The 72,089-nt window shown below is 39.1% G+C and overlaps 2 pseudogenes; one reads left to right on the plus strand and one right to left on the minus strand.

Annotated features, from left to right (window-relative positions):
* The first annotated feature begins 23,987 nt into the window (after positions 1–23,987).
* LOC140515736 (structural maintenance of chromosomes protein 6 pseudogene) lies at positions 23,988–27,273 on the plus strand (annotated as a pseudogene).
* An 11,743-nt stretch (positions 27,274–39,016) lies between these two features.
* On the minus strand, positions 39,017–51,630 carry LOC140515873 (peptidyl-prolyl cis-trans isomerase FKBP7-like; annotated as a pseudogene).
* Positions 51,631–72,089: the final 20,459 nt, after the last annotated feature.

Consider the following 72,089-nt stretch of genomic DNA (forward strand, 5'->3'; position numbering starts at 1 on the left):
AAGAGGATTCACTTTCAGGGTAGATTGAAAGGCCCAGTGGTTATTGGGTTTCAGCAAGAGAAGGACTGCAAGGCCTAGGTGTTCTTAGGGTGCATTTGCAAACCAGATACACCCAATTCCTGGAGGGAGGTGTTTTGGAAGCCATGGCATACTTGATGTTTAGGTCTACTGATGATGCATTTTACTCAAAGGACTGTACTTGGTGACTCATTCTTGAAGAGATATGAGTAGCCAGAGATATCCTGTGGTGATGGTGATGGTGATAGTAATGGTGATGGTGATGGTGATGGTAATGATGATGGTGATGGTGATGTAGTTTGTGTGTGTGTTTGTGTCTGTGTGTGTGTGCATGTGTGTTGGGGGTTTTACTGGAGGGGCCTAGCCCATGACTTTTGGGAGGTAGAGAGTGAACCAAAGGGTCAGGGTTCCCTCTTAAGGGAGTTAGGATTATGGGGGTCAATATTTATTCAATCATTCAATAAGCATCGTGTGCCTACTGTGTGCTAACTGCTGGGGCATACAGAGAAAAGTATACAACACTTACCCTTGAAATCTGAAGTCTGATGGGGGAAATAGCACGCAAATTTTATACACAAACTATAGACAGGATACATTGGAGACAAACGACAGAGGGAAGGTATTAATAATGTGAAGGGGGAGCAGGAAAGACATACAGAATGTGAGATTTCAGCCGGTATTTCAGGGAAGTCAAGAGGCAGAGATAAGGAGGGAGACTATTCCAATATGGGAGAAAGCAGATAGGGGGTGGGGTGAGGGCATCCATCCCTCCCACACTCTTGCATCCTCTGACTCATAGGCACACTCCATAAATGCTTGTTTCGTTCCTGATACAACTTAGAATAAGAAGGGATTTCAAGTGGCCCACTGGATAGATTATTGGCCCCAGAGGCCAAAGGACCTCGATTCAAATCCTGACGAATATACTTGCAGCTTGGGAGTCATTTAACCCCATGTCTGCCCTAGTTTCCTCATCTGTAAAATGGAGATAATCAAAGCATCTACTTCTCAAGGTTATTATAAGGATCACATGCGATAATATTTGGAAAGAGCTTGGAAACCTTAAAGCACTATGCAAATGATAGATACCATTTATTGTCACGATTATTCCCTATGATCCTCACATATTTTTATGGAGAAAGAAGCGGTCAGTGACTTCCTAGGATAGCCTAACTCATTTCCGTGTCAGAGCCAGGATTCTAACTCAGGTCTAATAATCAGGGCAGAAATGTTTACAACACAATCTCTAGTCTTTTGGTTGTGAGCACTCCTCTCTTCTCCTTCCTTTTCTCCCTCCTCTCTTTCTCTTTTCTCTCCCCTTCTCTCTCCTTCTCCTCTTTTCTCCTCCTTTTGCTGCTGTTTACTGAAGAAATCCTCGGTTCTTCTTCATCCTCAAACCTAACTGCAAGCTTTCTTTCATTCTCTTATAATCTCTATACACTAGCCTCCCCTGCCTGACCTTGTCCCTGGCTGACAGCATACTGCACTATCCAATGCGTCGGGTTGGGCATTTGCTCTAGAGGGAACCCAGCACCAAGATGTTAGAGTTGGAAGGGCTTGAGAGGTCAACCACTATAATCCTCTCGTTTTAAAGAGGAGAAAATATACTCAGAGGGAATGGGATTTGGATGTGGGAAGTGAGAGGTGGATCTTGACCTTCAAATATTGGCTATAATAACACGCATATACTGAGTTCCTCCTATATGCCAGACATTGTACTAGGCATTGGATAGGAAGACAATGTGTACTCTGTAGGAGATTATTTTCTAATGGTGAAGAAATATCAACCTATGATACACATACTCACTAAATTTGAGTTTTGGAAAGGAACTAGTAACCTGGTGGAACAGGAATTGTTTCATGTACAAAGCAGTGCTTTAGCTGAGTCTTGAAAGGAATGAGGGATTGTAGATGGAGAGACAGTGCATTCCAGGATGCATTTCAAAGGCATAGAGGTGGGAAATGGAGTTTTGTCTGTGATGAACAGCTAGAAGGCTAGAAAAGTAGCTTGGGGACAACTGGATGAAGGAGTTTCAAAGCCAGAGGAGTTTATAGTTGATTTTAGAGCTAAGAGGGAGTCACCAGAGTTGTTACAGTATGGGAGTAACATGGTCAGACTTATGATTTGGAAAATCGCTTTGGCAGCTTCAGTGAAGGATGAATTGTAGAAGGTAGAGACTTGATGTTCTGAGGCAAGAGGAGATGTGGCTATGAAATTAGAGAAGTGGATGGATGCTGGTCGAAGTGCATAGATTTGGTAACTGAATGGAGGGTGATGAGGGAGAGTGAGAAGTCGAGAATAATGCCCTAACAGCTCTCTCTTGTTGGTGCTGGTGGTGCTTTCAAGAGACAGTGAAAAGAACTGGATTTGTAGTCAGAGCCTGGATTCAAATTTTGATCTTGCCTCTTATTATAAATGTAGGAATCAGCATGGCACAGTGAATGTGTCATTTCGCCTGCAGTACGGAAGACGTTAGTTCAAATCCCACCTCAGACCTAACTGGCCATGGGACTCTGGACTTCTACCTGCTTCAGTTTCTTCAACTGTAAAAGAAGATATTACAATAGTAAGCCACTCCCCTGGGTTGTTGTGAGGAACAAATGAGATAGTATTTGTAAAAAGCACGTAGCCCAGTGACTGGTGCATAGTAGGCACTTAATAAATGTTTTCCCTCCTTTCATTACAGTTTCCATTTCTTTGTTTTTTTTAAACATATTTACTGATACAACTTGCTTCACACATATTTTTTGAGGAAAGTGCTTTGTAAAGTTTAAGTACACTAAAGAAATTTGTGTTGTTAATCTGCAATATAAAGTAATCCTGGGGAAAAAAAGAAAGACAAAAACTTATTTTTACAGTTTTAAATGCATTGGTGTGATTGAGGCAGGCAATCTGTAGAGACTGTCGACCTGGGTAAAAAAGGCAAAGAGGCTAAATGGATATTGTTTATTCCCTTAAAGTTCGTGGTTACATGGACATGGAGCCAGAAGGAAAACCTCTGACTGCTTGATGAAGGAATGACCAGGCTTAAATATATTTTACCACGAGAAAGGAATTTTCTTAGTTGTATAAGTTGTAAATTCTGGGAGACAAGAGAAATAACAAGGTAGAGTCAGTTGGAAATTAAAATCCTAGGATGTCTGTTTTCCTCTGTCTCTGCATATCAAGAAAAGAAAAATCCTACCGTTCTGATTGTAGACATCCTCTCATAAACAGGGCTTTGAAGTTGCTGACACAGGAAAGGGCATTTTTAGACAAAACAAAGCAGTCTCATCGATTAGTTCAGACTTTGGCCCTTAGTGAAAGAAAAAAAAATATTAAGTGTTACCATTTTCTTATTTTGGTTAAAGACAAGCTGAAGACTTATCCTGTAGACCAAGAACGGGATGTAAAATCTCTTAGCAACCAGTCCTGGGTATTCCAGGGGCTCAAGTAGGCAGAGTGGTTCTTCGTGCAGATCTGGTTCAAATTCTTGGGATAGCTGTCCACATCTGATGTCATCCTTGTCAGGCCACTTTGAAGTTGGAGAGCAAAGTCTCCTATGGGCTTAGATATCTACTCAAGATCAGAGGCAACGGACATGACAGATGGGTCAGCCACGAATATACGTTAAAGTTGTAAGCCATACATTTCTGCATCACATTATAGTAACTCAGATATGTTCCAATATCCATCTATTGTTTATTAGATTTAGCCTTATACTTGCAGAACTTCTTGATTATAGACATTTGATTTAAAAGAAAAAGATATACAATGACATAAATCTTAACAGAAGGAAAGGACTTCCTTAGCTCTGTTTGTGTACAGGAATGAGCCATTATCTGATAGTCAATCATGTGGTCACTAGAAACTGAAAGGAAGACTTAGGTGCAATCAAGTGGAGAATTTGCTTTTTCAGAAAGGAAATTGCACATTTGGAAAATAGAATTAGAAAGATCCTACCCAGGCTGTTTCCAAGGTCTTCTTCAAAACTTTCCCAGGGAAGGTTTAGCATTTAACCTTTAGCATTTCTAAGCCTGCAGCACATGCCAATTGACTTAATGATCGCTTAGACAACTATTCCTGTAATCAGAGCTAAAAGCAATAATAAATTGCAGTCCCAGTCTTAAATAGCATATAAATGTTGACTGGTATCCTTTAGAGAGGACCATTTCAAATTTGATGGAGTTATTAGTTATCAAATCAAGTCACATATTTTTTCCTGTCTTCTTAAAATACTTCCTCACACTCTCTAGACATGCTTAAGCCATCTCAAACTCAAATAAAAGTATCCATAACCACTATCTGGGGAGAAGAGGTCTTTGGATAATCCCCATTTGTTCCCAAACTCTATTACCTGCCTTCCAAATCTTCAATCAAAACTTTATCTTTCCAAATCTCTCAATCTCATTATTCAGATTATTCCACTTTATTCACATTTTATTTTTTTATTTTTCGTTTTTAACACAGTTCTTATCACATAACTCAATTCCATCTTTTGGTCAGGTGATATTTCTTTTAAATCATTTATAATATAGACCACAAATGGATTTTTTTTAACATTAACCAACTGAGATATAAATAATGACTATGTATGCTAATACCATAAGCCCTTGGCCTAATAATCTCCACACTATTACTAAAAATTAAAGGACCCTAACTTATCCTTGTTGATCTAAAATCCTAAACCTAATAGCTTAATTTTAGACTTGACCTCGGATGTCTCTCTACCAACAATCTATAATTTAATAGATCTGGTATTAAGCTTACAAGCCTTTTGAATATAGGAAATTGCCACTCAGAGTAGGGACATTGCAGGGAAACAATATCTCCCCAACCCCATGTCAGTTCCAGGCAGGAGGAGATTGTGAACTTATATTCTGTGAGGCTTAGAGTCTGCCAGGTGTCAGTATAGAAACTGAGTCACGAGAATCCTACCTCAGCTCAGGCTGAACAGCTCATTCTCCGACCCTTTCCATGAGATCACCTTCTTCAGTTCATATCAGCAACTCACAGGCTTACTGGCATCATGGATTGGAGGTTTACACTGACTTTCTTGCTATCCTTATGTGGAGTTAGACTTAGAAGAACTGTAATTTAATAGTCTCATAGCATCTTAAAATAGTAAGTTCAAACAACCAGGTTTCAGATATGACTATAATTTCACATTGGATAAGGAACATCTTTTGAGGCAAGTCTTAAGTGGCTTACATGCCTTTCTATTCCTGTCCTAGTTCCTGCTTTAATAACAATCTTAAAATCAAATTTGCCATTAAAACCTTAAGTTTTCCATCAATGCCAAATTTTACCTGAAGTTACCTACCTCTAGGAGATTTAGACTAAAATTCATCTCCCCAAACTAAAAATGTCTCTTATTTATTCTCAGTAATTAATTCAGTCAATTGTTTTAATACTAATTGCTTTTACATCACTTTGTAACATGTCCAATATTTCTCCCCATCCCTCCCCTCCTCCCCACCCCCTAATACCTTGCATTCTGATTACCCCTTCCCTCAGTGAGCCCACCCTTCTATCACACCCCACCCTTCCCTTATCCCCATCTTTTCTCTTTGCTTGTAGGGCAGGATAAATTTCTATACCCTATTACCTGTGTTTCTTATTTCCTGGTTATATGCAATAATATTTCTCAGCATTCCTTTCTAATACTTTGAATTCCACCTTCTTTTCCTCCTTCCCCCACTACCCATCCTCATTGAGAAGGGAAGCAATTCAATTCAATACAGGTCATGTATGTGTCATTTTGCAAAAGACTTCCTTAATAATCATGTTGTGTAATATTAAGTATATTGCCCTCTATCCTACTCTATTCCCCCCTTATTTTTAGATTCCCTCATTTGACCTTGTTCCTTCCCTAAAGTGTTTATTTCTAGTTACTCCCTTTTCCCATTTGCCTGCCTTCCACCATTCCTCTTACCCCACTTGTCACCTCCTCCCCTACTTTCTTGTTTTACAAGACAGATTTTCATACCAAAGATAGTGAGCACATTATTCCCTCCTTAAGCCATATGAGGACAGAGTAGCTTCACTTTCACCCTCTCCCTTTCTTCCTTTTCTCCTCCATTCAACAAGATTTTTCTTTATCTCTTTTATGAGTTATAGCCTACCCTATTCCATTTCTCCCTTTCTCCTCCCAGTATTTTCCTCCTTCACTCCTTAATTTTTATTTTACGTCATTTTTTTCTTTTTGTGGATATCCTCTCTTCTGATTCAACACGGCCTGTACTCTCTGTTTATGGGTGTGTGTGTATGTGTGTGTGTACCCAAATACCGAGTAACATCTCAATAGTTTTGTTTTCTTTCCTTGTAGGAATATAAGCAGGTCAGCTTTAGAAAGTCTTTTATGATTTCTCTTTCCTGTTTACCTTTTCAAGCTTCTTTTGATTCTTTTGTTTGAAAGTCAAATTTTCTATAGAGTTGTGGTCTTTTTAACATGAATGCTTGAAAGTTCTCCATATCAATGAGTGACCATTTATTCCCTTGAATTATCGTACTCAGTTTTGCTGGGTAAGTGATTCTTGGTTTTAATTCCAGTTCCTTTGACTTCTATTCCAAGCCCTTTGATCCCTTAATGTTGAAGCTGCCAGATCCTGTGTTATCCTGATTGTATTTCCACAATACTCGACTTGTTTTTTTTTTCTAGCTGTTTGCAGTATTTTCTCCTTGACCTTGGAACTCTGAAATTTGGCCACAATATTCCTAGGAGTTTCTCTTTTCAGGTCTATTTCGGGAGGTGATCTGTGGATTCTTTCAATATTTATTTTTCCCTCTGGTTCTAGAATATCAGGACAGTTTTCCTCGATAATTTTGTGAAATATAATGTGCAGGCTCCATTTTTGACAATGACTTTCAGGTAGGCCCATAATGTTAAATTGTTTCTCCTGGAACTTTTTTCCAGGTCAGTTGTTTTTCCAATAAGATGTTTCACACTGTATTCAATTTTTTCAGAGTTTTGGTTTTGTTTTCTAACTACTTTGTTTTCTAACTACTTGAACTCAATTCTCTCTTTCAGAGAACTGTTTTGTTCAATGAGCTTTTGAAACTTCTCCTTCATTTGTCTAATTCTACTTTTTTGTCCTTCCTTCTCCTCACTGGTTTTTTGGACCTCATTTTCCAATTGAGTTAGCCTCTTTTTAAAGCTGTTATTTTCCTCAGCATTTTTTTGGTTCTCATTTAGTTAGCTGCTAACTCGATTTGCAAGTTCTTCTATTGGCTATTTAAATTATTGGATAATTTAAGTTCACTTTGAAGGCCCTGGAGGCAGGGGTCTTAACATCCTGTGACAGTAAGCCTTGTTCTTCCTCATCTGAAAGGATGGGAGGAGACACCTGTTTATCAAGAAAATAACATTGTATAGCCTTAATTTTTTCCCTTTTTTGAGCATTTTCCTAGCCTGTTGCTTGACTTCTGAATCCTTTGTCAAGAGATTAGACTCAGCTGCTTGCTTCCCCTGGGCTTTGGGTGGGGGTGGGACTGTCACTAAGGGGTGGGGTTTAGATCAGCTGCTCCCTACCACCAGAGGCTTTAAGCTGAGCTGCTTGAACAGTGGATCCAGGTTGCTTCCTGGCCTCAGTATCTGCCTAGATTCTGCTGCCATGGCCTCTACTGTTGCCTGTGGCTATTGCCCAAGAAAACCCTGTTCCATCTGGCCCAGGTGAGGAAATCCTCCACCACTGACCTTTGAAGCTTCCTTTGTCACATGTGGGTTGAGATATCTGGGACCTTCCTTGCTAGGAACTCTGTTTGGAGGTCTGTTCAGGTCCTGATCCTCCCAGTGCCCATGGCCAGGGCTGGGTTCTGCTCTGCTCACTTTCCATAAGATAGACCTTTCATGTCCACATTCCCGGTTACCTTTGCCTGGAAACCTCTTTTGCTTTGTTGTTCTGTGGCTTCTGCTGCTCTAGATTTTGTTGAGAGCCCTTTTTGCAGGTATGTTGTGGGCTGTGGGGGAAGTGCTGGAGTATATACATCTTTCTGCTCCACGATCTTGGCTTCACCCCCTCCTTTTACATTTTAACCATAAAACAAGTTAGTTGATAAGATATTGCTTTTTACTAATACAACTGGACTGGAATCCCATTCCAGTGTAAACAAAGCAAAGAGATTGACGTCTAACCTTCCACGTTGATGGGTTTATATCTTTGTTTCACAGGTTTGTCATTCTTCCCTAATTATACTCATCCTAGAAAAATAAGATACTTCAGGATTTAAGTCTTTTGCATACGATAAGTTCAAACTCAAAACATAACTCTTGCTTAGGCCATCGAGTGAATACAAATTCATATAAAAATAGCAAAATCTCTTCTGCTTTGTAACTCATGACATTAATTTAGCAATAAATTATCTTGAAAATTTAGCAGGCCTTCAAAAAAATCACACAAAATTTTTTCAAACATTTTTTCTAAAAGTATTTCCCATTCTTTAAAAATAGTGTCAAATTAATTCCGATGTTCACTAAAATTTATGAAGGAAATCATTCGGAAAATTTTTAAATGATAGATATCTCTTTCTTCCTCCTTAAAGCAAAAATAAATATTCAAAACTGGAATTCATTAAAACTAAGTCAGTGTAAAGTAACACAGATTCAGAAACTATTATAACAGAACTAAATTCTTAGTTATTACAGAATTCCTAGATATCACAAAGTTCCTTAGTCAAAAAGGCGTTTGTAATGGACAGGAGATTTAGTTTCTATAAGTCAAGAATGACATGGCCAATTAATTTAGCTTCATCAAGTAACAAATTTTCTTTAAATGTATCACTAGAAATTAAGTACATTTGGCATTTCATACAGCTAGTCCATAAACCTTCAAATTAGAATACATAAGTATATCTGTTAGATGAAACAGGCTTGAAAATCCCACCCCTATTTTTTTAAGTGTTCTCATTTGCTCAGTAGGAATTCTACAACACAGAAACTTTTGTACAGAGTTTTATAACAACTTTAGGTCAAGGCATTTCTAAACCACCTTGAAGAGCATGTGGAAACTCTAACTTGAAATCACCATACAGTTTCAAAATAGCCAAGATTTCAAATGGAAAAATCTGCTATTATGGTAAATGTCAAATTATCTAATTTCATCACATCCTTTAAAAAGCTCAATTCATATGCAACAAGACCCAAATTAAAATTGCTTTGACAACATTTCTACCTGACAGTAGTCTCTCAAACCTCAAAGTCTAAGAGAAATTCAGAAATACAATCTTAGAAATACAGTGTTAACACAAACAATATATTTCATATGACATCAGTTGCATTTCCAGATTATCACATAAAGAAATTATTTGCCTTATTACTTTTGTAACTAAAACCACTACAAAGCTGACAATCACATTAGATACATAATAATAATATTATATGCACCATATGCCAGTCACTATGGAAAGCATTTTGCAATTGTTATATCATTTTGATGCATAAAAAGAACGATAATTATTTTCCCTTTACAAATCATGAAATGTGTGAAACAGTGATAAAATACATTTTTTCAACTGGAACAGAGAAATGTGAAGTTGACTTGAGCAGAGGGGCTAGTGTCCCAGTGGTGATGATTCTTGCAGGCTGGGTTTAGGGAATGCTAGCCACAGGCCTGATCCATCCACCTATTTCTTTACCCACAGCTGCAAGACTTACTACGCCTGGTTGGTTTCAGCTGTTGGGTCATGGTGGGCAGAATGTATAGGATTTAGGTGACATTTCCAAGCTTTACCTAGAATGGTGGGTTACAAGGTACCCCAGGGCACAGGACTGTTAGAATCACTGCCAGTCTGTGAATTGCTGCCCCTCCACTTCTCCTGCATTCTCTTCTCTATAATTGCATCTGGGATGAGAGGGGTTAACATGATCCTTTGTGACTGTTAAAATATCCCTATTATGAGATACTCTCTTAACTCCCGAAGGGAGTGGAGTATGCTAAGTGAGCAGGATTGGGAAGGGGTGTTTTAGCAAGGTGACCTCCTGGAACTACCCACAGTCTTAGGAATTCTTTTCCGGTAATTTCAGGTGATCAGTTCCGGAAGATTTTAATGGTTCATCTCACAACCTACAAAATCTGCTGAGATAATTTTAGCTAAGATGATTTACCTTTCCATTGTAATTCCAGGATGGCCAGACCAGAACAAGGAAAAATCTTAATGTTTTCTTTGTTCACTAACCACAACCCTTAGAAATCTTTTAGATTTTACAAAATAATAGATTCATTCACAGCAAACACGATACAGAGACATTCACGGACAGACAAACTGACAATTAACGATAGAACAAATACACACAGAACTCACAATTAACAATAGAGAGAGAGGGAATCCGAAGCTGATTAGAAATCCCCATCATGAATTGGCTATTATTATTCCGAGGAAAGTGGGTTACAATGATTCAAGACCTGACAGAAAAAGGTTGGATGCTGTATGCTCTGCTTGGAGCACCCCTCTGGCCGTTGGAGGGGTGGGGAACCTTGGCATCCCTGAAGTTCCTGACTATCTTAAAGGGAGGGGTCCTTTGGGAATAGGTTCAGGCCTCTAGTCTATAGGTGGATTTTAACTCTCCTGTTCAAGACCAGAGCACTTAAGGGAAAACAGGGAGAAGGATGAGGCAAGGAAGGCTGAACAAAGTTATCCTCCTCAGGGGTAAGGTAGGTAAGGGAAGGCGAGTAGGGAGGAGATAATGGCTTGATGCAGTCATCTTCCCCAGACCAAAGCTTCTGACTAACGACTTTAAAGGGATAGGCCCCGTGGAAATAGGTTCAGGCCTCTAGTCTGTAGGTGGATTGTAACTGTCCTCCTCAGGACCAGTGTCCTTATGGGAAAGCAGTGATGGAGGGGAGGAGGAGACAACTGAGGTTGAACAAAGTTATCCTCCTCAGGGCTAGAGCAGGTAAGAGAAGGCGAGGCGGGAGGCTATAATGGCTACATGCAGTCATTCTCCCCAGATCAAACTTTCAAGGGAAGGGGAAGGTAGTAAGGAGGTGAGGAATAGGGCAGAGAGATTGAAACGGAAGGCAGGCTGGGGACCTTGGGATAGAGGCAGGCTGGTGCTGAAGCAGTTCTGGGAGCCTTAAGTGAAGAGGCTCCTGCCTTTTTTTCTTCCTCAACCATGTCAGCAAACTCAAGATGAAAACATTCCCACTGCTGGATAGAAGTTTTTCTGACCTTTAAACTTTATTTGGTTTTAAAATGAAGTAACGTTGACCAGTCCAAAAAGCCTGATCATGGCCAACATAATGGGTGTATTTCACTGAAAGTGACAATGCTATATGACCATAGCCTGAAGGAGCCAGGGTCTCCCATTGCACTCTCGCATCAGCTCCCAGTGGCATCAGGCCACTGGATCCAGATGGCTCAGTAGAAGAAAGTGAACTTGGTGACCTTGCACAGCCCTCACTCCCTCAAATCAAAGTCAACTGCAAGTCATGTGATCCTCTTGATGTCATGGTCCTCTTGGAGAATGAAAGACACATTCAATAACAACAACAAACATAACAGCTTGGGTAATTAACAATACAAAGAGTAGTTTTTCAACTTAAAACTGTCTTTGAGATCCTTACATTTCTCTCCCTCTATATTATTGTTCCTTAGGGACTACTACTCTTTTGATTTCTAGGATACCTTTTTCTCTTAAAATGGTCTTGAGTAATGTGACCTTTCCTTCCACAGCAGAAGCACTTTTGAAATGCCCGGAGATGTTTAGGTACAATGTCCAATATAACCTGTAAAATGATCTCGCTGATGACTCCTGAAACAAACTGTAAGTCTGGTCCCTTTCCACAGCTTCCTATCCTTCATAGACAAAGGGTATAGAAATTTGGATCCTGAGGGAAATTAAGTATCAAGAATACCTGAACTGGTTAGCGGTTTCATTCAGTGACCAAAGACAAAACCAAGCAGATTACTGAATGCTTAAATATCTTTGGAAAATGGTGTGGCCTTGACAGGTGGAAATCAATCCTGACTGGTGAACAATTAATCAGAAGGTGTGGACATATTAACGAGGAGGTGGGCTAAACTTCTTTAGCACCTTCTGCTGAGAATGTGACTTGACGATGAGCCTCAGTCTCCTCCAGCAATCCAGACAAAGTCTCCATGTTTACCTAGACCACTCTGGTTAACTTTCTCCTTCTTTAGCAGAGTTCCCCTTAATTGCAATGAAGGGTTGCGAGGGCATGGGAAAGAAGGTTGGAGGGTTACCCACATCGTTGGGTGGGGGTTTGAACTCACCTCATTAGATTCTTTTTACACCCTAAACAAAAGTTAGGTCTTCAGGCTGGGTGAGATCCCATCCAATATCAAGAACATATAACCCAAGTATTAGATGAAACCCATTTATGAGCCTTATACTTCAGAGATTGGCTGAATGATTTACAGAGACTGGTCACTGAATGAGTAAATAGAAAGAAAAACACCAATGCTAATTTAATAATTAGTTATTCATATAATAGAAAATTAATTATTTCTCTCAATAGAGAATCTTTTAATAAAATTAGATATGGTCACATGGTTTTTAAAAATTAATTTATTTTTAGTTTTCAATATTCACTTTTATCAGGTTTTGAGTTTCAAATTTTCTCCCCTTCCCTATCCTCCTCCTTCTCCAAGATGGCATGCAGTCTGATATAGGTTTTCTTATGCATTCATATTAAACATATTGAACACAGAGCTGTGCGTAGACAGAGGTTCCTCAATGCAGACCCAGCTACCTGGGCAACTCAACTCATCCACTCCCTTCTGTCCACACCTTCTTGCTCCTCTCCAAAGGAAAGTAAATTTGTTTGACCATAGGATGCCCAGTTAACTTGGGTTTAACGGGCCATATTTGTTCCTTCCTTCCTTCCTGCCTGCCTGCCTGCCTTCCTGCCTTTCTTTCTTCCTTCCTTCATTTCCTTCTTTCCTTTTTTCTTTATTTTTCGTTCACTTTTTTCTTCCATACATCCTTCGTTCCATCCTTTTTCTTTTCTTCTTTCCTTTCTTCTTTCTTTCTTCTTCCTTCCATCCTTTGGTCCTTTCATTCATTCTGTCTTTATTTCCTTCTTTCTTTCTTTATTCTTCCTTCCCTCCTTCTTTCCATCCATCCATCTTTCCTTCCTTTTTCCTTTCTTCTTTGCTTCTTTCCTTCTTCCTTCCTTCTTGTTTTCTTTCCTCCTTTGTTTCATTTTTCTTTATTCTTCCTTCCTTCCTTCAATTCTTGCTAACTTCCTTTTTCTTTTCTACTTTCTTTCCTTCTTCCCTCCCTCCCCATCTCCCCCCCCTTTCTTTCTTTCTTTTTCAAAACTTAATGCCAACGTCCTCTGAAGCCTATGCATTGCACAACAATGGGTGGGTGCCAAACTCCACTTAATGGCTCTTTTCAGGACCCTCCTGGCTTCAGAGCGATTACCAATAGTTGTTGCTCTTTCCTTTCCAGTTTGCTTTATTTATTTTTGTTCTCTGTTACTCATTAAAGTGGACATTCTCTGGTTACTTCTTAAAAAGATTTACTCACTGGATGGTCATTATCTCACTCTAAATGAGTACTTGAATAGATTAAGATCTCCCATTGTATCCTGGACATTCTCCAGTCATCTTGATGGATATCTGGTCACTGAATATAGATGGTTCAGGAGAGGAAAGTGAAGCTGGTGGTCTTCCACAGCCCTCACTCTCTAAAAATAAAGTCCAGTGTAGTTTATGTCATCATTTCTCTGACGTCATGGTCTTCTTTGAAAAGGAAAGACGAAAGTCCAAATGGGTACATGATTTAGGTATAAAGATTGATACCATGAATAAACTGGAGAAGCAAGGAATAGTGTATTTATCAGATCTATGGAGAAGGGAAGAATTCTTTACTAAAGGAGAGATAGAATGCATTATGAAATGCAAAATGGATAACTTTGATTACATTAAACTGAGAAGTTTTTGCACAACCAAACCCAATGCAACCAAAATCCGGAGGGATGTAGTAAATTGGGAAAGAATTTTCACAGCTAAGCTCGGGGATAAAGGCCTCATTTCTAGAATATATAGAGAACTGATCCAAATGTATAATCATACAAGTCATTCCCCAATTGATAAATGGTCAAAGGATATGAACAGGCAATTTTCAGAGGAAGAGGTTAAGGCTATCTACAATCATATGAAAAAATGCTCTAAATCACTATTGGTTAGAGAGACGCAAATCAAAACAACTCTGAGGTACCACATCACACCTATAAGATTGGCAAACATGACAGAACAAGAAAATGATAAATGCTGGAGAGGATGTGGGAAAGTTGGAACACTAATTTATTGTTGGTGGAGCTGCGAGTGCATCCAACCATTCTGGAGAGCAATTTGGAACTATGCCCAAAGGGCTACAAAAATGTGCATACCCTTTGACCCAGCAATATCGCTACTAGGACTATATCCCCAAGAGATCATAAAAATGGGAAAGGGTCCCACATGTACAAAAATATTTATAGCAGCACTCTATGTAGTTGCCAAAAACTGGAAGTCAAGGGGATGTCCATCAATTGGGGAATGGCTGAATAAATTATGGTATATGAATGTAATGGAGTACTATTGTGCCATAAGGAATGATGAACAAGAAGACTTCAGAGAGGCCTGGAAGGACTTATATGACCTGATGCTGAGTGAAAGGAGCAGAACCAGGAGAACTTTATGCACAGCAACAACCACAGTGTGTGAGAGTTTTTTCTGGTAGACTTAGATTTTTGTAATAACACAAGAACTTCTTACCAAAAAAAAAAAAAAATCCCAATGGAGGATCTCAAGGCAAAATGCCTGCCACACTCAGAGAGAGAAATATGGAAGTCACTCACATATTGTAGCAGATCATGTTTGTGTATGTGTATGTGTTTGTGTATCATGTTCTGATTTGTTATACGATTTCTTTCATTTATCTTAGTCTGACTACATAGCATGACTATAGTGAAAATATACTCAATAGGAAAGTATATGTAGAATCTATACAGAATTGTATGCAGTCGTGGGGAGGGAGGAGGGGAGTGGGGGGTAGGTGGGGGGGATAAAATCACAATTGTATGGCAGTGATTGTTAAACATTACAAAATAAAAAAAAAAGAAAAGGAAAGACGAAAACAGTTAGATTTTTACGTTAGTATTGATATAAAGAAGAATTAGACCTAATGGCAGGAACCACGAGAAAGAAGAAAAAAGGGAAACAATAAATGAAAAGCAGAGCAAGTAGCATGGTTCCATCTGCATTCAGATACCAAAGTTCTTTCTCTGGATGTGGATAGCATTTTCCATTGTGAGTCATTTGGAGTTGTCTTATATCCTTACATTGCTGAGAAGTACTAAGTCTATAAAAGACAGTCATTGCACAATGTGGCTGTTACTATGTACAATATGTTCCTGGTTCTGCTCATTTCATTCAGCATCAGTTCATTGCAGTCTTTCCAGGTTTATCTGAAGCCTGCCTGCTCATCACTTCTTATAGCACAATAATGTTCCATTTCATTTACATGCCACAGTTTGTTCAACCATTCCACAACTTATGGACATCGCCTTAATTTTGAATTTTTTGCCACAAGAGAAAGAGTTGTTAGAAATATTTTTACACATGAGGGCCCTTTTTCCCGTTTCTATTATCTCTCTGGGATACAGACCGAGAACTATTATTGCTGAGTCACAGATTATACATGCAGTTTTATAGCCCTGTGGGCATAATTCCAAATTGCTCTCCAGAATGCTTGAATCAGTTCACAACTCTACCAACAATGCATTAATGTTCTAATTTTCCATGCGGGCAAAATTTTAAAGGAATAGCATTTGTATTTTTATACCTTTATGATGCTACATAGAGAATAATAAGGGAAAATACATTTAAAAAACACTCTGAGAAGTTAGGGAATGGTCAGCTCTTAGAACAAAGAATTTTGAGATTGAAAAGATTCTTAGTACACAAAATGTCTGCGATGGAAGGTAAACTTCACGGGAGAAAATGTTGGCGGCACTAAGAATAAGATTTTCAGATAAGGGAAACTTATTTGGTCTAGAAATGGTGTAGAACTGGGAGACACAACCTTAGACCTGGGAAGGTACTTAGGATATAGAAAATTGGAGCTTAAAGGAAAATAACTGTCAAAAATACCTGAACTGCGCATGGTCCTTTTACCTAGAAAAGAAGAGTGAGGAGAAGTCATGGAATACAGAAAGTTCCAGGAGGACAGAACTTGAGACAAAGTGGTAAATGGACAAATTGTCACAGTCAGTGAAACCTTCAAACACAGAAAGTTGTTGTGAGAGTCATCACAGAGAAGCAAGGCTGTGTCATAGTTAAGAAGACATCTGCAGCAAGAGTTATCACGGCTAGGGGGAACTTTTAGAAAACACAATATCAGAAGCAGAAGTTGTCTTAATAACAAAGAATGTCAGAATTGGGAGGACTCTTAGAACACAGATGTTCAGAGGTTAGAGGGAGCTTACACGCACACTGTACTGTAGCTAGGGAAGTTTTCTTTACATGGCAAATGGGCCAAAGTTTTCAAAAAGGTTAACTTACAGAAAAATGAAAGTATAATTTTTCCACGAGATGCAACATTTAATATAGTTTCTATTACCGTGATGGTGATGCTCTGAAGGAAAACTCAGATCCTAAGACATCCAGGAAATGAGTGAAAGTGAAAGTATTGAGCCTTCTAGATTAAGAACAACAAAAACAAACCAACAACAAACGTAATTTGATGCTATATCTTCCTTGGCCAATTTTCCAGTTGAGGTTAGTTTGAGGGGCTACTTGTGTTAAATTGGACACTCTCGTTGGGGTAAGCTTACAAAGCCAGTCGTGGTGGCAGGGGCACTTTCTTTCTTGGGTGAATTCAGCTCTTCATTCAAGTCACGTCTTACGCTTTTTGACACAATTCGAGGTATTCCTGGCAAGATACAGGAGTGGTTTGCTCTTTACTTCTCCAGCTCATTTTACAGACAAGAAACTGGGGCAGGCAGGTTTGAGTGACTTGTCCAGAGTCACACAGCTAGTAATTATCTGAGCCCAGATTTGAGCTCAGAAAGTGGAATCTTTCTGACTCCATGCCCAGCATTTTGTCCACTGCAGCAGCACCTAACTCTTCTGGGCAAGACTCATTAATTGAAAATACTGAAAACGACTAAGGAGTACATATTGAACAATACAAGGTGCTAAGTTCCCTGGATTTAAAAAGGAAATCATTTGTGATTTTGTATAATTTTAATTTTAAGACATAATAAAGTGAAGAGAAAGAAAAAACATTGGCAGATCAGAGCAGGGTGCATCCATAGATCATAGAATGTTTACTTTGCACTGGATTGCTGCTACTATTCATCCAGTTTTGTAATGGCGGGAAATAATATAAACACCTCATTTGACAGATGGGGAAAACTCTGCCTTACACAATCTCAAAGGACCATAGAGGTAGAATCAGACGGGATCATCGAGGCCATCGAATCTAACCTACCTATTGAATTGAAGAGGAGCCAAGGAATGTGCAGCACTTCCTACACAGGTAGTAAGTGTCAGTGATAGGATTTGAATTGGAGTCTTCTTGACTCCCAGTCCAGATCATTTCCACTCCCCCAAATTCCTGTGCAGGGTGCAATGTAAATTACCTGTACCTCGCACACTTGAAATGGAAAGCTGGTCATGAGTAGTATCACCGCGCTCTGTCAAAAGGAAGGGATACTGTAGCTGCTGGCTGAGAGGCAGAAATAGGAAGACCCTTAGAATCCCTTTCAACAGTGTAGATCCCATTTCGCACATGCCTCCCTCGTGCTGAGTGATTCTTGTCAGTGTCCTGCCCTCAGTCTTCCTGTTCTGAGTGCTGCTGGCTCAGAAAAAAAGGGGCAGAGGATGGCATGTACCAATGGCTACCAAGGTCCTCACTGCACACTAGATGGTGTTCCAACTATACACATGAACAAGAATAACTGGGACAAATGAAAGTAAAGTCAAGGAAGGTGAAGAGGAGAGAGAGGAAAAGACAGAGACTTAGATGAAAGAGAGGGCCATGGAGACAGATGTAACACACTGAGAAAGAAGGAGTATATGGAGAAAGGAGGGATACTGATGTTGCCTGCTGGGAGTTTTGAACAGCTTTGAACAGCTCCCATTCCAAATGCACTCCCCACCCCTAATGTGATAAGGGAACACAAACCTGGTTTTTCTCACTATTGTAAGAAACCAGGGCATTGGATACCTCAATAAAACACTTGTCTCAAGGTTACAGAAAGTTAGACACTGCGAGGTGTCAGGGTTCCCAACAACCACAGAGGTGCTCTGAGCAAAGGTTGGAGGATTCACCCTTATTCTGTCAGATCTTGAACCCTTGCAACCCCCTTTCCTTGGAATAATAATAGCCAGTTCAAGATGGGGATTTCTAACAAATTTCTGATTCCCCCTCTCTCTATAGTTATTTGTGAGCTCTGTTTGTATTTGTCCTGTCATTAGTTGTCAATTTGTCTGTCAGTGTATATCTCCATCTGTGTCATGTGTGCTGTGAATGAGTTCGTCATCCTGTAAGATTTAAAATGCAGGCAGCCAGAGACTTCTGAGGGCTGAAAATAGGGAAACAAAAACAAAACTTTAAGACTTCTTCTTGTTATTCCAGTCTGGCCAACCTGGAATTGCAATGGAAAGTTAGGTCATTTTAGCTAAAATCATTTTAGCAGATTTTGTAGGTTGTTAGATTAATCATTAAGAACTTCGGGCACTGATCACTTGGAATTACTGAAAAAAATTAACAAGAGTGTGGGTATCTTCAGGAGCTCACCTGGCTAAAACACTCCCTCCCAATTCAATTGTGGGACATGGGACACACCAGCACAAGACTGCCCAGTATGGCCTGAGTGCATGAAAGAAGGCACTCAGCTCTCATAGAAAGGAGAATGGCAGAAGCTCAAAAGCAACAAAAAATGCTCCAGTTTTGAGATATCTTCATTTCACATGTTCATATGGACTATTTGTGACTAATCTCTGATAGAGCCTTCTGAACTTCTATTGGTCTGATCACCCGCAGTTGAACACACTGTATATTGACCCAAACAAGGTAATGTCGTTTCTTCATGTATGAAGGAAGAAAACCAGGCCAAGGTTGTATCGACTCTGTCTCAGTACTACAGCTCTAATGATTGAGGTTACCTGCATATTTAAAAGGTCAAGAAAAATATATGAAAGTATGGATGAAGGTCAGGATGGGTGGACGGATTAAAAAAACATATGTATTAAGTGTGTGGTCTGTGCAAAGTACTATGTTAAGCATTGGGGAGAAACAGAAAAGCAACACAGTTCCAGCTCTCTAGGAGTTCATATTCTAATACACAAGACAAGACAAATAGGAGGGTGCAAGTCATATAGACACAAACAAGCAGCAAAGCAGATGTTGATGCATCTTTTTGGGTCAGTCATCGAGTCAACAAGCAGCAATGCCTGGCAATGTGCTAATTTCTACCAAGAAAGGGATAATGAACAAGTGTCTTCTCTCATAAATCTTAGTTTAATGCAGGACACAACATACCAAGAGCTCTGTAAAACCAATATATTTATGGAAAAATGTGAGAAGACTCTGATGGAAAGGAATAAAGTGAAGGATGACTGGAAAAGCCTTCATGTTGCAGGTGAGAATTTGTGGTTATGATTGTGTGATTTATCCTTGGTTGGCAAAGAGGACCATGACATTATCTTCTCCTCTCCTCTCCTCTACTATGCTCTCCTCTCATCTCCTCTGCCTTTATCTCCTCTCTCCTCATCAGGTATCATTCACTTATATTAGGGTGTTCTTCCCAAAGGAAGGTAAATTTTGATGGCTGAAACCTACCTATACTTGGGTTTATTGGATATATTTTTTTCTCAAAAATTTTTAACGTGCCTTAAATTCAATTCGTTCAGCTCTCATTGATTGGACAATAGGTTGCTTCCCAAGAACCATTTGGTGCTTATTTTGGGACTCCATGCCTCAGAATGAGTGTCAGTAGTAATTGTTTCTCTTTTGGCAAGCAAACCTGAGGGTCTTCCCCTCCCAGTATGATTGAAGTAGGGGCGCAGATCTCACCATACAATCACCTGCAAAGTCTGGAACACAAGGGATTCCTGATAGCTAACTTAGGTGTCTGTGATGGTAGTGCGCAATCATTCTAAGCCCACAATACCATCACACTTCTCACATCATTTGATTAGTTGGCAGAATAATTAATTTGAGTAAAGCCACTGAGTGAAGAGAGGGAATGAATTTGAAGTGCAAAAATAGGAAACGAGTTCATCACAGAAGTGGTTGGAGAGGAGAAAGCACTTAATCTGCTTTTTCAAAGACTGAGATTTGCGGGAGTGATTTATGTGATTTCACAGGATAGGGAGGCAGGAGGATAGGAGGGATACAGAGTAACTGGAACCAGAATGTTTCTACAAGTTCTGTCTGTTTGGGGTCAGTATCAACTAGTATAAGCTGGCCCAGAGGTTGATGGCACAACAAAGGTGATCTGGGTTCATCCAGTGGAAATAGAAAAGGATTACTGGATGTCAAATTCAGCTACACTCATTCTGTCTCCTGACTGGCTGATTTTTATTGCCAGGTTATTTCAGACTCTCCTGGTTAATACGGGAATTCAAGTAAATCAAGGTGATTGGTAAACTAATTGTTGTTCCATTTCTGCAGTACAAACTTCAGCTCTAGAATTCAACTAAAACTAAATTAATCTAACTTTTGGGGAATAAAAAAAAAATCCCTGTTACCAAGTGTTTTCTTAACTTAGCTTTCCCTCCTCAGCCCTAGCTATATTCAGATTGCTTCGTCTAGATCTTTATCCGTTGCTAAATCTGAAGGAGAAAAAAAGAAACTTGGTACTTTTACTGAGAGATCCATTTTCTGATTCTGTTGAGGTTTAGGGGTGGTCGGGACCCCAAAATGTTAACATGCTGGGTCCTGCCCAAATGAATTCAACCCAATCTTTTTTTCAGCCAGAAAAAACCAAAGTTTAAGATTTATCACATTGGGTAGACTTTTAAGTAATCTGAGTATTTGTGACACTTGTATTGACAAGTGGCCAGAATGAATCTGAGCACGTTTATAGAGGAAAGGTGGTTCTTATATGCAGAGAGTCTGTAGGAGGGATCGAAGGGTGGTCAAGTAGTCTGGGGTGACTTTAGGTGCGATTTAGGAGGGGTTTTCATGGGAACAGACAATGGAAGGCTAGGCTACCTTAATGGTAACAGATTTGAGCATGGAAAGCCAAAGCAAGTGGGAAGATTCAAAGGGAGTTCAATGGGGTTCTTAAAGCCTGGACCCCATCAATTCCCCTGCAAAACTGTAAACTCCTAGTCTTTTCCTGCTTTATCATTCCCCCCACCTAGTCTATACAGACCACATCCTGAAGAGAAAATACAGACAAAAACACAGAAAAATCAAAGTTAAGGTTAGAACAGCTACCTTGGTGTTGGTGAAGAAGTAGGAATTGAGGGGATGCCTATCTTTTGAAGAATGGCTGAACACCTTGTGGTATGTGAATATAAGGGAATACTATTGTGCTATAAGAAATGACAAACTCAGACTTCTGAAAAACTTGGACTTATATGAACTAATGCTGAGTGAATCGAGCAGACCCAGGAGAACATTACACAGAGTAACAGCCGCAGTATGTAAGGACTGTTTTTGATATTTAGCCCTTCACAGCAATGCTAGGACCTAAAATCCTTCCAAAGGACTCATGATGTAAAATGCCATTCACATTCAGACAAAGAACTATGGGGTTCGAAGGAAGAATAAAGGAGAATATTTTCTCCTTTGCTATGTTTCGTTTCTCTCAAGGTTTCTCATATTCATTTTAATTCTTCTATTCAACATCACTAATATGAAAATGTGTTTAATAGGAATGTATGTGCAGAACCAATATAACATTGCAAGCTGTCTTGTGGAGCCAAGGGGATAAAATTTGGAACTTATGGAAGTGATTGTTGAAAACTGAAAACAAATAAATTAATGAATTTGGAGAAAAAAACTGAAAAAGAAAGCTTACTTCCTTGGGAGAGTTTTCTACACAGCTTTTGTACTTACCTGTCTGCCTTCTGCTTCTGCTCAGAGTACACTTTTTTTTTTCATTTTACACCCATTCCTACATTTTGCCTAATTCCTTGGGACACACCCCTGCCTGAACACCCTAGGGGGGCTTCTCCTTCGTGGGCAAAATTTTGAACGTGCTGAATCCTAATCTACTCCCCAAGAATCCTCCTTTTTACTAGAGTTGGTACTCTCACAGCTTGCCTGTTTCAACAAATCCTCTTAAATACCCAAGGTTCTCAATGAAACTTTTACCTGCAAGAAATTTTTTTGGGCCATGCCTGCATATTAACACTTTAAACGTCATAAGAAGGTTGAAATGGCCAACATCCAGTCTCAAAGTGGACTCTAAATTTTCTCAGGCGGTTCCCCTCATCTCTGATGGATTACTCCCTAAACACCTCCAAAAACTCAATTTAAAAATAGAAATTCCTTCCAAAGTCCTCTGTGGAAGAGATTTTCATTTGTTAGCATTCTGTCCCTGTAGTCTGTTCCAGAGGACTCTGTTAGTGAAAGTGAAAAATTAGAAATCTGCAGCATTAACAACAGATAAATAGACATAAAACATACGGAATTTGATAACATGAAATTTAATTACTAGCGAAATTACTAGGGAATTACTAGTTAAAGGGAGAGTCAGATCACAGCCAGAGTCCTAAGAAAACTCACCCCGTGGGCCCAACAGACGTATTGAAGTTTTTGTTAAGAATCTAGCGAACAAGACTCTGATCCTTTCTTGGTTGCGGTGACTGTGGCATTTAAAAAGATCCAAACGACATCATTTCTGCAGGATATAACAGCGTTATTAATAATGCCAACATTTTAATAGGAGCATCGACCTTTGCCTGCCTCTCTTAGACCAAAGATGATTATAATGGGTGGGCGCACAAACACACACACAAAATAACGTAACAAAGGACCCTAGATAATAGTTGCCCACCCCAAGAAAGTGCCCGAAGGAGCTGGTAAAGCAAATGTCCACCTTGAAAAAGTCCCCAGTCTGAATTTCAAATATTTGCCCTGTCAGAAAGGAGAGAGACATACACAGGGAAACAAGGAGGGAGGAGAGGTGGAGGAAGCAAAGATAGGATAGGAGCCTCTCTGCAGAGGGAAGAAGGCCTGCAGGTGAAGGAGATTTGGGAGTTTTCTGCCCCGGGGAAGCCATGGGAGCTGACAAGGGGGAATCTCAGGACAGACAGGCAGACAGAGAGTTTTTGGATGCATCTTTTCGTCATTGTCACCGGCCACCTGTTTTTGGCCCTGGCGTTGCCAATGTGGAGGTACGAGACTCTGGGGGGAGGGGGAGAGCCCGCGGAGAAACGTGGAGGAGAAGCTGCCACTCAGGAGCACTAGCCCCTCCAGCCAGTACCCTAGAGTCCCACTCCCTGCACAGGCGGGCTACTCCAGAGCTGTTCTCCCCTCCTCAGTGAGGGGGCGGGGTCGAGAGGCTGTTGCGCAAGCTTCTGTCCTATCCTATTTTCCCTGGTGGCAGCCTAGAAGCCAGAAACCTCTTGCGGGGGAGATGCTACTGCAGATTGGGATCTGGACCTTGCTTCTACCGATCATCTCAGACCGAGTGGTGAGGGAACCCTGCCGCACGGGCCCGGGTGGCAGTGAGGGGGAGGGAGTCTGCGGGGGGGAGTGGGGTGAGGAACCGAGGTCGGAAACGGAGGCTGAGCATCCATCCCCGTTGCCTCTGACCCTGCTGGCCTGCTTGGGGCGCAGAGCTGCGCAGCTGAGCCTGTCGGGGGGAGGGTGGGGTGGGCCTCCACCCTGGCCCTGTCTGCCGGACGAGAGCAGGAAGAGGGACCTGGGCCGGGGTTCTAAGGGTATAAAAGGAGCTTTCCAGGGCTGCAGAGAGGCACCCTCGGATTGAGTCTCCTTGGGGTGGAGGAAGGGGAAGGGGAGAATTGCTAGAAGATCCTCCCATCCACACAGGTTTCTTCTGTCACTGACCCAATGGCTGAGAGGAAAGAGGACTACTCACCCCCAGCTGCACAGGGGGAACCAAAAGCAAGGCCAGGGCCACAGGCAGATGAGAATGTGGACAAGGAGAAGGTCTTCTTTCAGAGTGTTTCTCAGGGAGCTGGTGCTGCTCCTTCACATTCAGCCTCAGTGGAAGTCGGTATCAATGAGAGTATCTAGCTGGAGAACTTTATGTGCTATGCCAAACTGGGGTCAGTGAAATTTGGGTCCGGGGTCAACTTTGTGGTGGGACAGAAGGGCAAGAGTTCATTGCTGACAGCTCTAGTGGTTGGTCTGGGTGGAAAAGCGTTAGGCTCGTCTTTGAGAGAGTTTGTGAATCATGGAGAGCGTTCAGCCCACATCTCCATCACATTACGCAACAGAGGGGAAGATGCTTTCAAATCTGACCAGTATGGGGACTCCATCATGGTGCAGCAATACATCAGTGTAAATGATTCTGTAAGGTATAAGCTAAAAGACCACGCAGGCAGCCTGGTTTATTCTGAGAAAGAAGAGCTAAGGGCCATTCTCGATCAATTTAATATACAGGTAGATAATCCAATGTCTCTTTTACAGCAGGAGATGGGCAGGCAGTTATTGCATGCTAGAAATGATAACGACAGATACAAATTCTTTCTGAAAGTGACCCAACTTGAACAGATGAATGACGATTACTTACACATTTTGGAGAGAAAGGTCCGCACTCAGAATCAGATAGAACAAGGAGAAGCCCAGCTCTGGGAACTCAACTGTCGGGTCAGAGAGATAGGAGAGCGTTTCCAGAGTATGGCTGCCTTAAGGAAAGTAATAGAGGAATTGAAAAGAGAGATACCCTGGGCAGTAGTGAATGAATCTGAAAGACAAATTGAAGAGATGGTAACTAATATAAACTTTGGAGATCAGCATACTATCAGATTAAATCAGGAATTGGAGGCCTGTCAGTACAAAGTTTATAAAGCAGCCAAGAAGTTTAAAGTCATTTAGGAGAACTTGAACCAGTTGAACAAAGAAGCCTCTGCATTAGAGATCAAATGTGTTGAGGGAAGAGAAGCTGTGAATACAAAAGAAAAGGCGTGTAAGGAAGCTGAAGTTTTATATGATGCTTCCCAAAATGAATTGAAATTGTTAGGAGGCAAGGCCAAACAACACTGCAACAAAAGTGAAGATCTAAAAAGGAATATAGAACAAGAAAAGTCGGAAAAATAGAAAAAAAATTTCATGTTGAGGGTAAAGATAAAGGACTTTCAGGATGAAGAAGATTCACTTGGTCAAGCGATGGGACATCTTCAGCAAGCTATCCAAAACGACGATGAAGAACATTCTCAACTTAGGGAAGAAGGATCAGATATACAGCAATTACTGAACGATGAGCAGCAACAGCTAAACCGATTAAAAGACTGCAAAAGTGATCCAGTGAAACGATTTGAACCACAAATGACAGCTCTTCTTGAAGCAGTAGACACCGCTGGTAGGCAAGGGTGCTTTACCTGCAAACCTATAGGCCCACTAGGAGCTTACATTCGTCTCCGAGATCCGGAATTTGCTCTGCCTGTTGAGTGCTGCTTAAAGGGCCTTCTTCTTGCCTTTTGTTGTAACAACCACAAAGATGAGGAAGTACTTCAGGGCCTAATGGAAAAGTTTTATCCACCAGGCTCTCCACGACCACAGGTAATTGTGGCACCATTTCAGCGTGAGGTACACGATGTAACACATAAAGCAGCCTTTCACCCAGAGTTTCCAACAGTTCTCACAGCTTTAGAAATAAGTGAGGCAGTGGTGGCCAATGCTTTGATTGACATGAGGGGCACAGAGTCAGTGCTGCTTATCAAAAGTAACTCTTTGGCTCATAGAGAAATGTAGGCTCAGAGGCCTCCCAAGAACTGTAGTGAAGCTTTCACTGCTGATGGTGACCAAGTGTTGGAGAGACGCTATTACTCATGTGAAAAACTGAGACCTACTTACTTGATTGATGTGGAAAGAGAAATAAGTCATTTGGAGAAAGAAATTGAAAATAAAATGGCCCAGTTGTCTGTCTATCAGCAACATGCATGTACACTTGAAAATGATATCAGAAAGAATCAAGAAATTTTGAAGAATCATGATCTACATTTAAAGGAAATCCAGATGAGAGTGACAAAAATCAACATAGAAATAAGAGATCTAGAGAAGGAAGAAAACCCACCAGGAGATATCTCCATTCTGGAAAAAAAGTAGAAGAAATTAAAAAGGAGATGAAAGAGGTGGAGGAAAAGGTGAAAATGAGAAAGGAAGAGATGAAGAATTTAAGAAAACAGAAAATGGATGCTGAACAGAGACTTGAAAACATTAAGAGATAAATGTGCCAAGTTTCAGAATCAACAGAAGCTCTAAATCAAGAACTAAACAAGGTCAATGTAGAAATGGATACTGAAAACGATACGTGCTGCATTATCAAGATTGGCTTAAACTACACCTGGATTCTCTCGAAGTGAAAAAGGAAGATCTGTCAATGAAAGAGAGCAATCTGGAGATAGAGCTTGCTGAAGCCAAATACCTCTGCCCAGAACGAAAAGATACCACCGAAATGTCTGCTTTTCTTGAAGAAGTAGTTAGTGTGTTAAAGCAGAAAATAACATTAGAAAACAGAATTTTTGGAAGCAGAGAAGAAATAATACAGCAGTACCAAGAAGAAAAAGAAAGACATCAGGGTCTGGATGTTAAAGTGAAGAATTTGAAAGAGTATGCTAAATGAGTGGATCAAGCATCAAAACAAAAATATGAAATATGCCAGCAATTTAAAAGAAGTTTTGCTTTACGATGCAAGTTATACTTTGGTAACATACTATCGCAGTGGGCCTACTCCGCGAAAATGAACTTTGATCACAAAAATGAAACCCTTTGTATAAGAGTCCAGCCTAAAGAAGGAAATAAAGCTGCTTCTGGTGACATGCAATTCCTGTCAGGGAGTGAAAAGTCTTTTGCAAACTTTGTTTTCATTCTTACTTTATGGTCCATCACAGAATCTCCTTTCAGATGTCTGGATGCATTTGATATGTACATGGACCCTGTCAGTCGAAGAATTGCCGTGGACATGATCCTCAAGATTGCACATTCCCAGCAATGCCAACAGTTCATCCTGCTCACTCCACAAGACATGAGCGTTCTGCCCATAAATCCTCTGACTAGAATACTCGTATTGCCAGATACTGAAAGGGGCCAGAGAACCTGCCTTTCCAACAAATTAGGCAAGAGGAGGAAGACTGAAGCTGATTTAGAATTTTTAAAAGTAAGTTTTTATTGATATTTCCTGTTTCCTGTTTGCATCACTATGGTATTCAATGTATACTTCCTTGCCACTTCTCAGAGAAACATTCCATATGACAAACAGTATTTTTGTAGAGGAAAAAGAAGACAAAAGGTCACACAATTGATTGATATCGGTATCCAAAAACTTGGGTAATATTTATTACCTATGAACCTTCCACCTCCATGAAGGGCTATCTCTTCATTTGAGTCCCCCTTGCTTTTTACGTTACTTCAGTTACTTTACTGCATTTGCCTGGAAATTTCCCTGTGTTCATGTTTTCTCACTCCTTCAGGTGCCAGATGACCCAGAGGTTCCAGTTCTCCCTCACCCCTCCCTCAGCGTAAGTGGCCATTTGAAGTACAACATTCCTGGGCCCTATCTAGTGTAAGACCTTAATCTCCCTTCACCCCTAAGAATATTCATCTGTTGAACTCCATCTCACTTTCAAAGTAAGGGCTCCTTCCTTTCCCCTTCCTTTTCGTTTTCATTCTTTCTTCCCGCCTCCTCACCCCTTCTCTTCTCTTTCCCCCTGTCCCATTTTATGTGCTTTCCCATATTGTAACCTAGTGAGGCAAAAGAAGCATTCACCTGTGGGCCAGGTGTTGCCAGATTGTGTCCATAATGCCCCCATCAGGATCTTTATTTTTACCTCCACCAAATTTCCACTTTACTGCTGTCTCCTTCCACACATTTAGAAAAAGTCTGGCTGATCTTTCTGTTTTCACTGTGTTGCTGTTACTGTCTTTGCCTAAAGCTTGTATTCACTCCTGCTTTTCTGTTGTTTTAGGTGCTCAAGAGGTAAATAATCTCTTCAGTTCTGATTTTCTTTCTCAAAATGTTTCACATTCCTTGTTCTTGTCCTTCTTTGCCTTTGCCCTTTTCTTTCTTGATTTCTCTGGTTAAGCTCAGATTTATAGGGTAGAATAACTGTCCCACATGGAACTGAATTCTCAGTTCCATTACTCTTCAAAGCACAGTACATTATTACATTCGTTTCTCGCTTTTCTATCGGGCACAGAATAGTCTTCTGCTCTTTCAATGTTCTTTCGCTTGTATTTGAAGGCCCTTCTGATGACTTGCAGAACTTCTCATTTCTGAATTAAGTGAAATATAACCATTACATGATTATCTTCTGAGAGTATTCTGTGAATTCTTTCAACGGGAATTTTCACGTTCTGTGTTCAGAAGTTCTGGACATTTCTATTATTTTCTTCATTGTGATGTCAAGATTTTCTGTCCTGTTGTATTCTTCTGGGAGGCCTATGATCCTTATGTTGTCCCTGCACATCCTGCCTTGAAATTCTTATTTTGCTTGCATAACGATCACATTTTTATTTAATGTTGTTTTTGACTCCTCTTTTTCTAGCTTACCCACCTCTGTGTATTTAGATTCTTAATTTGTTATTATCTCTTTTGTTTCTTTGGTAAGGCTTGTTACTCATTGCACCTTCAGCTTTTTGTATTCCGCTCACTGAGATGGCTCTGGGGAACAAGTGAGTCTGGTGACCTAACACAGCCCTCCCTCACTCAACACAAAGTCAGCTGCAAGTCATGTCATCATTTCTCTGATGGCATGTTCTTCTTCAGCAACGAAGGACGAACACAATCCTGTGAGTAGATAAAGCTGCCTGAATGGGGACCCAGGTCTCTGGCTAACTCAGCTACTTCTCTTCTATTTCTATCCTGCTCCCCTTCTTTCTCCTCTACAAAGGAAGGTAAATTTGAATTGTTAAGAGATGCCGAGTTGACTTGGCTTTTACTAACTTGTTTCTTTCCCTCCCCTCCCCTCCATTTTCCTTTCCTTCCCTTCCCTTCCCTTCCCTTCCCTACTCTTCCCTTTACCTTCCCTTTCCTTCCCTTCTCATCCCTTCCTTTCCTTTCCTTCCCTGTCCTGTCTTTTCCTTTTCCAAAACCTTAAACCTATTGCATTCTGAAGCTGGGACTCCAACGTGCCCCTGCTTAAGGGCTCGTCTGGAAATTCCTGGCTGTAGAGTGATTATCAATATTAACTTCCCTCCCAGCCTCATGTCTTTCTCTTTCTCGGCCTCATTAAAGGGGTCATCCCCTGGGTAGATCTTAAACAGGCCTATGCAATGAACAGGCATTTCCTCACCCTAAGTGAGTACCTGCAAAGACCCTGGCCTAAAGGGCCCAAGGTCTCCTAGTGAATCCTGGGTCATCTCCAGTCATCCTGACGAATATCTGGAAACTGGATTTAGATGTCTCTGGAGGAGAAGTGAGGCTAGTGACCTAGCACAGCCCTCCTTCACTCAACACAAAGTCAGATGCAAGTCACGTCATTATTTCTCTGATGGCGTTGTCTTCCTTGGCAAGAAAGGAGGAACACAGAAACAATTCAATTAATTATTTTTGCTGTGCCAGACATAAATTCTCTTACCATAATTCTCATTTCCGCTTTGAAACACTGAGAAATAAAATGATGTTGTTCCATGTTCTCAAATTTCACAGTTTTCTGTCATATCAAGTGCTGAATCGTTTTGCTTTTTGTTTCTTCAACATTTCTTCATGATCTTGTTCAATAGATATGAAGGTCATATTTCCTTCTGTTGTTATCACTCTTCCCTTTGGTTTATCTGTTTTTGTTGAAATTCTTTGAGTTTTCTTCTTCCCAGTATCTATGTAACTTCCATTATTTTTTGCTCATCATTTTTCTTATTCCCCCACCTCCTTACTCCCTTTTCATCTGATTTTAGTTCCTTAAGAGATGGATCTCAAATCCTCTCAGCTTCCTTCCATGCTGAGCCATTCATTGTTCACTAAACTATGACTCTGCCTCCAAGTGAGTGTTGAGTGATCTCAACTGGTCCCAACTGGTTGCTGTGGCAAAGTGTTGGGATACTTGGTGGAGTGTTGAAAACTCTTCACATACGCATTTCTTACCCTGCTGACTTGTCCCTCTCTGTTTTTCAGGTGTCTGGCCTGACACAAGCAGTTCAGAACTTACTTTTGTCAACACCTGCAGTACAGACCTTTGCAGAGCAAGTTCTTCTAAGTTGCTACCTCGACTGTCTTTTTTGCTCCTAAAGGGCTCTAAGCAAGCTGTCTATGAAGGACTGAAGCAACTTTCACAGCCCAGAGCTAGGCACTCCATGAATCCGTAAAGACGGAGGGGAAACCAGGTTTGGGGGGGGGGGTTGATGTATGTCTATGTGGTGTACTTGTTTCTACTAATGCAGTCCCACTGCCAGTTGTACATCCCAGGATGTAAAGAAAGGAGCCTTGATTTATAATTTAATGTGATTGTGCTGTTTGTTCATAATGGGGTTTTATGTGTGTATGCATCTATAGTTATCTCAAAGTATCTGCAGTCATAAATATTTTAATGTGTTGAGGAAATTATATATAATAAATGTATTTCAGAAACTGAAAAAAAAATACTTTGTTCCCTCAAGTGGCAGAAGTGGTAGAAAAATAAAACTAAGCCTTGAAAGGGAAAAAGAACCTGAACATACATCTCCTGTATTTTATTGTTTTGAAAATTCGAGTGTTCATCGTTTTGGTCTAATTTTAATTCATCCTTTATAAACCATCTCTCTAAGGGAAATTTATATAACCGGAGTTTCCCATGTCCAGATCACTTAGCATGTAGGCTTCCTCATGGGAGGAGATAAGGGCCAGCTTGTGGGAGAAAACATTCCATGTTCTCCTACCACAAGTGTGGGAGTATCCTCTTTGCACTGGCCCTGTAGTCTGAACAGGTTGAGGCCAGATAAGGACAATCCAGCTTTAATTATCTTTATTTATTCCTTCTTATTTTAATTCCCAGAAGTCCTGCTCCCTCTATGAATTAAGTGTCTTAACTGGCTCCATGAATATTCCCATGCAAATGTATCACCATGCTAATACATGTAAGGCCTTTACTCCCCTGCCCCACACTGGCACAGGCCTTTTCTTTTGTCTTCCTTTCTTCCTACAAAGAAAAAAGGAAATTTCAGATTTAGGGGACCTATTTCTCCTTCCTGCCCTGACTCTTGCGGAGCTAAATTCTCTATTAATCACTGGGGTGGGGGTTCACTCTAGGCCTCTTTCAAGAAAAATCTGAATGCCAGCTAGTGCTGAGGGGGAAGGCTCTCCCAAAGTTAGAGCCAGAAGTGAATAAGCACCCCTTCTCCCCCCAAAATCAACAATCTCCTGACTGCTGCTTGCCATGTGTTGGAAGAAACATTCTTCATTTGTGCTTTGTGAACATTGGCTTTGTAATGCTTGTACTATCAAATATCTATTGAATACCCTAGAATTTCCCTTTTTTGCAGGGGAACCACACAATGATTAAGAAAATTAAAGAAATAATAAAACAGAAGGACTTCTGATGCCCAGGGCTTCTCAATATACCAACACTCCTTTGTGAAGTAAACTTTAGCTGAACTCAGAGATGCCTGCAACTGCTGAAACCAGTCTTGGTCAGCTCAGAGAGAAAAGAAAACATCTTGGTTCCTGAATTATCTAAACAGCAGAAAAGATCCTGCTTTCTGATTTATCATATTTACAGATATCTTATCCTTAGACATCCCCATTTCCTGTCTGACTTCCTAATTTATTGTGCTGCTCCCTTAATCCTGACTTACCCATTAATATCTCAAAAAGTCCTAAATACCTCAGATATGTGTAAATCCATTCCCACTCCCCTTCAAGTAGATGATTGATTCATTATGGATAATTCCAAGATTTTTCACAGGGTGATTTTTCACAAGTTATGTTGAGGTTGTCTTAATTTTTGCTCTTCCTATGTTAATATGTCTATCCATACATTGTAAAAACAAGAGTAATTTTGCATAATGGATGGAAAAAAGTCAATAAATATCAAGTTTGTTTTCATTGCTGGAGCAAGGCTGCCCTACTCCACCTGAGCACAGAATCACTGAATGATTTCCACTTTAAAAGTGAAAGCAAATCAACCAGTTTTAGTTTGCTACTTATAACAGGGAATGGAAGGTCTTGGGGGTCATGGTCACCAAAAGGTTACACTTCTTCCAAGGCCACTCTTTGGTCATCCTCCAGGGTTTGTCATGAGACAAAACAGCCAAAGGGAAATTTGCTTTTCTCTGTGTTCCTCCTGCCCTGGGAGATCTGTACGAGGACCAGCAAGTTAGGGGGCTCATTATATGAGAAAATGTGAGAAATATGCTTGTCTACCCAGATGTGAGTCAGCTTTTTCATGCTTCACTGTGCTGAAAAGAGAAGAATCTTTTTGTAGGGATTTCTTATAAATGTTCTATAAGTTTTCATTTCTTCTTCCAACTCAGCACCTTGGTATAACCTACTGACTCTAAATTGGGTCATTGTGTCATGTACAGTCTTTCCCCTTGTCAAGTACTCAAACAAATCAAAGCCTTGGGTTAAGGAATAAAACATCTTTTATTGAGAAAACAGGGTAGCAAATCTCTCACCCTGTGGGATGTCCAATGGATTACCCCAACCAAAGAAACACATGAAAATATTTTTATATCTTTAGCAGGAGAGTGGGAGGGGAGAGAACGAGGTGTTAAGGGGTGATCATGAAACTCCGGTGGACTTGGGCAGTCTGGGAAAGGAAAGCTACTTCATTCTGGCTGTTTGGCCCTTATGCCATGAATCTCAGTCGAAGGGGGCAAGTACACTAGAAGTTGAGATCGAGCTTGAGCTGGATTCCCCACAAGGCAACATCCCTAGATAGGAGATCTGAAGTATAGGTCAGTTCAACCTAATCTCATCATCTTAAAGGTAGGAACATAAAGACATTATTGGAATTTTGACGTTGCCATCATGACTAAAGTTTAGACAGACCAAATTACAATTGGTGTTGACCATTTTCTGTCATTCCACTAACAATTATATTAGCAGTTTTGTCAGCAAGGTAGCAAGAACATGACATTTTACAGGTAGAGATATGTGACAAAGAGTAGGTAATACAAACAGCTGCAGACAGACTTGGTGTCTCCTTCCCCATCAGAGCCTCCCCAAACATTGATTGATAAGCAAGGTTGGAAACAATGGGATTGAGAGCCAACAGACCTTTCAACAGCAACTTTGGGGTGTTTCGAGGATTTATTTTCCAGGGTGACAGAACGCTGTGAACCAAGTAACAGAAATTGTTAATATGGAATGTAATATAGACTGCACCTCCCTTAAATGATGCTTGTAATAACAGAATTTCAGTGATGTTCTTACATTCCTCCTCTTAAGATGTTTACTCTTGATTAGGTTGAGCTGTACCATGGGCTGGGTGACACCCAGGCCAGAGTTATGTCTTGTGGGGAGCCCAGATAAAGCTGGATGATGGATTCTGGTGTCCTCCCATTCCACTGGGATTCACATACCCACACACAGGAAATCATCTACATGGAAATATTGAAGCCCAAGGAGATTATTAGAGAATTGTAAAGTGTAATAACAGAGTGAGAGAAAAGAAGTGGATCCAGAGGGTCCCGGAAAGATTCTTGGGAGGCGTTGGTGGCTGACAGTGGAGTGAATTTGATGGCTATGAATGCATTTGAGGGACAGGGTTGACACTCAGAAAGAAGAAACAATCCCCCCTCAAAAAAAAACAAAACGCCAAAACTCCAACCACTTTAGTTTACATGGAAACATTAGATGTCAGGAAAGGAAAAAGAAGGTGGAAAGTCTCCCTCAAACATCATAAAGATTGACCCAACTTTATTCATAAAGAGAGGTGGTGCTGTGTAGAGCACCTTTGATGGGAGATACCTTGTGGTGTGTGTGTGTGTGTGTATGTGTGTGTGTGTGTGTGTGTGTGTGTGTGTGTGTGTGTGGTATGATATGCCCAGTCTACTATTTTTTCCTTAAGGACCATGCCTTAAACCTAAACCTTAAGCCTAATCTGGCTCTCTTCAGTTGGCCAACAATAAATCCCAGGTCAAGCCTCACTTAGTGTTCAATCTTTGGGCCCTGATGACTCCTAGTGAGTGTAAATAACAATTATTTCTCTTTTGGTCAGAAATCCTGAGGGCCTTCCCCTTCCTGATTGATATTTTTGTGAGTAGGTAAATGAGGCCACTCTTTTCCTCACTTATTACTTAGTCTGGATCATTGAATGAGTGATGCCTCAGTCATACTGATATTTGGAAAACATTTTAGCTTAAAATGGCCAACGTTTGCCATTGCATTCAGGACATTTCCAGTAGATTGATATGTTTCCACTAGACCCAGATGACTCCAGAGAAGAAAGGGAGACTGGTACCTTTGCACAGGCCTCCCTCACTTTGTTCATTACAATTCATTTGTAAATCATGGCATTACTTTGATGAGGTCATGGTTCTTTTAGAGAATGAAGGACAAACACCAACAACACGCCTAGTGATTGTGGACACCCAAGGAGAAGGGCACTGGAATGCATTCTGTAAACCAGCTTGAGTCTCCCTTGACCTGAAAAAAGCCAAAAACCTAGGCCAGGAAAAAGACATCTTGGCCTGCCCTGAATTGATATATCATAACCCTTTGCATGATCCTTCAATGAAGCCAAAATCCTCCTTTTGTGTCACCATTCACAAGACAAGATGAAGCTGACCTGGAGCATTCTCCTCTTTACAGTAAGTACCAGGCCCCTTGAACTGGACACTGCTTTGATTAATAGGCAGTGCCCTGTACCACACCCCACCCAGCTCCCAGCTGTCATGTGAGAGAATCCAGATGTCACTGGCCAAGTTTACCGTAGCTCTGCAAGGTGTAGGAGCCAGCCAGCCTCTGCTCTTTGTAAGCCCACCCTTCTCTGTTCCAGTTGCAGAAATGTATCAGTTAGGTAACTGATGACAAATTATTTTTTCTCCATTTGCAACATTTCCTGACTTGTAAAGCAAAAAACTATACTGGTGGTTGTTGTAGGATCAAAATGATACAATTATTTTAAAGTGATTAACACAATGACTGGCGTATGGTAAACATTCTGTGATTATTCTCTAATTTAATCAATTCTTCCCTACTTGATAATTTTAAGGTGATTTTATAATGCCAAAAATAAAAAGGTCAATATTTTTTATATGTGCTCATTTGGAAATGTAAGTGATGTCATCTGAAGTTTATGTTTTGTGTTGTATTATATTTCCAAATTGTACTGTTTCTAAAATTCTCTTATATTGTAAAACTCAAGAGACCCAACATTTCTGATGTAAAATAGAAATGGTGTTAGACAAAGCAATTTTTAATCTGGATTTTGTTACATGGGAATTGAGCTTTTAAAATGGTGGGAAAAATTAGATAATTTGAAACTGTTAAATATTTAATAAGGTATATTGAATTATAAGCAGATAATAGTAATGATATTTACTATAATAGCAATTTTCATTTGCCAGTCTTGACTATTATGAAAGTATATAAGGTGGTGTAAAGACGTAGCTTCAACGTATTAGTAGTGAGATAAATGATTTTCTTTTCATGGTATTTGAAAGTGCATTCATCTAAATTAATAATGAGTTTGCTTCAAGTTTTAAATATTTAATATTTTTGAAGGTTTTATCCTTCTAAATTTCCTATATTTTGCAATTTGGTAAACAGTTAAATCAGCTATATTTGTAAAAAAAAAAAAAAGCAATGGCTCTTATAAAGTACATGTTAGATTAAGAATTGTGCTATCAAAGAAAAAGGAAGGAGCGAATGAATGAATGGATTAGGTAGCTATTAAGCCTTCCATCTGCCCGGCTGGGCATTTGTTGTAATATGCTAATGAACTGTAATTGAAAGGAAATTATAAAATCCATAGTTTCTTCTATATTTAATATGAAGTTAAGAAATTTAAAGGAATATAAATTCTCCTCATTCCTGTGCAATAATTTTCTTTGTTGTGGAATTCCTATTGGATAAATGGGAATTCTTGAACAAAATAAGGGTGTGACTTTTAAAACTGCTTAAACTAAGGATATATGTGTGTGTTGGCGTGTGTTTGTGTGCGTGTGAATGTATGTGTGTTTAGGTATATATGTGTGTATACATATATTAGCATGCACATATATAAATATACATATATATCTGTGTACACACAGATATAAATAAATCCACATAAATCTTTTGCAATTCTCTATATTACTAAGAAAGCCCATGAGCAAGATACAGAAAGAGAAATCCCATTACAGGTAAAGTAGACACTATAAAGTATCTGAGAGTCTACCTGCCAAACAAATGCAGGGACTGTATGAACACAATTACAGAACACTTTTCCCACAAATAAAGTCAGATCTAAGTAAGTGGAAAAAACGTCAGTTGTTCATGGATAGGCTAAGCAAATATAATAAAAATGACAATCATACCTAAATTAATTTACTTATTTAGTGTCATACCAATCAAACTATCACATAATTATTTAATGGAGATGGAAAAAATATTTTCAGTATTCATGTGGAAAACAAAAGATCCAAAATATCAAGGGAACTAATGAAAAGAAATACTCAGAAAGGAGGCCTAGCCTTACCAGATCTGAAATTTTATTGTCAAACAGCAATTATGAAAACTAATTTGTACTGGTTAAGAAATAGAAGGGTAGACCAGGGGAATATGTTAGGCGCTCAAGACACTAGTCAATGAATATGACAATCTATTGTTTGATAAACTCAAGGACCCCTGCTTCTGGGACAAGAACTCACTGTTTGAAAAAAATTGCTGGGAAAACTGGATAACAGCATGGAGGAAATTAGGCATACACCAATGCCTGACACTGTATACAAGAATAAAGTTCAAATGGGTACATGAAAGAGGTATTAAGATTGATACTGTAAACAACTTAGAGGAGCAAGAGAGAGTTTATTTGTCAGATTCATGGAGAATAAAGAAATTTTTGACTAAAGAAGAGATACAAAGTGATATGAAGTGCAAAATGGATAATTGTGATTACATTAAATTAAAAATTTTTTGTACCGGCAAATACAATGCAACCAAGACAAGGAGGGAATCAGAAAACTGGGAAAGAATTTTTGCAACGAGTGTCTGTGATAAATGCCTCATTTCTAAAATATATAGAGAACTGAGCCAAATGTACATGAATACAAGCCATTCCTCAGTTAGGAATATGAACAGGTAGATTTCAGAGGAGGAAATTAAAGTTATCTAAACCCATATGAAAGAATGCTCTAAATCACTGCTGTTTAGAGATATGCAAATCAAAATAACTCGGAGGTACCTAACCTATCAGACTGGCTAACACGACAAAACAGGAAGATGATAAGTGTTGGAGAAGACGTGGGAGAGTTGGAACAGTAACTCATTGTTAGTGGAGTTGTGAACTGATCCAACCATTCTGGACAGCAATTTGGAACTATGCTCAAAAGGTACTTTGTATATATAAGTTGTATTTCCTTCATCTGTACATATGTTGCTTTCCCACAAAAGGAATGTAAGCTCCTTGAGAACGCAAATTATTTCCCTGTAAACTTAACATAGAGTCTGACAGAAAGGAATTACATATTTATGCCTAATGATCTACTGAGATGATAGGAAATTACAGAAGGAAAAGAGGAAGCCCTGACAACTTGATTGCTGTGAGAAAGCATAAATCTGTAGACAGATTATATCCATGGTGGCTTTAGCTTTCTATTAGCTGAAGTTTAGATCCTTTTTTAGATTTAAAGATACAAAAAAATTCTTTTTGAGAAAATCAGTATATTTGAAATTTAAGGCAACTAGGTGGTGCCATAGTGGATACATCACTGGGCCTGAAATCAGGACGATTAGTGTTCCTGAGTTTCAAACTGACCTCACACACTTACTAACTGTATTACCCTGGGCAAGTCACCTATCCCTGTTTGTCTCAGTTTCCTCATCTGTACAAGCAAGTAGAGAAGGAAATGGCAAACCACTCCATTATCCTGGCCCAGAAGACCCCAAAATCGGTTCACAAAGTGTTGGGATTTTACAATGATTAGTTCACTTAAATTCACCTTACAGTTCCAATTAGGCTAATATTTTGAATTAAGCTACTATCCATTAGTTTAAAGATAAAACTATCAAGTCAATACATTTTTCACAAGTCTTGATGCCGCATGGAAAAGGCCTGTGGGAATGCAATTTTCCTCCAACTGGAACCAATGATCTCTCTGACCCTTATCTTCAGGAATATTCAGATATGAAAGGGAAAGATCCATCTCACATACACATGAATAAACAGTTGTTGAAAAACTATTGAAAAATCACATCCTGAAGTTTACTAGTTAAGAGAAATATAGGGGAAAGCTTATCCTTCCTGACATCTTTGTAATAAATGATACAGTCTATGAGTAGAGTAGTTTCTGAAATTATACTTGATGTTAGTGGGACAAAAAAAAGTCCCTGATTTGAAAGATAACATAAATCCGTTCTTGAAAACTCATCAGTTGAACTGAGTTGTCTCTGTATTTGCGTCATTCAATCACCTTCGTGGGGAGGAGGGGAAATCAAACTTCAGTGTCTCTATTACTTTAAACTATACTATCACAATGAGACAAAAAAAAATAACAAAATATTCAAAGACAGCAATCAACATTTAGAAAAACTGTTGAGAAGGTTAAGGATTTAAACATAGACATTTTGTATACTCTACATTAATAAATATTAGTTTGTACTTACAATATTTTTAAAAAATTTTCCACTACATTTTGGGGTACATTGTAATTTAATACTAAAAATTTACATAAAGTTCAGAGATTTACGTTTTACAAGGTTATCAAAATATTGCCTTTTAGAAAAAAAAAGCAAAATTTGGATAAAAATAATTTTGTACATGATACAAAAGATAGTCATGTGAATTTAGAAAAATATGCTAGACTTCTTCATGATGATATACATTATATTTCTTGGAAGAATTGAAGCCATTTCCATAGTGGTAATTTTTCTTAAAATTATCTTCTAACACAGAATCATGATATGACTGGTCACATGGTTTTTCCTCCTTCTCAAATTTCTTTTTCAAAGAATAATTGATCTGTATTCCAAAATGTTACTTGTCCTTCTCCACACTGATCTGTTTAAATATTTCAATGTTTCAGACTTCTTTGGTCGCAGGAGAGAGTTCAATCTTGAAAATCAGTGTTGTATCTGGTGGTATCAAGCCTTGTCCTGACCTATAAGCAAAGAGCTAAATAGTCAAAGATGATTTCTGGACAACTGACTTTCATATTTTTAATTTGTCCAGCTATACTCTCCTGGTCGCAGGAAGAAAACTTCCATAGCCTTCCTTTCCATAGGCCAATGAAGGAGGTATTGTCACTTCTTTTTTCTCCAGAACACATACCCATCATAGCAATATCTAGGTCTTCGATACCCAACACCAGGAACAAACCATTTTGGATGACCTTTAATTTGTGTCTGGCTGCAGTAGAATTGGGTGCTGTTTTCCCATGACATCATAATGGGCATTGACTATGTCCCCCTTCCTACTTTTGGGAGAATAGGTTTCTGGAAAATGAAAACCTTCTATTTTCACTTCATTCATAACTTCCTCTACATTTTGTCCCTTAAAGCATTATATGCATATGTGATTGTCGTTGGGTAGCAGGATCCAGAAATGGTGGGCAGGAGTACCTGCACCTGGGGTTGAGAGTAAGGCCAGCAGTGGCAGAATGACAATTCCCCTGGGGATTTTTGAGTTTCCTTTGAGGGGGAGAAAGTAGGGTGAGAGGAGGCAGAGGGGAGGGAGAAAGGAAGAGGAGGAAGGAATGGTGAGAAGGAAATGGGGAAGAGAAAAGGGAGGGAGGAGAGAGGGGAGGGTGAGAATGAAGAGGGGGAAGCAGGAGAGGAGGAAGTAGAGGGAAGGGGAGGAAGATGAGGGGGAACAGAAGAAGGAAAGGGAAAGGCGGAGTGGAAAAGAGGGATGAGTAAGAGGACAGGGAAGAGAAGTCAGGGGTGGGAAAAAGGAGAAGGGGAAGAGAGGGAAGAGAAGGACGTGGGGGAAGAGTTGAAGAGGAAGGAGAAAGGGGAGAGGGAAAGGGAAAGAGAGAGGAGGAATAGGAAGGAGGGTGAAAGGAGGGGAATGAGGAGAGAAGTTGCTTTCTACTTACAATATTTTCATGCATTTCTCAAACTTTATCAAAAGAATTTCAAGAGACAAAAAGAAGTCCTATTAAGAGAACTTTGTAATTTTTGTCCTGAAACTGATGCAGTTTAAGGAGTTCAGGGAGTCGTCAAAGAACAGAGTATCACACAGGGTCATTTTGAATGAATTCACGCACTCAAGCATTCTCTAAGTAAAGTTGTCAAAGGTTTATTGTAACTCCAGTATGGCAGGTAGAGCTCCTAACTAAGGGAACTTGCATTCCTTAAGGAATTTGCAACTTAACAGGAATGACGTTAAAGCTTATATTAGGGAAAGTTCTGCATTATCTGGCAGAAATGCTAATTATATGATAACTTACAACCTTGGTCACTGATCTCATTCACTACTGCAAACTAGGGGAAGTGGATTCTCAGGGGTGTATTTTTGGTCTGTTACCTCTGTAGCAAGATAGCTTTGAGAGTTGGTGTCTGTAGCTTGATCTCTAGATTGCATATAATAACTGTGGGTATCAATACAAGATAATACCGTGGTTACAAGAAAATCCTGTTTTTGCAAGAGGATTTCTTCAGAGGTCAGCTTGTTCTTGGGGCAGGGAAAGATAGTTTGGGTTTTTTTTTTTTTTTTACTGGGTCCTACTCATGAGTTATTGCTAGGTATAGTGTCTGGGCTGGGGAGAAAACTGTCAGGGATAGTGTTTTGAATCTGGGGAGGAACGTGATATTGGAATTGGGTCCAAGCACAAGCACCCAAGCACCCCATCAAAACCAGAAACTGGGAGAAGGGATTATTTTTCTCTTATATTAACAACCTAATTAGGATCGAGGTTTGTTGCCTTCCTATTTCCTTATTCTGGGACCAGGAGGTCAGTAAGTGGAGGGCTGATAAAGAGATTGGTCTAATCCTCTGGGAACATTCCTCCAGGATTGTACCCCACTATTAGAGGTTATTTCTAACTAAAGTGTAAATAGAAACTAATCTGGATGAATTCTAGCCCTAAAGCATAAGGCTCCTCTCATGGTTCAACAGGAGAGGCCTGAGTGGAGATGGATTCCTTTGTCCATATTGCTGGAGGAAACTGATCAAGTCAAGTTCTCAACAAATCTCCAAATTCCCTCTCCCCCCTTAATTGCTATCCAATCAGGGTTGATTTTTCACCTGTCAGGGGCACCTCCTTTTACAAAGATACTTAAGAATTCAGTAATCTTCGTGGTTTCACTTTTCTTTACCAAGAAAGACCACTTACCATCAATTTGTTGATTATTTGCTAATATCATTTAGAAATTGTTAATTAATTACCCAGAAACCCTATATTGGCCTTTTCATTCATAGAAACCTTTAAATTATAATAAGATCATTTTTAAAAGATGGAATTAATGTAGTTGGAAGGCATAACATCGTCTATGATTAAAAAATCACCCATACCTAACGAAAAGTGTTTGCTCAAATAGAATTATTGAAGCAGAAAGGTGAGAGTCTCTAACCTGACCGGACAAAAAAGATAAGACTTTGTTCGGTTCTGAGACCACATTTTAGGAAAGGTCACCAATAAGCTGAAGGTTTTGTAGAGCAGGGCAACCAGGATGATTAAGGGTCTTGAGTTCATGCCATGCAAGGATTAGCTGAAAGAACTTGGGATCTTTATTTAGGAGCAGGTAAGATTTAGCATAGATACTGTGGAGTAAGGATCAGACTTCCTTTGCTTTGAATCAAAGGACAGAACTAGGAGCAATGAGCTTATGTTGACTGAGGTGAGAAAAAACTTCCTAACAATTAGAGGTACCCCAAAGTTGAATGGGTTTCCTTCAGAGGTTGTGATGTGGCTACAAACAGCCCCTGAAGGGTTGAAAATAACATTAAGGGTTGCTTTTGCAATACTTTGTGAAGCCCCTAGTACATTCTGTAACCTGAAGGTGCCTAAAAGTCCTTTCCTCTTTATCTTGAACTTGTACCAAAAGAATTGCTTTTATTTCCCTTATCCTGTGTTCCTTGGGTCCTTCAATTTTTAAACTATCCTCCTACCCTGTCCTTAAATCCTTAAACCATAAAGAATTTCTTTTGTCTTGTTAATCGTATGTCATTCTTTCCTGTCTTTAATCTTTAACCTCCATAAAAACCTCTAAAATACTATCATCATGCTGAGCATTCCTCCCCCAAATATCAGAGTCTCGCTTAGCTTTCTTGCTAAGGAGGCCCGTGATGCTTTTTCCTATAAAATAAAAAGTTCCCCTTGGCTAAAAGAAAAGGTCTAAGTGAATTTTTTCACGTATGAACCAGTTGTCCCAATTCTAAGCCTCATCAGTTGGGATTAAATAAGAGTTAGTGAGGTTTCTCCCACTTGAGGCCTTTAAGCTGAGGATTATTTGAGCCTCCCAAAAGATGGCCAAAATCCAGCTTAAGCAAGAAGAAGCAGCACCATGGTTGGCATAAAAGACAAGCCTTGTGTGCTGTCTGAGTGAACCCAAAGCTCTCCTTCTGCATTTAGCTGACTGGAAACATTCTCCTGACAAGGACCAGGTTTCACCAGACATTTTCCTTATCTTAGCATTGTATGATATTTTAGACATTATCTTGAATAATGGGAGCCCTCTTTCCTTATTGTTTGTGAACATTATGTGACACTCATGTTTTGACATCTTTGTTTATGGTAGAAGAAACCCAGACTTCCTGGGCTTCCTCTTGGAACTATAATTTCAATTGACACTATGGCACCTCTCTTATTGCTTTATGGACCCCATCCTACTGTGATATTCCCATTTTATGTCATTTCCATGTTTATGGTTGACACATAGGGAGATTATAAATTTGACTAACATAGGCATCCTGAGCTCAGAAGTGGAAGGAGGCATGCTCTGAAGGTATAAATGCAGAGGGTTTGGCTTTGGCAAGGAGAAGGGTCTCCTCTTGGTTGGAGGTAGGAGTTAAAGGAAAAGATAATGGGTGAAACTTTTCAGATTGATATGAGCTGATAAAGAAAGGAAAAGAGAGACCTCTTGGTTAATGACCTAATTTTTTTTTAGTGAAATATAAAGTGAGGTCCTCAGCTGTGAGGGTGAGGAGGGAGGGAGATACTGTTAACTCATAAGGAACTGAGGCAAATAGGGTGAAGTGACTTGCCCAGGGTCACACAGTTAGGAAATGTCTGAGGCCAGGAACGTCCTGAACTCAGGAAGTTGAGTCTTTTTGACTGTGCCACCTAGCTACTCTTCTGCTAATGTAACGATCAGTTATTGTTTTATTTTAACCACCTTTAGATAGCAATTGCATTTTTTATTCCCCCTAAATATTTGATACCTTTCCTCTTTCAGATATCTTTCAGATACAGAGCCTTCAACCCTGTCACAATTGTTATCACATTCAGTACAGAATTCCTTGATACGTACATACATACATACATACACGTACCTACATACATATGTATATATTTGTTAAGTCCAACTGCCCTCCCATTTTTGTGGTCTTTCGGGCCATTTATCGTACCTTATATACATATACAACATCGCTAGTTGTGCTGTTACAATCCAAGCGTCCACTGTCATTGGTGGAAAAAAGAGTTTGTTATAAAATACTTTCTCACTTTTGGGGGCTGCTTGTTGTATATCTCTACAAGTTTCACCCTTTAAATGTTCCCAGAATAATATGGCTTTATTTAATCACTTGCCAAGTGTTGTGCAAACCACCTAAAAATTAAGAAAAACATTATTTTACCCTCTATCCCAACCTAAGTCCTTGCCCTTTGCTAACATCAGGATTGCCTCTGTCATGTATGGTAGGATGATTACCTTGATTTATCACACTTACCTGGATAAGAAAAGACTAAAGAAGGTTGTGATAATTGTCAAATGTTTAAAGGTTCATCACCTAGAAGAGGGCATAGCTTTGTTCTGCTTGGCAAAAGTAAGAGCAATGGGTAGAAATCAGAAGAAACTTTAGGCTTGATGTAAGGAAGAACTTCCTAATAGGAGAGCTACCCCAAAGTGTAATAATGATTTTGCCTTGGGAGGTGCTGAATTTAATTCTATTCAACTAACATTTATTAGGTATTTACTATGTTTAAGGTACTGCTCCTAATCACTGAAAGTCTTCAAGCAAAAGGTGGATGACCACTTGCCAATGATGCTGTAAAGGGTGTTTAGACAGGGATTGGATTAGAGGACTTTTCAGGTCTCTTTCACTACTAGGTATAGATCTGGAAGGTCACTTAGAATCTCTTGATACTAGGACTGATGCCTGCTTGCTGAGAATTCCTGAGATCACGAAAAAGTGACATGTCAAACTGTAAGGACTTAAATCTACTATTTATACTTCCCAGAATTTCATTACCTCAGACCTCTGAGAATGACAAAGGCATTGCGTACCTTGGATGAGAACACCCCTAAAGTGTTCTTGGGGTAAGGATGGCCAAACTGCTGACAATGTGGCAATAAAACTCTGAAAGTTATATGGAATATAACCCCTTCCTGCTCCCGCTATTATGTTATTATATCTATAAATATATATACATATATATATGTGTGTGTGTATACATATGTATGTATGTGTGTACATGTCTGTGTGTATACATATATGTATACTTATGTGTGTACACATCTGTCTGTGTATATGTGTGTGTGCAGATAGATATAGTCCTCCACTGTGAACATGTATTAACTCTATGAATCATTATTAAGTGATATAGTGCAGTGGAAAAAGCGCTGGTTGTAAAGTCTTAAATTCACATACTCTTACTGCCACTTATTACCTTGTCTGGTCTTGGGCAATCAATTGACCTTATTGGGCTTCAGTTTATGTGTATACTATGCAGATTGAACTAAATGGTCTCTGAGGTCTCTTCCAACTGTAGATTTGTGACTGTATTTCCATAGACCTGTCATATATTTCTTTTCTGGACAGTGGGATTGGATATGCTCTAAATCATCTTAATCTTATACTTCTTACCCAGTCTACAATGTTCTATTAACAGACCATACCATGATCTCTCCCATTTTAATTCTGTTCATAAATTCATATCTGGAAGAAGTGTTTTACCTTTCCATTATTTTTTTAGATACAGAAACTAAGGTCAAAGGAGATTGAATTATTTTGTCAGGGCAACGCAACTGTAAGAGTAGCCGAATGGAGACTCAAACCCAGGTCTTAGGCTCCAAATCTAGCGCTCCTCTCACTCTCCCCTTTTCTTTATTTCTCATCTTCTGACTTTTACTCAGTCTTCCATGTTTACAACTGTAGTGTTATATATTTGACTGCTTCTGCTACTCTCATATCCAAAGAATTAATGACAAAGCATTTGGTAAGAACTAAGGATACAAATACAAAGCAAAGATAGCCTCTGTGCTCAAGAAACTTGCACTCTAATGGGGGAGACCACACCACCACACACAAAAGTGAGTGGTGGCCAGGAAGGGGATAATTTCTTCCAGAAAGTTGGAGGTATAGTGAGTGAGGTCAATCAAGAGTGATTGTCACTCAGAATCCAGAAAGTGGAAGAGTTGCTTTAAGTTAACATAGTTAAAATAGTTATCTTAGTTAGTGCACTTAACTTAATTAGCATAGTTCTAGACCTGGAGAAGGGGAATGAAGGTGAGGATGGGGGAACTGAAATCAAGCAATGCTGAGACTTTCTTGAAACAATTGGGAGATGGGCAGGGGGACAAGACTCCAGGACAGAAATTCATCTGGAATATAGTTTCTGATGTTGGAAGGAATAAAGTGGGTCCAATAAGGCTGGGGCTGACCAAAGTAAATGCACTGAGGTGCATTCTCTTCTGATTCTTCACTCCTTTAAAACAGTTTCTAAGGAAAAATAATAATGCGAGGATCATGTGGCCAGACTTCGTTGTCGAATAAGCTTGGTATGAAACATGTAATTCATAATTCTGTTGAATATAAAGTTAAAAAAATCAATTGGGCAGGTAATGGGAGGAGGAGGAGGAAAGGCATAAGTCTGATCATCACTGTTTATTGGTAAATATTTGAGAAAGCAATAATTTACAGAAGAAGGAAAATCTGGAAAGCACAAAATAAATAGATTTTATAAAGCTTATAAAACCAGGATTAGAACCATACATTTAGTTTTTAGAAATATGCGCACCAGGATGCTGAAAATATTGGAACGTGTCCAGGGAAAAGCAATGAAAAGCTTAAAGAATGATTTGACTTAATGATGAGAGATACAAAGTGAAGTACATAGGGTTTAACTAGGCTGGGATTGTAATTGTTTTCCTAGCTTTTGAAAAGAGGAAAAACCCTTTATTAAGCATTTCCTACGGGCAAGTCACTGTAGTAGGTGCTAGAAATACCAAATTACTGTGGGAAAATATGGAAGATACTGGAAATAATAGATTAGTAAGTAAAAATACGGAAACTAATGACTCTTCCCTCCCCCACTCCAGCATGAAAATGATTACAAGGAAATGTTTGTCAGAAATGAAATGGTCATATTATTTCAGGTAAATCACAGTCCTGTATCAACAAATCAATTAACATCTATTAAATATCTACTGTGTGCAAGGTGCTATCCTAAGTTCTGGGACATAGGAAGACAGTCAAAGCTCTGTCCTATATATTGCAGAATATTAAAGAGGATGAGGTCAGAAAAAAGGCTGTTGGATTAGGTGATAAAGTTCTTAGCAAACTCCCAACAATTAAAACTATATGAAAATGGAATGAGCTACATTCTTCCCTCTCTGTTATTGAATATATTTAAGCAGATCCTGGATGACCCCTTGTTAGAGATATTTTAGAGATGGTTCCTCTAGTCTCATTTTCACCTCTTAGAATCTTTGGCTTTCCTTAAGGCTCAGCTCATGCTCCATCTTCTATGGGACTTTTTTCTTGGTTCCTTTAGTTGCTAGTATTAGTATCAAATTATTATGAATATATTAATCTGTTTATTTGTTGTAACTCTTGCCCTGCCCTGCCCTCCCCTCCCAACAGAAAGTGAGCTTCTTGGGGGCAAAGACTGGTTTTTTATTCATTTTGTTGTTTTACCACCCCCAGCCCAGCCCAGCCCAGCACTTTCACATAGTAGTTGCTTAATAAATGCTTGTTGGATTCTAAGATTCTTCAAGTTCTATGTTCATAGATAGCAAGAAATGGAAAATAAAGCCACCTGAATGTCTGGCTGTAAATGTGAAAACTGAATACCTCGTATATTTGAAAGGTATATATAGCAGGATAAAATAATAATTATTTTGTTTGATATACTTAAAACATATGATATAAAATCAGGAGTGGAAGAAAATTAGCTAGATATTCAGAATTTTTTTCTGAGGGGGAGAATTTTAAAATTTTGGAAACTTGGTCACTTTAGACAACAACAAAAATTGATGTGCTAGCCTGGCATGGTAGATGGCCTGAATACCTCGTTATATCTTTTTAGTCTGTAATTTATTTATTCCTGAGATACTTCCTCAAGTAGAGTATGAATAAATGTATCCAGCAGGAAACGTTTCATAGTGATTAGACATACAGCTTAAAAATAATTTACCATGCAAAGAACATAAGGGATTCATTAATGACTTTTATTTTAAGTGTACATCTGCCCAAACCTAGTTGAAAGATGATCAAAGACAAAACACAGTTTTTCAGAAAAACCTGTCACACTCCAGATGCTCTGTGGCAGAGGCTTTGGGATGTCATTAGAGTGCAGGGAACTACCACAGAAATAAAACATAAAAAAAAATCAGAGGGAAAAACTCTTTTTACTCATTACCATAGGAAAAAAAACACCAAAAACTGAAAACCAGGGAACAGTAAAGTGAGAGATGTGAATCATGGCAGGGAAGCTGATGGGTTTTCTTTCTCAGTCTATCTTTCAGTAACACCAGACACAAATCTTTTCCTTTTTCTTCCTCCATCTGTCACATTAGAGTGGCCCAATGCCACAGGTTTGAGTGGGATCCAGAATTATCCTTAGTCATTTTCAAGGACTACAAAGTATTCTACAAGTAGGTTGGAAAAATGTGGAGGCAGGAAGAACCACATTCAGTTAACAGTGGTTTTAAAATTCATGAGGGAGAAATTGAATTGGGACAACATCTCTTATTTCCCTTGAGATCTGGCAATTGAGTATAGAGGTAAGGAAGTGAAACTGTGATTTGAAAGACGTTATAGGGACCCAATCAGGTAGCTCTAAAGCTATGATTCTAGTGCTTGTTATATTACCTACTAAAGGATTTGTGGAGGGTTACTCCTAATCTATGTGGGTGTCTTCAACACTTTACAGTTTTCAGGAGGGAAAGTGAATAGGGCTAGAGCAGCTATGGTGTGGAGAATTGAGTGAGAAGGAATATTATGTCTTTAGAGTAGTCAGTCAACAAGCATTTTAAGGCACTTATTACATGCCAGGCACTCTGTTAAGAATGGGAATACAATGAAAGGGCAAAAAACCCACAACATACTCACGTTCTAATGGGGGAGAGAACATGCAAATAACTATTATATATAAGATATATACAGTATATCTGGAAAGTATTCTTGGAGAGGAGGTACTGAGGGGGGGAGAACCTGGAAAAGCATCCTGTAGAATTTGGGATTCAAGATGAATTTTGAATAAAGCCAGGTGAGTGAGGAGTCAGAGATGAGAAGGGAGAGCATTTCAGGCATTGGGTCAGCACAAACGCATAAAAGTTGGGAGATAGGAGTGTCATGTTCATGAGGAACAGCCAGAGACAGTGTAAATGGATCATAGAGTGCATAGAGTGGCACAAAGAAAAAGAAGAAAAAGGTAGGGAGGGGGCTGGATTATGAATGGCTTTCAATGTCAAAACAGAAAATTTTATATTTTCTGCTAGAGGTAACAGGGAGCCATCGGAATTTATTGTCTCTGTTAGAGGTAGGGCAAGAGTGTTTGATGTACTCAGACCTGTACTTCAGGAAAATCATTTTTGTAGCTGAGTGAAACATGGACTGGTGTGGGGAGAGATATGAGGCAGGGGAACCAAAATGAAAGCTATTGTATTAGTTGAGGTAAGAGGTGATGTGGGCCTGTGGTAGCTGTGCGAGTGGGGAGGAAGGGACATTTGTCAGAAATGTTGTAAAGGTAAAAAAAAAGAGATTTGAGAACAGTCAATAACATTTATAATAACATTTATTAAGTGCTGACTATATGCCAGACAGAAAAAATTCAAGTAGGATGTTATGGATTATTCTGTTTCTTGCTCCAGCAATAATTTCTTATCTCCAAAGAAGTGAGGGGGTATCTTCTTTTATCTCTGTTTTGGGGGCTAATTTCACATCTTTCTGTTTTGTTGCTGCTGATATTTTCATTTACATTGCTGTGATTTTTTTAATGCTGAGATCTTTAATGTTCAGACTACCTCCTTCTTAGCACACATGTTTTATGTATCACATGTTGTTTTGCATCATGGCTGCTTGTGCATGCTTCGTATCCCTCTATCAGACAATAAGTTCCTTAAGTGAGAAATCTATGTCTTGCCTAAGCTTGGTATCTATCTTAGTAACTAGCTCTATTATGCATAAATGATGTCAAACACACTTTATGGTGCTTTGTATGTTATGGGTAAAAGGTTGGTAAAAATGTTGATGTCAGGGAAAAGGAGGTAAATTCATTCAGTGAACATGCATGAAGTATCTATTAGGTATAGATCACTGCAAGGCCCTGGGATATTCCATATGTACCAGTTTATACTCCTTTTTAGTTCTTAGATGTTTCTTAATGATATACAATAATTAACTTAGTATATGTATCGTTTCAGAGCCTATGAAGTGTTTTACATGTATTATTTAATTTTATCCTGTAGGAAGGTGTTACAAGCATTATTATTCTCATTTCACAAATGAGAAAACTGAGGTTTAAGTGAGGTTAAGTGACTTACCTATGGACACATGAGATAAATGTTGGATATGGAATTAAACCTAGGTCCTTCTGAATCTAAATCTGGCGTTCTCTTCAATAGGTCTCTTTTATAATTCTGTTGTATTAGATTTGTATTCATTCATTAACTTTGAACATCTGCCATTTGAAAAGTATTGTTTTTGGCACTATGACATATACAAAGATGCCCTAGAGTGGGGGAGGTGACTAAGAAGGCCGTCTGATCTGAGCCACAGGGTCTGTCCCATCATGGCTTTAAAGGGCAGATGGAGCAGGATGAAGAATTTCAGGGCTACCAAAACCCTTTTGAGTCTGGTCTAAATAATGTGGCTTCCTTGCTGTGTTTGAAATGAATTCTCTACAGTCATACATGATGATAGATATCCATTCCAGAGCCAAGTGTAATAGAGTTCTGTTTTAGTGTTTATCAAAGAGTTTATATCCTACTAAAAGAGAGAAACAGGATTTGTATTTGCATGCCAATGACTACCCTTATTAATCTTTGCCCTTTTTTTTTGATTAAGTGAATTTCCAGGAAAGTGGAAATCAAAAAACTGTGATTTACTCTATATGAAAGAGTCATATCATCGCCCTGGAAGCTGACAAAGATGTGGAATTCCCTGTTCTGCTTTTTTTCTTTCCAGCAGCTTTTAACTTTTTAGACTCCACTCAGTACTCAAGTTAAAAGATGATTTTTCCAAATTCTGAGCTCCGAAAACCCAACCTGTGATCAGAAAACCCAGCTGTGCTCTGTCTATTTCTCGCCTCATTGACAGGAATAAAGATTCAGCAATCCCAACTCAACTAACAATGTTGCTGGTGACACCTGAGGCAAAAGAAAACCCAGCTCAGCACTTCCAGAGCAGTTGCTACTCTGTAGCATAACGTTAGTCAAAGCAAGGCAACTACTGGGTCAGATTTTACCTATAGTACACAATGTTGAGTTCCTGTTGAAGTCAACAGGAATATGAGAAATGAATGTGCTCCTGTCCATCAAAGTTGTAAGCAGATGTGACACCACTAACAGTGAGCACTTGTTGTGACACAGAAGAAAACATTGGTCTGCTCCCTTTGTCCCTACTTTAGCCATTACTTGGGACTCAGCTGTTCATGTGCCCTCCCTGCTGATGCAGGAGACTCAGGAGATTGAATGATGATAATGGGGTCTTTTTGCTTCTTTTGGGGACTCCTGAGTGAAGCTGGCATGACAAAAGGCCAATATAAAGGATGAGGAAACTATTACCCTAAGAGTCCTTACTTTTGCCCTTTCTAGTTTTTTGTGTTTAAGGCATAAATTAAGAAAATTTAGAATGTCAATCCAACTCAAATCTAGCCTTGGAGGTACAGAGTCCTTGTTGTCTAGTCTAACTTCAGATACCCCAGGGAAATCTCCCCTGACCCTGAGAGAAGCCAGGGGAATTTAGCCTGGTATGATCTTAGGCAAGAGCAGATCATCACAGTTTAGAACTTGCTTTTGCTTCAGCTAGAATTAAATGGGTTTATAGGGATGGTAGGTAGTGGCAGATTAAACTCTCACCTGTACCATGACGGGGTTAGGCAAGTGTAGGTTACCTCTAACATCCCTCAGCTTAACATCCTATGTTTCTAAGAGTCTCTGTGCCCCCAAGGCACTAAGTGTTTAGGAGACTATCCTCATAGGTTGTAATGGGAGTGTGTCTTTTTAAAACTATGGTATTATAATGAAAAATATTATTTGTTTCTTAAAATACTGTAAGATGTTAAAGTAGAAAACAGACTTTATTTTATTTACAAATTATTTTTAACAATTATAGTTATATGCTTGCCAACAGTCTTTGCCAATGTCATAAAAAATGCCTTTTGTTGGGTCCAAACGAAAGAAAGATTTCCTGTTTGTTGTTAGAGTCTCCAAATACCACCTGGTAGCTTTCTATTTTAACTACTCATTCTTGTGAGCTGGGCATTAGTTTTCTCTTATAATGGTAAAAAACTGAAAGTGCCCTAAATAGTGAGGCCCTGGGGCAAATCCCTGATCAATTATTTCCTAATAGTAACTTCCAATTGTTAACTCTGAAAAAAATGACTAGAGTCACACAAGTGGGACCTTCTTGATGAAATAAGACCTTTTATCTGTGTAACATTCTGCTGTGAGAAGAAGCAGATGACCAGATGCTGATGTAGGCAGGTGGGGTTGAAATTTTGAGTCAAAGCCATTTCTCAAGGAGCAGAGAATCACATAGGACAAGGGACAAGTTTGAACTGCCAGAAATGAGAACCAGCATAGAAGGGAAAATATCCCTATCAACATGTCAGAGGTAGTGACAAAACTACTCTGTTACCACTTCTGGAGAGAAGGATGGATGATGCTAAATTAATAGTGGTCAGAGGGAATTGTCAGGTGGAAAGAACTCAAGTAATTCAGCCTCTTCCATTGCTAATCTTTAAATGTACTGCGGCCTTGAGGTCACACGTGGCCCTCTAGGTCCTCAAGTGCGGCCATTTGACTAAATCCAAACTTTGAATCCAAAATTGTTCTGTAGTTTGGATTCAGTCAAAGGGCCACACTTGAGGGCCATATGTGGCCTGAAGGATGCAGGTTCCCTACCCCTGTACTGGACCTAAACACATTTGACACCCTGGTAGATTCTGAGACATGGCACAGACTGACTAATCATTTCCCTCTGTGTATTCTTTTCAACTCAAATAAACAAGAATTTATGATGTGAGCTGGCTTACGCTTCTGTTTCATGATCAAAAGCTTATTGAACCTTGGTGTCAGCCAGGTACCTCATGGCCAATCCAATAAGCATTTAGTAATGACTTACTATGTTTAAGGCTTTGTATTATGTGGTAAGGGATAAAAAGACACAATGAAACAAATAGTCCTTGGCTTCTAGGAGCTTCCATTTTACTGAGGGGACACTATGATTCTTGAAAGTTAAGTTAGCAAGAACAAGCTTTGCCAGGTCCTCCTAGGAAGGAAAGGCTTTCAGCAAGGGATGGACTGTACATCTGGCTCATCATCAGGGTGACAACAGTGTGATGGATTTTCTTGTCCTTCTCAGTTCTCAGACATCATCTTCCTAGGAGCAGAGAGATCACAATCTGTGTAAGAGTGGAAAGTTTCCAAATCAATAAAATTATATGTTTGAAGTAATGAGACACTTCATGTCTGCATGTGATTGGTTGAGAGGTAGACTAGTTGAGATAGTATTCAAATTAGTGTAAACCTATCAGTAAGGCAGCATGTTATAAGTGGATAAAGAGATGTCCTTGTGGTCAAGATGACCTGGATTCAAGTTATATTTCTGACACATATTGCCTATGTGACCCTGGGTAAGTCAATTGATCTGGCCTGGGCAGTCTACATTGGTACACGGAATTTCCTCACTGGGAGTTTGTAACACCAATGAAATTACAGGTTCAGTTAAAAAAATCAGCATTACTGGAAAAATAACTCAAAAACATATGTGAGTAGAATATCACCTTTATCTATCACTGTCTTAGTTTTCAAGGCCACCTTTTTTCCACATTGTTTTCTTGTAGCTGTTGATAATAAGCAACCCTGCAACTTCTCCTTCCCCACTGATACCTATCCTAACCTCTTTGAAAGTGAATGATTAGATATGGAAAAAAGTTTCTTTGTTCCCTTTCTCCTTCCCCAAGATGAATGGAGCCAAACCTTCTGTAATGCCCTTTCTTGTAACAGTTTAGAAAGGAACTCAGTGTTTATTACTTTTTATTTTTCTTTCTCTAGTTCTTTGTTCTCTATGATATTAACAAAGGGAGTAGCCCTCCAAGTAGCCATAATTTCTTTACAGCTAATAAACTTTCTGTATACTAAATTATCCAAAGTTCAGCCTGGAGAGTCACCAATATAAAAGAACTGTAAGCTTTTTTTTTTCTACCATGAGTTTTAATTAGTATGTCTTGACTTATTGATATGGGAAAAGCTATAGAAAAGTGGTCTACTTTTCTGGGCAAGGAACAAGGAACAAAGTTACAAACACATGCTGCTCCCTATGCCTAGAGTAATCTATGCTACTGCTACCTCTTCACCCCCCCCTCCTACTTCACATCTCCACCTGCTGTATTGGATAGAGGGGGGTTTCCTAACCTACCCATCCAAATGCTTCTACTTTCAGGAAACCTCCTCTAATATACCTCCTTTCCCTGTAAAGCAGGTAACAACCTTTCCTTCCTTGGACTTCACCTGACACTTTGTACCTCCTGATACTCAAATATAAATAATTATGCTCAAATGAGTTACCTCCAATATGCAATTCTCAATCCATCCATATCTTCCCAGCCTATGAGATTGTAGTCCATATTCCCCCAAAAGTTTGCTATAGGGAGTCTACCAAATCTACTGGAGGCTTTCGTTGCTTTCCCTCAACTCTGTATGGATACCAGTGCAGCACTGTGTCTACCTGTCATCCATTGTTGTCACTTGATCACCTCTCCTCTTCCTGTCATATAATTTCTTCATCTCTTTACCCGTGTTTTTGGAGTTACCTAATGATTTATATGTTGCAGTCTGTTCACAACTATTATGGATCTTTCTATCAGTATCTGTGAAATACTCAGCAGAATCAGTGGTGATCTAAGTCCTGGTATATAGAAATATCAATAACATGCTAGTATTGGAGAGATGGTTTTTGTTTTCATGCAAGCTTAGGGATAAGTAATAGAGCTTTGTAATTTCCCCAAAGGAATCTAGTTTGCTCTTCTCCTCCTGTTCAACTTGGGCCCCAGATCATTTCCCATCTCTACTATTTATTCCAAATATGCTATGTTGGTCAAGCTCTACAGAATGTCTATAAATGTCATGTTAAAATCTGAGCAACAGACTTTTTTTCTGTCTTGTGTTAATGGACAACTGAAACTCCTTGTCATGAGTACAGATCTCTTCCAGCAATACTTAATACAGGACTTAATACAATATCATCTGCAAACAATAATATCTGGAAGTCTCACTGTCTACAGGGAATCCTTCCTCTATTAACACGGTGAATAGTTTTTGTGGATCATCTCTGCCTGGTTTATACCTGACCTGGTGATTATTATCAACAGTTATTGAACAGAGTTTTGTTGTTGTTATACCTTTCAAGAAATCTTGGATGATCTCGATATATGACACCTTATTGTAATTTTGTTCAAGGCAATAAAAATTTAAAAATAATCAATATACAGCAAGTGCAATGAGATTGTTATATATTTTTGTTTTTCATTTAATTTTTTTATTTTGAATTTAAAAAATAAAAGGTATCATAAGTGAAACCACAAATCTTTTCCATATCACTTGCTTTAAAAAGTACATAATAAATTCAAAATGTTCCATTTAAAAACTATTCTGCTTGTCTCTACTTCCATCTAACTTCCCTCTGTTCTGTTCACTTTTAGAAATGCTTCAATGGTCCTACTCTTTTTAATTTTTTCCCTTTTTTGTTGACACCATCATTAATGTTTTCCTGTCCCTTCTAACTAAAAACAGGAAAAAAATCCCTGGTAACAAATAAACATAATCAAACAAAATAAATCTTCACCACGACCATGTCTAAAAGTATCAAAGATTTTGTGTAGACGGGAAAGCAGACATATGAACCACTAGTTATTTACTCTCTCTAGGTCATTTTTTTTTTAGCATGAATAAGATTGTGGATTTTTTCTACACCTTTGTTGATACTCTCTCTTTCAAATTCTTCCAGGGCCTCACCTCACTGCTTTCTCTTTTTTTCATCTTTAGTGTCCTTTCTACCTCCTCTATAAATATCTTCAGGGCCTGTGATGTTAGGACAAAATTTTGTGTTTCCACAATCCTTGGTGGAGAAAACAGTGTGTTGAAATGGTTTTTGCACATCTCAATTTTTCTTCTACTTATAATCCTCTTTCTATTTTCAGCCTTTAATATAATACTAAATAAAACATAATATATGTCAAAATCCACCACTTGACAGTAAGTTTCTTCAAGGAAAGGACTGAATCTTATGTAAACATTACATCCCCACACCAACTTTCCATCCAACTTTCCATATAGCACTCTGTACCCAGAAGGCAATTAATGCATGTTTATTGTTGAATTTAAGTGAACTTTTTTTGTAACAAGAAAAACATTTTAAAGACAGACTTTATATCTTTTGTAATTTATTACACCTTTACTCCTTTCCCCAGACTATTTGGTGTGAGTAGTTAGGTCAAATATTATTTCCTCCAGGATATTAACAATTTCATGAACATAAGCAAAGGTAGAATCAATTTTTCAACTCTAAACAAAAGCTGTTTATGTAGTAGTTAGAGTTAATGGAAAAGTCTCCAGGATTTCATTTTCTATAATGTTGTCATCCCAGAGAGTATAGCTAATATGGAGAAATATCCTAGGTTTCAATTTTCAGAAGGCTATATACTTGACTACAAAACCCTGGCATTATGAGGGAAGGCTTCTGATTGATGAACTCCCAAATCCAGAAGTCCTGGCAAAATTCTGGTAACATTGGAAGTGAGGCAACTTGTACTCAAGAGATGTAAGCAGATATGCATGTAAGCTTCTGAGACCAAGCTGTGAGGAGATGGGGAATGAGTAATACCTCTCATCCCATCTATCTTGGTGCAGAAGAATTTTCTCATTACCATGTCAGGTTTCCAGGAAGACTGTACACATCTGTGTATAGGGAGTTAAGAATGAAATCATCACTTGATATTCTATTCTAAACTACCTTGTTATTTCTGTTTTAATTAAATATGTTGACTGTTTGATTTTAGGTTTCTATCTTCTTTGTAATAAAGGACACATGAGGTGGAGACTTGATCATCATAATTATGATTACTCAGAACACTCCCCTAGGCCCTAACATTGAGATGTACCTTGATACCTGTGCTAATGAAAGAAAAACCATCATATGGATTCAGGTATGTTTGAAATGAGTAGCCTTTGGTCTGGCAACTAGTTTTGTTTTTTGTTTTTTTCTGAAATAATATTGAACCTTTCATGTGCCTATGTAAGCAAATTTGAACATAAAATTACAAAAGAATGCACTATTTTAAAAAACATTTCTATGTTAATTCACTTTAACTCTCTGGAAGTTGCTCCAAGTAATAATTCTATAGCAAATTAAGCACCAAGTGGAAGGTGTGGGTATGACTGAATAACATAGATAGCTGCTGAAAGTGTTAATATGGTACATGGTCTTCCACAGTAGAAACACATTTTGTACAAGGAAATGTCATTTCAATTTGACAAGCCTTGATTAAGCACCTGCTATATGCTATATCTGGTGCCAGGTGTTAGGAATGAAAAAAAAAAACACCCCAAAACCAAAACATAAGTAAAAGCAGTCTATGTTCTCTAGGACAGGGGAAACAAAGTCAGAACAGTTGATAGGTATATGGTCATTTCAGGTATTGACTCAAAAAAGTTAGATTCAGAAGGTGCCTTGGAGGTCATCTGGGACAACCTCCTCATGTTACAGATGAAGAAACTGAGGCCCAGAGAGGTTATTGTGAATTTCTCATGGTCACGCAGCCAGCTAGAGGTTTTCTGACTCTACACCCAATGTTTTTCCCCTCATACCATGAAGACCTACAAAGCACTTTCCTCACTATAACTCTCAGGTTTCAAGGTATGGCGCTGTCATTTACCACCTTATTAATCCTTGGTCAAGTCCCTTAATTTCCATAAGCCTGTCCCCCCCCCCCCCCATAAAATGGGGTTAATCATACTTGCATTACCTACCTCATAAAGTTGTTGCAAAGATTAGGTTGCTATTAAATGTGTATCAAGAAATAAGGTCTGTAAATTATTTCATTACACTGGCAATAATTGATGTGGGTCTATCTTTTACTGATATAGATGACAACTCATTTCTAACGCTGTAAATGGTCTTGGAAAGGTGCTATCATTCACTGGTCAGCCTGACAATGAATCCCTCTGGAATTAACTAAGCTGTACCTGAAACAGCAAATATACAGGCCACTAATACTATCTGTGTGATTAGGGCAAGTCACTTAACCTCTCCTCTCTGGAGCTCAGTTTTTTTTTTTATTTCTAAAATAAGGGAGTTGGAGGGCAGAGCCAAGAAGGCAGAGTACAAGAAAATGCAGGCTCTCCTCACACAACCCATAAAATACCTGTAGAGAGGGACTCTCAATAAATTTTGGAGCAGCAGAAGTGGAGGACAACAGAGTGGAGGAGATTTCCAGCCCAGGGTGACCTGAGAGGCCCATGTGAAAGGTCAGTTGCACCAGACTCTGAGTGGAGAGTGGAGCCCATCCCAGCCTTGGCCACTCAGCACAGCAAGACGAGACGCTGGGAGGAGGACACCTCTGGGGTGGAATCTCCAGTCACAACAGCGGGTACTCATATCCTTCAACACACAGGCGCCAAAGGTCAGTGACAGGGTTTTTTCAGCTGGCCGGGAAGGGAGAAGGGCCTTCCCATAGCTACGGCCTCAGGCAGTGGCCTGCAGAGGCCTCATTGGGCAGGTGACAGGAGTTCTCACAGCAGCCCCTACAACAGCCCTAGACTATTGCTGGATCATAAAAACCCCTGGGGGCACTGAGGGAGCTGGTCTTTGTCTCACACTGAATGGTGGCCCTGCCCCCACAGCTTGACTGAATCCCATTCCACCACCCCCACCACCACCCTCCAGTGCTAGCTTGGTGGAACTGGAGGCCAGGTGCCTGTGGAGAGGAAACTCCGCTAAGATTATGGGCACAAAAATCCTTCCCTGCGCCCAGAGCAGTACACGCTTGATTGTGCCACCTTGGAGGAAATGATATCTTAGAGGCCCCCAGAGTATACCCTACTATTGACAAAGGACCCAAAAGCCAAGTAATTTGTTGGGAAAATGCCCAAAAAAGGGAAAAAAAATAAGATCATAGAAGGTTACTTTCTTGGTGAATAGATATCTCCTCCCTTCCTTTCAGATGGGGAAGATGCTTACCATCAGGGAAAGACATAAAAGTCAAGGTTTCTGTATCCCAAACATCCAAAATAAATATTCAATGGTCTCAGACAATGGAAGAGCTCAAAAAGGATTTTGAAAATCAAGTAAGAGAGGTGGAGGAAAAACTGGGAACAGAAATGAGAGACATGCAAGAAAAGCATGAAAAGTGGGTCAACAACTTGCTAAAGGAGACCCAAAAAAATGCTGAACAAAATAACACCTTTAAAAATAGGCTAACTCAATTGGCAAAAGAGGTTCAAAAAGCCAAAGAGGAGAAGAATGTTTTCAAAAGCAGAATTAACCAAATGAAAAAGGAGGTTCAAAAGCTCACTGAAGAAAATAGTTCTTTCAAAATTAGAATGGAACAGATGGAAGCTAATGACTTTATGAGAAACCAAGAAATCACAAAATAAAACCAAAAGAATGAAAAAAATGGAAGATAATGTGAAATATCTCCTTGGAAAAACAACTGACCTGGAAAATAGATCCAGGAGAGACAATTTAAAAATTATGGGACTACCTGAAAGCCTTGATCAAAAAAAGAGCCTAGACATCATCTTTCATGAAATTATCAAGGAAAACTGCCCTGAGATTCTAGAACCAGAGGGCCAAATAAATATTGAAAGAATCCACCAATCACCTCCTGAAAGAGATCCAAAAAGAGAAACTCCTAGGAACATTGTGGCCAAATTCCAGAGTTCCCAGGTCAAGGAGAAAATATTGCAAGCAGGTAAAAAGAAACAATTCAAGTATTGTGGAAATACAATCAGGATAACAAAAGATCTAGTAGCTTCTACATTAAGGGGTCAAAGGGAGTGGAATATGATATTCTAGAGGTCAAAGGAACTAGGACTAAAACCAAGAATCACCTACCCAGCAAAACTGAATATAATACTTTAGGGGGGAAAATGGTCTTCCAATGAAATAGAGGACTTTCAAGCATTCTTGATGAAAAGCTCAGAGCTGAAAAAAAATTGACCTTCAAACACAAGAATCAAGAGAAGCATGAAGAGGTAAACAGCAAAGAGAAATCATAAGGGACTTGCTAAAGTTGAACTATTTACATTCCTACATGGAAAGACAATATCTGTAGCTCTTGAAACTTTTTTCAGTATCTAGGTAGTTGGTGAAATTACACACACACACACACACACACACACACACACAGAGAGAGAGAGAGAGAGAGAGAGAGAGAGAGAGAGAGAGACAGAGAGAGAGAGAGACAGAGAGAGAGACAGAGAGACAGAGAGACAGAGAGCACAGGGTGAATTGAATAGGATGGGATCATATCTTTAAAAAAATGAAATTAATTGGTGAGAGAGAAATATATTGGGAGGAGAAAGGGAGAAATGGAATGGGATAAATTGTGTTTCATAAAAGAGGCAAGTAAAAGACTTTTCAGTGGAGGGAAAAAGAGGGGAGGTGAGAGAAAAAAAACATGAAGCTTACTCTCATCACATTCGACTAAAGGAAGGAATAAAATGCACAGTCATTTTGGTATGAAAACCTATCTTACAATACAGGAAAGTGGGGATAAGCAGAGTAGGGGGGATAATGGAAGGGAGGGCAGTAAGAGGAGGGAGCAATTTGAAGTCAACACTCTTGAGGAGGGACAGTATCAAAAGAGGGAATAGAAGCAATGGGGGGCAGGATAGGATGGAGGGAATTATAGTTATTCTTCCACAACACAACTATTATGGAAGTCATTTGCAAAACTACACAGATATGGCCTATGTTGAATTGCCTGCCCTCCCAAAGAGAATGGGTGGGGAGGGAGGGATGGGGAGAAGTTGGAACTCAAAGTTTTAGGAACAACTGTTGAGTATTTTTCTTGCAACTAGGAAATGGAAATACAGGCATAGAAATAGGGTATAGAAAGTTTTATTGCCCTACAGGACAAAAGAGAAGATGGGAATAAGGGAAGGGAGGGATGTTAGAAGACAGGGCAGATTGGTGATAGGAGCAATTAGAATGCTTGGTGTTTGGGGGTGGGCGGAGGGGAGAAATGTGGAGAAAATTTGGGACCCAAAATCTTGTGGAAATGAATGTTGAAAAGTTAAATAAATAAATTAAAAAAAAATAAAATAAGGGAGTTGGACTACAAAGGCTCTGACGTCATTTCGTATTTTGATTTAGGATCCTATGCGAAGACTTTCTAGCTTAGTAGGAACTTCCAGAGCTTGCTCTCACTGCCATAGTCACTGAGAACCCAGGATCACCTTCATATCATGATGTAACATTGGAGGGGGACTTTGTTGGAGGAGTTCTACAGAATTGTAGGTTATTGTACACACTCTAGTGCATGAAGCAGATAATCTTTGAATGAAGTATTTCAGAGACCTTTCAGCCAAGATTCTTCTAAGAAGGGGAGAATATAATACACATAGACCCTTAACCATTGCTGCACACCTAGAGCCTTTATTTAGCTCCTGGGAGGTTTTGTGTCCTAATGGATAGACAGCTGGCCTTTGAGTCCAGAAGACCTGAGTTCAAGACCTGCCTCTGGTACGTATTGACTTGTGTCTCAGGGTGAATCACTTAACTTCTCCCTGCCCTAGGTAATTCTCTAAACCTATCAGGCTCACAGCAGAGGTAAATCTGCCTAGGTAGAGGAAGTTCCTCACCAGGAGCTCCCTATATCCCTGAAATCTCAATCTGTTTATAAAAAAAAATCATTGACACTTGTGGTTTGCATTGTCCCTTGTGGCAATGGCAGCAGCAGGCACCATGGGTATTTTTATTTCCTCCTGGAACTACTTCTCTTTGTAGGGAAGTGGATGAAATAAAGCGGCAAATGAATAGCAGGTTAATTGATCAGCCTCCAAGGGCAAACAGGTAATTGATAGGAATATCTGTTTGGAGAGATCCAGGAATTAATTTCTGTTTAACAAATCAATTAATCAATCAGAAAGCTTTTATGAAGTGCCTCATATGTGGAAGGTGGAGCTAATCTCCATCTGACCAGGTATAAATGATTTTGCTTTATCTGGTTACAATTTTCTCTATAATGGATATTTCTGTGCCATGCGCTAATAATATACATCAACAAATGATACCACGGTTAGGTAAATGTATCTGACAAAATGTCTGAATTTCATGATTTTCCCAAATCTGAAGGATGTCAGTATAATACAGTCTGTCTCCTAGCTGTCTGATGTCAGGTCATTTGGGGGTCAATCTTGGAGTACTGGACTTACTCAGTTCTTACATTGAACTGTAGATTTAGTCCCAATCTAGAGGGAACTCAAATATTCAAATGATCTTGGAACTGATAAAACTTCCTAACACAAACAATCTTCACTGTACCTTCTAAACTCAGCCTGAGACAGAACTATCTTCCCCTGTGCCTTTTGGTCTAGGAAGGAAGCTGGGGCAGCTCAGTCCTTCCAGTGAAAATTCGTTCAAAGTTCTGAATTCTTGAGGATGGAGGTGATTTCCAGAGGTGCTCTAAGATATCCGCCTGTTTCCAGGTAGAATTTAGTCATCTAGGACTAATATGAAGGAATAATAGCCATGATTCATATCTCAATATCACCTTACCAGCTCGATGACCTAGTGAGGTAGTTTCATACAGATATCACCTCAATTTTACGGCTGATAAAATTGAGACTTGGAAACGTTATGTGACTTTCTCAAGGCCATATAGCTAGAGTTAGAACCAGGATTTGAATACATCTCTAAATTAAGCACTCTTTCCATTATACTCCCTTTCTTCTTCAAGTTTATCTAGAATAGGACTGTTCCCAGGGCCACGTAGGAATTGAATTCACAGCATAGGTGCTCAGATGGGTATTCAACCACATGACAATGTCTCCTTGCAGTAGGACTCTTGCTTCAGTACCCTGGAAAAAGACATGTGGCTGGTAATAAATGGAAGCCATGGATGGAAGAAGCCAAAGTAGAGATGCAGAGACATCAATATTCTGACAATGTTTTCTTGATTCTTTAAGGAAATCATTACTTGGCTCACTGCAGGCTAATTGCATTTGTTCAGCCACTCTGAAAAGGGATGCAGATGGGATGAGAAAGTCAGGAAATACCCTACTGTTAAATGGTGAAATAAAGCGAATAGCATGAGATACACTATTATCTATGACGAGATTTTCCCAGAGAAGCAAGAGATCTCTACAAAGCATTCTTTCTTTCTTACATAACCTTCTTAATTAATTTTAACTGACCTGTTCCTCCAATAAAACAAAAGGTGCATAAGTACACAGAAGGACTTGGCTCATAATTAATACTTTTCAGAATCCAAAAACGAAGGTCATAGAGAAAATAAGACCATCTCTAAATGAAGTCCAGAATTCTGTCCTGTTAGGGTCTCTCAAGCTGTCAAGGATTCCAATGTAAGTAATTCTGTCTTTTATTATTTCTGAGTTTATGTGATAAAAGAATGAACTGTACAAATGAAATTCTATGGATGGGATCAATAATCAAAAAACTGACAGTATGTGGCTAAGGGGGGAAAGCCTGGCCAAGACTGACAGATCAGTGAGAGGAGCCCTTCCAGACACAGGAGAAGGAATGGAGAGTACTATGTTGCTTTTTTCAAACAAGGCCTCCTTTTTCTAGCTTTGATCCAACTATACGGTCATTGCCTTTTAGCTGGGAAGATACACAAAAGTGTGTTTTCATTTAATAATTTGCTTCCAGCCTTTAGAAAAAAATTGGCTTCATGATTCTACTAAGGTTAGTGGTCTTGTCTACAGATATAACTACTATTTATTGATACTAACTATTCTAGAGTAACCTTTTATTCTTTGTTTCTAAAGAAAGAGTACCATTAGCCCCATCAACTTTAGGGAAAATTACCGATAGCTTGAAAAAATAGTGTTTACATTGTAGATGCCTATTATTTTATTGAGATACCACCATGAATCAGAGACAAGACGAACTGTTGCATGCCCAGGTAATCGGAATGGGGAAAGGTAAGAATAAACAAAAATTGGATGTTGGAGATCATGTAGTTCAATATCCTTGTTGCACAGATGAGGAAAGAAAAACCTAGGGAGAGGAAGGGACTTGTTTGGGTCACAGAGCCGGGATACTAAACCACCTCACCAGGCACTCCAACTCAGGGGTCTTTCCACAGGGAATCTTATACCTGAAGGAAGGGATTTTCAGTCACCTGGTTCACTCATCTGACAAGTTACTTCTCTGTAAACTTCAGGTCAGCAAAACTGTGAAAGAGCCCTAAGGATTTAAGATTTAATTAGTTAAGTATTTTGGTATCTGGGGCAAAGTCTAAAGAACTGCACTTGTCTTCAATTCTAATTTACAAGATGAAACCATTCCGAACATCAACTTTTTCCAGTAGGTGGATTAGGTGTGAAAAAATTCTCAGGGCCTCGCAGATTCCAGCAGCCCCTATTGTAGCTTATTTCACCCCTATTGCAGCTTATATGTTAAAATGAACATATAAAAGCAAAAAACAAAAATCCAAATCTCAAAGGAATTACAGTAGCTCATAAACAAATTTTTTTAAAAAATTTAACTTTTTTCCAATTACACAAAAAATTTTTTTAACAATCATTTAAAAAAAAATTTAGTTCTACATTTACTTCTAAATTCTTTGCCTTTTCCCCCCTCCTTCCTCATTGAGAAGTCAGGCAATGTGGTATAGTTTATACATGTAGTCATGCAAAACATATTTCTGGAAGCATCCTGCTCATCACTGCTTACAGCATGTTAGCATTCCATCACAGTCATATACTACTATTTGTTCAGTCATTCCCCAATTGATGGCTATCCTTCAATGTCCAATTCTTTTTTAAAAAATTATTTACTTATTTAACTTTTAACATTCATTTTCACAAAATTTTGGGTTCCAAATTTTCTCCCCTTTTGTCCCCTCCCCCACCCCAAAACACCAAGAATTCTAATTACCCCTATCACCGATCTGCTCTCTCTTCTATCACCCCCTCTCTGCCCTTGTCTCCATCATCTCTTGTCCTGTAAGACCAAATAACTTTCCTTACACCTTTATCTGTATTTCTTATCTCAAAGTGACATGAACAGTACTCGACAGTTGTTCCTAAAACTTTGAGTTCCAACTTCTTTTCCTCCTTCCCTCCCCACCCCCTCCCTTTCGAAGGCAAGCAATTCAATATAGGCCAAATCTTTGTAGTTATGCAAATGACTTCCATAATAGTCGTGTTGTATAAGACTAACTATATTTCCCTCCATCCTGTTCTGTCCCCCATTACTTCTATTCTCTTTTTTGATCCTGTCCCTCCCCATGAGTGTCGACCTCAGACTGCTCCCTCCTCCCCATGCCCTCCCTTCCATCATCCCCCCCACCCTGCTTATCCCCTTATCCCCCACTTTCCTGTATTGTAAGATAGGTTTTCATACCAAAAGGAGTGTGCATTTTATTCCTTCCTTTAGTGGAATGTGATGAGAGTAAACTTCATGTTTTTCTCTCACCTCCCCTCTTTATCCCTCCACTAATAAGTCTTTTGCTTGCCTCTTTTATGAGAGATAATTTGCCCCATTCCATTTCTCCCTTTCTCCTTCCAATGTATTTCTCTCTCACTGCTTGATTTCATTTTTTAAGATATGATCCCACCCTCTTCAATTCACTCTGTGCCCTCTGTCTCTATGTGTGTGTGCATGTGTGTGTGTGTGTGTGTGTGTGTGTGTGTGTGTGTGTGTGTGTGTGTAATCCCACCCAGTACCCAGATACTGAATAGGTTCAAGAGTTACAAATATTGCGTTTCCATGTAGGAATGTAAACAGTTCATCTTTTGTAAGTCTCTTATGACTTCTCTTTGCTGTTTACCTTTTCATGCTTCTCTTCATTCTTGTGTTTGAAAGTCAAATTTTCTTTTCAGCTCTGGTCTTTTCATCAAGAATGCTTGAAAGTCCTCTATTTCATTGAAAGACCAATTTTTCCCCTGAAGTATTATACTCAGTTTTGTTGGGTAGGTGATTCTTGGTTTTAGTCCTAGTTCCTTTGACTTCTGGAATATCCTGTTCCACCGCCTTCGATCCCTTAATGTAGAAGCTGCTAGATCTTGTGTTATCCTGATTGTATTTCCACAATACTTGAATTGTTTCTTTCTAGCTGCTTGCAATATTTTCTCCTTGACCTGGGAACTCTGGAATTTGGCCTCTATGTTCCCAGTAGTTTCTCTTTTTGGATCTCTTTCAGGCGGTGATCTGGGGATTCCTTGAATACTTATTTTGCCCTCTGGTTCTAGAATCTCAGGGCAGTTTTCCTTGATAATTTCATGAAAGATGATATCTAGGCTCTTTTTTTGATCATGGCTTTCAGGTAGTCCCATAATTTTTAAATTGTCTCTCCTGGATCTATTTTCCAGGTCAGTTGTTTTTCCAAGGAGATATTTCACATTATCTTCGATTTTGTCATTCTTTTGCTTTTGTTTTGTGATTTTTTGGTTTCTCACAAAGTCATTAGCCTCCATCTGTTCCATTCTAATTTTGAAAGAACTATTTTCTTCAGTGAGCTTTTGAACCTCCTTTTCCATTTGGCTAATTCTGCTTTTGAAAGCATTCTTCTCCTCATTGGCTTTTTGAACCTCTTTTGCCAAGTGAGTTAGCCTATTTTTCGAGGTGTTATTTTCTTCAGCATTTTTTTGGGGGGGTCTCCTTTAGCAGGGTGTTTAATAGTTTTTCGTGCTTTGGTTGCATGTCTCTCATTTGTCTTCCCAGTTTTTCCTCCACCTCTCTAACTTGATTTTCAAAATCCTTTTTGAGCTCTTCCATGGCCTGAGCCCATTGAGTGGGCTGGGATACAGAAACCTTGACTTCTGCGTCTTTCCCTGATGGTAAGCATTGTTCTTCCTCATCAGAAAGGAAGGGAGGAAATACCTGTTCCCCATGGAAGTAACCTTCTATAGTCTTATTTTTTTTCCCTTTTATGGGCATTTTTCCAGCCAGTGACAACTTCTGAATATTCTCTTCACAACCACTTTGCCTCCAAATCTGCCTAGCCAGCACTTGGGGTCTGAGATTCAAATGCATCTCCCCAGCCTCAGGGCTTTGGGCAGGGGCAGGGCTGCTATTCAGTGTGAGATTAAGTTTAGGTGCTCAGGTCAGGGCAGGGCCGCCTCACGGGCTCCGTTCCCTCAGGGGGTTTATGCAGAGACCTTCAACAATAGGTCCAGGCTCCTGCCTGCTTGGGGAGCCCAGGTCTGCTCCCGACTCAGCTGCTGCCTCCCGAGGGGCTCCTGGCCACGGGGACACCCCATTCCCCTGTTGGCCACCCAAAAAGACCCTCTCACCGACCCTTGTCACCTGTGGGTGGAGGGACCCGCGCGGCCGCTGGACATCCCATCCCTGAAGCCTGCTCGGATCTGCTCCCTCCTCGGATCCACTCCTCTCAGCACCGGGAGGCCAAAGCAAGGCTGAGCTCCAGATCTGCAGCACGAGGACCTTTTGCGAGAGGTTTTCAGGCTCTCTGGAACAGAAATCTCGTCCACTCCGTTGTTCTGTGGCTTCTGCTGTTCCAGAATTTGTTGGAAGTTCTTTTTTACAGAGATTTTATGGGCGGTGAGTTCGGAGCTAGTGTATGTGTGTCTACCTACTCCGCCATCTTGGCTCCACCCCCTCAATGTCCAATTTTTTGCAACCACAAAAAGTGTTGCTATAATTTTTTTTTGACATATAAATTTTTTCCTGTTTTAAAAAAAATCTTTTTGTAATACAGATCTAGTAGCAGTACTGCTGGATCAAATGGCATGCACAGTTTTATAGCCCTTTGGGTATTGTTCCAAATTGCTCTCCAGAGCGGTTGGATCAGTTCACAACTTCACCAACAGTATATGTGTCCCAATTTTCCCACATCCCCTCTACTTTATTGTTTTCCTTTTCTGTTATATTTGCCAATCTGATAGGTGTGGAAGTCGTGCCTTAGAGTTGTTTTCATTTGCATTTCTCTACTTAATAGTGATTTAGAGCATTTTTTCATATGACTGTAAATAGCTTTGATTTCTTCTTCCACTGCCTGTTTATATCCTTTGATCATGTATCTATTGGAGAATGACTCATGTTCCTATGAATTTGACTCGGTCCTCTACATATTTGAGAAATATATTTTTCTTTGTCGGAGAAATTTGCTGTAAAAATTTCCCCCCAGTTTTCAGCTTTCCTTTTAATCTTGGCCACATTGGTTTTGTTTGTGCAAATACCTTTTAATTTTTATTTCCATAATATTTTTATCTGTTGTTTGATTCTAAATTCTTCCATTATCCATAGGTCTGACAAGTTAACTATTCCATACTAATTTGCTTATGATATTAACCTCTAAGTCTAAATCATGTACCCTTCTTGACATTATTTCGGTATATGATTGTTGGTCTATCCCTAGTCTCTGCCAAACTGCTTTCCAGTTTGCCCAGCAGTTTTTGTCACATAGAGAGTTCTTGTCCCAAATGTTTGGATCTTTGCATTTATCAAACATTACATTTCTATGGACATTACTTACTGTGTATTGTATACCTAATCTATTCCACTGATCCACCTCTCTTTCTCTTAGCCAGTACCAGATTCTTTTGATGATTACCACATTGTAATACAGTTTAAGATCTGGTATGGATAAGCTACCTTCCTTCACATTTTTTTTTCATTAATTCCACTTACATTCTTGAAATTTTGTTTTTCCAGAAGAATTTTGTTATTATTTTTATAACTCTATAAAAAAATTTTGGTAGTTCAATAGGTATGGCACATATAAGTAAATTAATTTAGGTAGAATTACCATTTTTATTATATTCACTCAGCTTACCCATGAATAATGATTATTTTTCCAGTTGTTTAGGTCAGACTTTATTTGCATGAAAAGTATTTTATAATTCTGTTCGTATAGTACCTGGGTATGTTTTGGCTGATAAATTCCCAGATATTTTATATTATCCACAGGTTTTTTTTTTTCCAGATTACATATTTATTTTGTATCAATTTATTTGCACACAATTTGTTCTCCACAGTCCCCAACTCCCCAGAATGCAAGCCTCTAGAGGGCAAGCACAAATTGATTTTTATCTTTCTATCTCCAGTGCCTAGAATGCAGTAGGCACTTAACAAATATATGTCAATTTTTTTTTATTTTTTTTATTTTTTTTTATTTTTTAATGTTTAACAATCACTGCCATACAATTGAGATTTTATCCCCCCCACACCTACCCCCCACTACCCCCCTCCCTCCCCACGACTGCATAAAATTCTGTATAGGTTCTACATATACTTTCTTATTGAGTATATTTTCACTATAGTCATGCTATGTAGTCAGACTAAAATAAATGAAAGAAATCATATAACAAATCAAAACATGATACACAAACACATACACATACACAAACATGATCTGCTGCCTTTTGGGAATGACTTCCATATTTCTTTCTCTGAGTGTGGAAGGCATTTTGCCTTGAGAACCACCATTGGGATTTTTTTTTTATAAGAAGTTCTTGTGTTATTACGAAATTCCAAATCTACCAGAAAAAACTCTCGCACACTGTGGTCGTTGCTGTGCACAAATTTCTCCTGGTTCTGCTCCTTTCACTCAGCATCAGGTCATATAAGTCCTTCCAGGCCTCTCTGAAGTCTTCTTGTTCATCATTTCTTATGGCACAATAGTACTCCATTACATTCATATACCATAATTTATTCAGCCATTCCCCAATTGATGGACATCCCCTTGACTTCCAGTTTTTGGCAACTACATAGAGTGCTGCTATAAATATTTTTGTACATATGGGACCCTTTACCATTTTTTTGATCTCTTGGGGATATAGTCCTAGTAGCGATATTGCTGGGTCAAAGGGTATGCACATTTTTGTAGCCCTTTGGGCATAGTTCCAAATTGCTCTCCAGAATGGTTGGATGCGCTCGCAGCTCCACCAACAATGAATTAGTGTTCCAACTCTCCCACATCCTCTCCAGCATTTATCATTTTCTTGTTCTGTCATGTTTGCCAATCTTATAGGTGTGATGTGGTACCTCAGAGTTGTTTTGATTTGCATCTCTCTAACCAATAGTGATTTAGAGCATTTTTTCATATGATTCTTCCTCTGAAAATTGCCTGTTCATATCCTTTGACCATTTATCAATTGAGGAATGACTTGTATGATTATACATTTGGATCAGTTCTCTATATATTCTAGAAATGAGGCCTTTATCCCCGAGCTTAGCTGTAAAAATTCTTTCCCAATTTACTACATCCCTCCGGATTTTGGTTGCATTGGGTTTGGTTGTGCAAAAACTTCTCAGTTTAATGTAATCAAAGTTATCCATTTTGCATTTCATAATGCTTTCTATCTCTCCTTTAGTAAAGAATTCTTCCCTTCTCCATAGATCTGATAAATACACTATTCCTTGCTTCTCCAGTTGATTCATGGTATCAATCTTTATACCTAAATCATGTACCCATTTGGACTTTATTCTTGTGTACCCTGTCAGGTATGGGTCTATGCCTAATTTCTGCCACACTGCTATCCAGTTTTCCCAGCAATTTTTGTCAAACAATGAGTTCTTATCTCAGAAGCTGGGGTCCTTGGGTTTATCAAACAGAAGGTTGCTATATTCCTTGCCTACTGCATCTTGAGTGCCAAGTCTATTCCACTTGTCTACCTCTCTGTTTCTTAGCCAATACCAAGTGGTTTTGATAATTGCTGCTTTATAGTAGAGTTTGAGGTCTGGTAGCGCTAGGCCACCTTCCCAAGCATTTCTTTTCATTAGTCCCTTTGATATTCTGGACCTTTTGTTTTTCCAAATGAATTTTGATATTATTTTATCCAGCTCTAGAAAATAATTGTCTGATAGTTTAATTGGTATGGCACTAAATAAGTATATTAATTTAGGTAGAATTGTCATTTTTATTATATTAGCCCGGCCTACCCATGAGCAACTAATGTTTTTCCACTTACTTAAATCTGACTTTATTTGTGCAAAAAGTGTCTTGTAATTGTGTTCATATAATCCCTGGGTTTGTTTTGGCAGGTAAACTCCTAAGTATTTTATACTGTCTAGCCTAGCTTTAAATGGGATTTCTCTTTCTGTCTCTTGCTGTTGGACTTCGTTGCTAATATATAGGAATGCAGAAGATTTGTGTGGGTTTATTTTGTAACCTGCAACTTTGCCAAAGTTGTTTATTATTTCAAGTAGTTTTTTACTTGAATCTCTGGGATTCTCTAGGTAAATCATCATATCATCTGCAAAGAGTGATAACTTAGTTTCTTCTTTGTCTATTCTTATTCCTTGAATATCTTTATCTTGTCTAATTGCTACAGCTAACATTTCTAGTACCATATTGAATAACAGTGGTGATAATGGACATCCTTGTTTCACCCCTGATCTTGTTGGGAATGCATCCAGCTTATCCTCATTGCATATAATGCTTGCTGAAGGTTTTAGATAGATACTGCTTATTATTTTATGGAAAATTCCCTTTATTCCTACGTTCTCCAGTGTTTTTAGTAGGAATGGGTGTTGTATTTTGTCAAAAGCTTTTTCTGCATCTATTGAGATAATCATGTGGTTTCTGTTAGCTTTGTTGTTGATGTGATCGATAATGCTAATAGTTTTCCTAATATTGAACCAGCCCTGTATTCCTGGTATGAATCCTACCTGATCATAATGTATTAATCTCGTGATAAGATGCTGTATTCGTTTTGCTAGAATCTTATTTAAAATTTTTGCATCTATATTCATTAGGGAAATTGGTCTATAATTTTCTTTCTCTGTTTTGTCTCTTTCTGGTTTGGGTATCAAAACTATATTTGTATCATAGAAAGAATTTGGGAGGACTCCTTCTTCCCCAATTTTCAAAAATAGTCTGTATAGTATTGGAATTAACTGTTCTTTAAATGTTTGATAGAATTCGCTTGTGAATCCATCTGTCCCTGGAGATTTTTTCCTAGGGAGTTCATTGAAGGCTTGCTCAACTTCTTTTTCTGAGATGGGGTTGTTTAAGTATTTAACTTCCTCTTCTGTTAATCTGGGCAATTTGTATTTTTTAAAATATTCATCCATCTCATTTAGATTATCGAATTTGTGGGCATAAAGTTGGACAAAGTAGTTTCTAATTATTGTTTTAATTTCCTCCTCATTGGAGGTGAGTTCACCC

Source organism: Notamacropus eugenii, chromosome X, assembly GCF_028372415.1.
Source record: "Notamacropus eugenii isolate mMacEug1 chromosome X, mMacEug1.pri_v2, whole genome shotgun sequence".
In the NCBI taxonomy this organism is placed as follows: Eukaryota; Metazoa; Chordata; class Mammalia; order Diprotodontia; family Macropodidae; genus Notamacropus; species Notamacropus eugenii.